The following is a 71,782-nucleotide window of genomic DNA, read 5'->3' as shown; positions in this document are numbered from 1 at the left end:
TTTGAAGTTCCTGCAGTTTTCACTGTAAAACCGAGTTGGAGCTTCTACCTCCAAATATATATGTATGGAATGGAGTTTGCAACTGAAAAGAAACTTTGTGTTCCCAAAAAGCTAGGTGAAGGACGGCTTTCACACACACTTATCTCTCAGAACTGAGCAAGTGGAGAGACGTTCGTTCATCTAGCACCAAGGGAACGGGTTGCAGGAGACACTTTTTCTCTGCTTTCTCAGTCTGTTTCCTAGTGCCAGTTTGAAGTTCCTGCAGTTTTCACTGTAAAACCGAGTTGGATCTTCTACCTCCAAATATATATGTATGGAATGGAGTTTGCAACTGAAAAGAAACTTTGTGTTCCCAAAAATCTATGTGAAGGACGGCTTTCACACACACTTATCTCTCAGAACTGAGCAAGTGGAGAGACGTTCGTTCATCTAGCACCAAGGGAACGGGTTGCGGGAGACACTTTTTCTCTGCTTTCTCAGTCTGTTTCCTAGTGCCGGTTTGAAGTTCCTGCAGTTTTCACTGTAAAACCGAGTTGGAGCTTCTACCTCCAAATATATATGTATGGAATGGAGTTTGCAACTGAAAAGAAACTTTGTGTTCCCAAAAAGCTAGGTGAAGGACGGCTTTCACACACACATATCTCTCAGAACTGAGCAAGTGGAGAGACGTTCGTTCATCTAGCACCAAGGGAACGGGTTGCAGGAGACACTTTTTCTCTGCTTTCTCAGTCTGTTTCCTAGTGCCGGTTTGAAGTTCCTGCAGTTTTCACTGTCAAACCGAGTTGGAGCTAGTACCTCCCCATATATATGTATGGAATGGAGTTTGCAACTGAAAAGAAACTTTGTGTTCCCAACAAGCTAGGTGAAGGACGGCTTTCACACACACTTATCTCTCAGAACTGAGCAAGTGGAGAGACGTTCGTTCATCTAGCACCAAGGGAACGGGTTGCAGGAGACACTTTTTCTCTGCATTCTCAGTCTGTTTCCTAGTGCCGGTTTGAAGTTCCTGCAGTTTTCACTGTAAAACCGAGTTGGATCTTCTACCTCCAAATATATATGTATGGAATGGAGTTTGCAACTGAAAAGAAACTTTGTGTTCCCAAAAATCTATGTGAAGGACGGCTTTCACACACACTTATCTCTCAGAACTGAGCAAGTGGAGAGACGTTCGTTCATCTAGCACCAAGGGAACGGGTTGCGGGAGACACTTTTTCTCTGCTTTCTCAGTCTGTTTCCTAGTGCCGGTTTGAAGTTCCTGCAGTTTTCACTGTAAAACCGAGTTGGAGCTTCTACCTCCAAATATATATGTATGGAATGGAGTTTGCAACTGAAAAGAAACTTTGTGTTCCCAAAAAGCTAGGTGAAGGACGGCTTTCACACACACATATCTCTCAGAACTGAGCAAGTGGAGAGACGTTCGTTCATCTAGCACCAAGGGAACGGGTTGCAGGAGACACTTTTTCTCTGCTTTCTCAGTCTGTTTCCTAGTGCCGGTTTGAAGTTCCTGCAGTTTTCACTGTCAAACCGAGTTGGAGCTAGTACCTCCCCATATATATGTATGGAATGGAGTTTGCAACTGAAAAGAAACTTTGTGTTCCCAACAAGCTAGGTGAAGGACGGCTTTCACACACACTTATCTCTCAGAACTGAGCAAGTGGAGAGACGTTCGTTCATCTAGCACCAAGGGAACGGGTTGCAGGAGACACTTTTTCTCTGCATTCTCAGTCTGTTTCCTAGTGCCGGTTTGAAGTTCCTGCAGTTTTCACTGTAAAACCGAGTTGGAGCTTCTACCTCCAAATATATATGTATGGAATGGAGTTTGCAACTGAAAAGAAACTTTGTGTTCCCAAAAAGCTAGGTGAAGGACGGCTTTCACACACACTTATCTCTCAGAACTGAGCAAGTCGAGAGACGTTCGTTCATCTAGCACCAAGGGAACGGGTTGCAGGAGACACTTTTTCTCTGCTTTCTCAGTCTGTTTCCTAGTGCCAGTTTGAAGTTCCTGCAGTTTTCACTGTAAAACCGAGTTGGATCTTCTACCTCCAAATATATATGTATGGAATGGAGTTTGCAACTGAAAAGAAACTTTGTGTTCCCAAAAATCTATGTGAAGGACGGCTTTCACACACACTTATCTCTCAGAACTGAGCAAGTGGAGAGACGTTCGTTCATCTAGCACCAAGGGAACGGGTTGCGGGAGACACTTTTTCTCTGCTTTCTCAGTCTGTTTCCTAGTGCCGGTATGAAGTTCCTGCAGTTTTCACTGTAAAACCGAGTTGGAGCTAGTACCTCCCCATATATATGTATGGAATGGAGTTTGCAACTGAAAAGAAACTTTGTGTTCCCAACAAGCTAGGTGAAGGACGGCTTTCACACACACTTATCTCTCAGAACTGAGCAAGTGGAGAGACGTTCGTTCATCTAGCACCAAGGGAACGGGTTGCAGGAGACACTTTTTCTCTGCATTCTCAGTCTGTTTCCTAGTGCCGGTTTGAAGTTCCTGCAGTTTTCACTGTAAAACCGAGTTGGAGCTTCTACCTCCAAATATATATGTATGGAATGGAGTTTGCAACTGAAAAGAAACTTTGTGTTCCCAAAAAGCTAGGTGAAGGACGGCTTTCACACACACTTATCTCTCAGAACTGAGCAAGTCGAGAGACGTTCGTTCATCTAGCACCAAGGGAACGGGTTGCAGGAGACACTTTTTCTCTGCTTTCTCAGTCTGTTTCCTAGTGCCAGTTTGAAGTTCCTGCAGTTTTCACTGTAAAACCGAGTTGGATCTTCTACCTCCAAATATATATGTATGGAATGGAGTTTGCAACTGAAAAGAAACTTTGTGTTCCCAAAAATCTATGTGAAGGACGGCTTTCACACACACTTATCTCTCAGAACTGAGCAAGTGGAGAGACGTTCGTTCATCTAGCACCAAGGGAACGGGTTGCGGGAGACACTTTTTCTCTGCTTTCTCAGTCTGTTTCCTAGTGCCGGTATGAAGTTCCTGCAGTTTTCACTGTAAAACCGAGTTGGAGCTAGTACCTCCCCATATATATGTATGGAATGGAGTTTGCAACTGAAAAGAAACTTTGTGTTCCCAACAAGCTAGGTGAAGGATGGCTTTCACACACACTTATCTCTCAGAACTGAGCAAGTGGAGAGATGTTCGTTCATCTAGCACCAAGGGAACGGGTTGCAGGAGACACTTTTTCTCTGCTTTCTCAGTCTGTTTCCTAGTGCCGGTTTGAAGTTCCTGCAGTTTTCACTGTAAAACCGAGTTGGAGCTTCTACCTCCAAATATATATGTATGGAATGGAGTTTGCAACTGAAAAGAAACTTCGTGTTCCCAAAAAGCTAGGTGAAGGACGGCTTTCACACACACATATCTCTCAGAACTGAGCAAGTGGAGAGACGTTCGTTCATCTAGCACCAAGGGAACGGGTTGCAGGAGACACTTTTTCTCTGCTTTCTCAGTCTGTTTCCTAGTGCCGGTTTGAAATTCCTGCAGTTTTCACTGTAAAACCGAGTTGGAGTTTTTACCTCCCCATATATATGTATGGAATGGAGTTTGCAACTGAAAAGAAACTTTGTGTTCCCAACAAGCTAGGTGAAGGACGGCTTTCACACACACTTATCTCTCAGAACTGAGCAAGTGGAGAGACGTTCGTTCATCTAGCACCAAGGGAACGGGTTGCAGGAGACACTTTTTCTCTGCTTTCTCAGTCTGTTTCCTAGTGCCGGTTTGAGGTTCCTGCAGTTTTCACTGTAAAACCGAGTTGGAGCTAGTACCTCCCCATATATATGTATGGAATGGAGTTTGCAACTGAAAAGAAACTTTGTGTTCCCAACAAGCTAGGTGAAGGACGGCTTTCACACACACTTATCTCTCAGAACTGAGCAAGTGGAGAGACGTTCGTTCATCTAGCACCAAGGGAACGGGTTGCAGGAGACACTTTTTCTCTGCTTTCTCAGTCTGTTTCCTAGTGCCGGTTTGAAGTTCCTGCAGTTTTCACTGTAAAACCGAGTTGGAGCTAGTACCTCCCCATATATATGTATGGAATTGAGTTTGCAACTGAAAAGAAACTTTGTGTTCCCAACAAGCTAGGTGAAGGACGGCTTTCACACACACTTATCTCTCAGAACTGAGCAAGTCGAGAGACGTTCGTTCATCTAGCACCAAGGGAACGGGTTGCAGGAGACACTTTTTCTCTGCTTTCTCAGTCTGTTTCCTAGTGCCGGTTTGAAGTTCCTGCAGTTTTCACTGTAAAACCGAGTTGGAGCTTCTTCCTCCAAATATATATGTATGGAATGGAGTTTGCAACTGAAAAGAATCTTTGTGTTCCCAGAAAGCTATGTGAAGGACGGCTTTCACACACACTTATGTCTCAGAACTGAGCAAGTGGAGAGACGTTCGTTCATCTAGCACCAAGGGAACGGGTTGCAGGAGACACTTTTTCTCTGCTTTCTCAGTCTGTTTCCTAGTGCCGGTTTGAAGTTCCTGCAGTTTTCACTGTAAAACCGAGTTGGAGCTAGTACCTCCCCATATATATGTATGGAATGGAGTTTGCAACTGAAAAGAAACTTTGTGTTCCCAACAAGCTAGGTGAAGGACGGCTTTCACACACACTTATCTCTCAGAACTGAGCAAGTGGAGAGACGTTCGTTCATCTAGCACCAAGGGAACGGGTTGCAGGAGACACTTTTTCTCTGCTTTCTCAGTCTGTTTCCTAGTGCCAGTTTGAAGTTCCTGCTGTTTTCACTGTAAAACCGAGTTGGAGCTAGTACCTCCCCATATATATGTATGGAATGGAGTTTGCAACTGAAAAGAAACTTTGTGTTCCCAACAAGCTAGGTGAAGGACGGCTTTCACACACACTTATCTCTCAGATCTGAGCAAGTGGAGAGACGTTCGTTCATCTAGCACCAAGGGAACGGGTTGCGGGAGACACTTTTTCTCTGCTTTCTCAGTCTGTTTCCTAGTGCCGGTTTGAAGTTCCTGCAGTTTTCACTGTCAAACCGAGTTGGAGCTTCTACCTCCAAATATATATGTATGGAATGGAGTTTGCAACTGAAAAGAAACTTTGTGTTTCCAAAAATCTAGGTGAAGGACGGCTTTCACACACACTTATCTCTCAGAACTGAGCAAGTGGAGAGACGTTCGTTCATCTAGCACCAAGGGAACGGGTTGCAGGAGACACTTTTTCTCTGCTTTCTCAGTCTGTTTCCTAGTGCCGGTTTGAAGTTCCTGCAGTTTTCACTGTAAAACCGAGTTGGAGCTAGTACCTCCCCATATATATGTATGGAATGGACTTTGCAACTGAAAAGAAACTTTGTGTTCCCAACAAGCTAGGTGAAGGACGGCTTTCACACACACTTATCTCTCAGAACTGAGCAAGTGGAGAGACGTTCGTTCATCTAGCACCAAGGGAACGGGTTGCAGGAGACACTTTTTCTCTGCTTTCTCAGTCTGTTTCCTAGTGCCGGTTTGAAGTTCCTGCAGTTTTCACTGTAAAACCGAGTTGGAGCTAGTACCTCCCCATATATATGTATGGAATGGAGTTTGCAACTGAAAAGAAACTTTGTGTTCCCAACAAGCTAGGTGAAGGACGGCTTTCACACACACTTATCTCTCAGAACTGAGCAAGTGGAGAGACGTTCGTTCATCTAGCACCAAGGGAACGGGTTGCAGGAGACACTTTTTCTCTGCTTTCTCAGTCTGTTTCCTAGTGCCGGTTTGAAGTTCCTGCAGTTTTCACTGTAAAACCGAGTTGGAGCTTCTACCTCCAAATATATATGTATGGAATGGAGTTGGCAACGGAAAAGAAACTTTGTGTTCCCAAAAAGCTAAGTGAAGGACGGCTTTCACACACACATATCTCTCAGAACTGAGCAAGTGGAGAGACGTTCGTTCATCTAGCACCAAGGGAACGGGTTGCAGGAGACACTTTTTCTCTGCTTTCTCAGTCTGTTTCCTAGTGCCGGTTTGAAATTCCTGCAGTTTTCACTGTAAAACCGAGTTGGAGTTTTTACCTCCCCATATATATGTATGGAATGGAGTTTGCAACTGAAAAGAAACTTTGTGTTCCCAACAAGCTAGGTGAAGGACGGCTTTCACACACACTTATCTCTCAGAACTGAGCAAGTGGAGAGACGTTCGTTCATCTAGCACCAAGGGAACGGGTTGCAGGAGACACTTTTTCTCTGCTTTCTCAGTCTGTTTCCTAGTGCCGGTTTGAGGTTCCTGCAGTTTTCACTGTAAAACCGAGTTGGAGCTAGTACCTCCCCATATATATGTATGGAATGGAGTTTGCAACTGAAAAGAAACTTTGTGTTCCCAACAAGCTAGGTGAAGGACGGCTTTCACACACACTTATCTCTCAGAACTGAGCAAGTGGAGAGACGTTCGTTCATCTAGCACCAAGGGAACGGGTTGCAGGAGACACTTTTTCTCTGCTTTCTCAGTCTGTTTCCTAGTGCCGGTTTGAAGTTCCTGCAGTTTTCACTGTAAAACCGAGTTGGAGCTAGTACCTCCCCATATATATGTATGGAATTGAGTTTGCAACTGAAAAGAAACTTTGTGTTCCCAACAAGCTAGGTGAAGGACGGCTTTCACACACACTTATCTCTCAGAACTGAGCAAGTCGAGAGACGTTCGTTCATCTAGCACCAAGGGAACGGGTTGCAGGAGACACTTTTTCTCTGCTTTCTCAGTCTGTTTCCTAGTGCCGGTTTGAAGTTCCTGCAGTTTTCACTGTAAAACCGAGTTGGAGCTTCTTCCTCCAAATATATATGTATGGAATGGAGTTTGCAACTGAAAAGAATCTTTGTGTTCCCAGAAAGCTATGTGAAGGACGGCTTTCACACACACTTATGTCTCAGAACTGAGCAAGTGGAGAGACGTTCGTTCATCTAGCACCAAGGGAACGGGTTGCAGGAGACACTTTTTCTCTGCTTTCTCAGTCTGTTTCCTAGTGCCGGTTTGAAGTTCCTGCAGTTTTCACTGTAAATCCGAGTTGGAGTTAGTACCTCCCCATATATATGTATGGAATGGAATTTGCAACTGAAAAGAAACTTTGTGTTCCCAACAAGCTAGGTGAAGGACGGCTTTCACACACACTTATCTCTCAGAACTGAGCAAGTGGAGAGACGTTCGTTCATCTAGCACCAAGGGAACGGGTTGCAGGAGACACTTTTTCTCTGCTTTCTCAGTCTGTTTCCTAGTGCCGGTTTGAAGTTCCTGCTGTTTTCACTGTAAAACCGAGTTGGAGCTAGTACCTCCCCATATATATGTATGGAATGGAGTTTGCAACTGAAAAGAAACTTTGTGTTCCCAACAAGCTAGGTGAAGGACGGCTTTCACACACACTTATCTCTCAGATCTGAGCAAGTGGAGAGACGTTCGTTCATCTAGCACCAAGGGAACGGGTTGCGGGAGACACTTTTTCTCTGCTTTCTCAGTCTGTTTCCTAGTGCCGGTTTGAAGTTCCTGCAGTTTTCACTGTCAAACCGAGTTGGAGCTTCTACCTCCAAATATATATGTATGGAATGGAGTTTGCAACTGAAAAGAAACTTTGTGTTCCCAAAAAGCTAGGTGAAGGACGGCTTTCACACACACTTATCTCTCAGAACTGAGCAAGTGGAGAGACGTTCGTTCATCTAGCACCAAGGGAACGGGTTGCAGGAGACACTTTTTCTCTGCTTTCTCAGTCTGTTTCCTAGTGCCGGTTTGAAGTTCCTGCAGTTTTCACTGTAAAACCGAGTTGGAGCTAGTACCTCCCCATATATATGTATGGAATGGACTTTGCAACTGAAAAGAAACTTTGTGTTCCCAACAAGCTAGGTGAAGGACGGCTTTCACACACACTTATCTCTCAGAACTGAGCAAGTGGAGAGACGTTCGTTCATCTAGCACCAAGGGAACGGGTTGCAGGAGACACTTTTTCTCTGCTTTCTCAGTCTGTTTCCTAGTGCCGGTTTGAAGTTCCTGCAGTTTTCACTGTAAAACCGAGTTGGAGCTAGTACCTCCCCATATATATGTATGGAATGGAGTTTGCAACTGAAAAGAAACTTTGTGTTCCCAACAAGCTAGGTGAAGGACGGCTTTCACACACACTTATCTCTCAGAACTGAGCAAGTGGAGAGACGTTCGTTCATCTAGCACCAAGGGAACGGGTTGCAGGAGACACTTTTTCTCTGCTTTCTCAGTCTGTTTCCTAGTGCCGGTTTGAAGTTCCTGCAGTTTTCACTGTAAAACCGAGTTGGAGCTTCTACCTCCAAATATATATGTATGGAATGGAGTTGGCAACGGAAAAGAAACTTTGTGTTCCCAAAAAGCTAAGTGAAGGACGGCTTTCACACACACATATCTCTCAGAACTGAGCAAGTGGAGAGACGTTCGTTCATCTAGCACCAAGGGAACGGGTTGCAGGAGACACTTTTTCTCTGCTTTCTCAGTCTGTTTCCTAGTGCCGGTTTGAAGTTCCTGCAGTTTTCACTGTAAAACCGAGTTGGAGCTAGTACCTCCCCATATATATGTATGGAATGGAGTTTGCAACTGAAAAGAATCTTTGTGTTCCCAACAAGCTAGGTGAAGGACGGCTTTCACACACACTTATCTCTCAGAACTGAGCAAGTGGAGAGACGTTCGTTCATCTAGCACCAAGGGAACGCGTTGCAGGAGACACTTTTTCTCTGCTTTCTCAGTCTGTTTCCTAGTGCCGGTTTGAAGTTCCTGCAGTTTTCACTGTCAAACCGAGTTGGAGCTTGTACCTCCCCATATATATGTATGGAATGGAGTTTGCAACTGAAAAGAAACTTTGTGTTCCCAACAATCTAGGTGAAGGACGGCTTTCACACACACTTATCTCTCAGAACTGAGCAAGTGGAGAGACGTTCGTTCATCTAGCACCAAGGGAACGGGTTGCAGGAGACACTTTTTCTCTGCTTTCTCAGTCTGTTTCCTAGTGCCGGTTTGAAGTTCCTGCAGTTTTCACTGTAAAACCGAGTTGGAGCTAGTACCTCCCCATATATATGTATGGAATGGAGTTTGCAACTGAAAAGAAACTTTGTGTTCCCAACAAGCTAGGTGAAGGACGGCTTTCACACACACTTATCTCTCAGAATTGAGCAAGTCGAGAGACGTTCGTTCATCTAGCACCAAGGGAACGGGTTGCAGGAGACACTTTTTCTCTGCTTTCTCAGTCTGTTTCCTAGTGCCGGTTTGAAGTTCCTGCAGTTTTCACTGTGAAACCGAGTTGGAGCTTCTTCCTCCAAATATATATGTATGGAATGGAGTTTGAAACTGAAAAGAATCTATGTGTTCCCAAAAAGCTATGTGAAGGACGGCTTTCACACACACTTATCTCTCAGAACTGAGCAAGTGGAGAGACGTTCGTTCATCTAGCACCAAGGGAACGGTTGCGGGAGACACTTTTTCTCTGCTTTCTCAGTGTGTTTCCTAGTGCCGGTATGAAGTTCCTGCAGTTTTCACTGTAAAACCGAGTTGGAGCTAGTACCTCCCCATATATATGTATGGAATGGAGTTTGCAACTGAAAAGAAACTTTGTGTTCCCAACAAGCTAGGTGAAGGACGGCTTTCACACACACTTATCTCTCAGAACTGAGCAAGTGGAGAGACGTTCGTTCATCTAGCACCAAGGGAACGGGTTGCAGGAGACACTTTTTCTCTGCTTTCTCAGTCTGTTTCCTAGTGCCGGTTTGAAGTTCCTGCAGTTTTCACTGTAAAACCGAGTTGGAGCTTCTACCTCCAAATATATATGTATGGAATGGAGTTTGCAACTGAAAAGAATCTTTGTGTTCCCAGAAAGCTATGTGAAGGACGGCTTTCACACACACTTATGTCTCAGAACTGAGCAAGTGGAGAGACGTTCGTTCATCTAGCACCAAGGGAACGGGTTGCAGGAGACACTTTTTCTCTGCTTTCTCAGTCTGTTTCCTAGTGCCGGTTTGAAGTTCCTGCAGTTTTCACTGTAAATCCGAGTTGGAGTTAGTACCTCCCCATATATATGTATGGAATGGAATTTGCAACTGAAAAGAAACTTTGTGTTCCCAACAAGCTAGGTGAAGGACGGCTTTCACACACACTTATCTCTCAGAACTGAGCAAGTGGAGAGACGTTCGTTCATCTAGCACCAAGGGAACGGGTTGCAGGAGACACTTTTTCTCTGCTTTCTCAGTCTGTTTCCTAGTGCCGGTTTGAAGTTCCTGCTGTTTTCACTGTAAAACCGAGTTGGAGCTAGTACCTCCCCATATATATGTATGGAATGGAGTTTGCAACTGAAAAGAAACTTTGTGTTCCCAACAAGCTAGGTGAAGGACGGCTTTCACACACACTTATCTCTCAGATCTGAGCAAGTGGAGAGACGTTCGTTCATCTAGCACCAAGGGAACGGGTTGCGGGAGACACTTTTTCTCTGCTTTCTCAGTCTGTTTCCTAGTGCCGGTTTGAAGTTCCTGCAGTTTTCACTGTCAAACCGAGTTGGAGCTTCTACCTCCAAATATATATGTATGGAATGGAGTTTGCAACTGAAAAGAAACTTTGTGTTCCCAAAAAGCTAGGTGAAGGACGGCTTTCACACACACTTATCTCTCAGAACTGAGCAAGTGGAGAGACGTTCGTTCATCTAGCACCAAGGGAACGGGTTGCAGGAGACACTTTTTCTCTGCTTTCTCAGTCTGTTTCCTAGTGCCGGTTTGAAGTTCCTGCAGTTTTCACTGTAAAACCGAGTTGGAGCTAGTACCTCCCCATATATATGTATGGAATGGACTTTGCAACTGAAAAGAAACTTTGTGTTCCCAACAAGCTAGGTGAAGGACGGCTTTCACACACACTTATCTCTCAGAACTGAGCAAGTGGAGAGACGTTCGTTCATCTAGCACCAAGGGAACGGGTTGCAGGAGACACTTTTTCTCTGCTTTCTCAGTCTGTTTCCTAGTGCCGGTTTGAAGTTCCTGCAGTTTTCACTGTAAAACCGAGTTGGAGCTAGTACCTCCCCATATATATGTATGGAATGGAGTTTGCAACTGAAAAGAAACTTTGTGTTCCCAACAAGCTAGGTGAAGGACGGCTTTCACACACACTTATCTCTCAGAACTGAGCAAGTGGAGAGACGTTCGTTCATCTAGCACCAAGGGAACGGGTTGCAGGAGACACTTTTTCTCTGCTTTCTCAGTCTGTTTCCTAGTGCCGGTTTGAAGTTCCTGCAGTTTTCACTGTAAAACCGAGTTGGAGCTTCTACCTCCAAATATATATGTATGGAATGGAGTTGGCAACGGAAAAGAAACTTTGTGTTCCCAAAAAGCTAAGTGAAGGACGGCTTTCACACACACATATCTCTCAGAACTGAGCAAGTGGAGAGACGTTCGTTCATCTAGCACCAAGGGAACGGGTTGCAGGAGACACTTTTTCTCTGCTTTCTCAGTCTGTTTCCTAGTGCCGGTTTGAAGTTCCTGCAGTTTTCACTGTAAAACCGAGTTGGAGCTAGTACCTCCCCATATATATGTATGGAATGGAGTTTGCAACTGAAAAGAATCTTTGTGTTCCCAACAAGCTAGGTGAAGGACGGCTTTCACACACACTTATCTCTCAGAACTGAGCAAGTGGAGAGACGTTCGTTCATCTAGCACCAAGGGAACGCGTTGCAGGAGACACTTTTTCTCTGCTTTCTCAGTCTGTTTCCTAGTGCCGGTTTGAAGTTCCTGCAGTTTTCACTGTCAAACCGAGTTGGAGCTTGTACCTCCCCATATATATGTATGGAATGGAGTTTGCAACTGAAAAGAAACTTTGTGTTCCCAACAATCTAGGTGAAGGACGGCTTTCACACACACTTATCTCTCAGAACTGAGCAAGTGGAGAGACGTTCGTTCATCTAGCACCAAGGGAACGGGTTGCAGGAGACACTTTTTCTCTGCTTTCTCAGTCTGTTTCCTAGTGCCGGTTTGAAGTTCCTGCAGTTTTCACTGTAAAACCGAGTTGGAGCTAGTACCTCCCCATATATATGTATGGAATGGAGTTTGCAACTGAAAAGAAACTTTGTGTTCCCAACAAGCTAGGTGAAGGACGGCTTTCACACACACTTATCTCTCAGAATTGAGCAAGTCGAGAGACGTTCGTTCATCTAGCACCAAGGGAACGGGTTGCAGGAGACACTTTTTCTCTGCTTTCTCAGTCTGTTTCCTAGTGCCGGTTTGAAGTTCCTGCAGTTTTCACTGTGAAACCGAGTTGGAGCTTCTTCCTCCAAATATATATGTATGGAATGGAGTTTGAAACTGAAAAGAATCTATGTGTTCCCAAAAAGCTATGTGAAGGACGGCTTTCACACACACTTATCTCTCAGAACTGAGCAAGTGGAGAGACGTTCGTTCATCTAGCACCAAGGGAACGGTTGCGGGAGACACTTTTTCTCTGCTTTCTCAGTATGTTTCCTAGTGCCGGTATGAAGTTCCTGCAGTTTTCACTGTAAAACCGAGTTGGAGCTAGTACCTCCCCATATATATGTATGGAATGGAGTTTGCAACTGAAAAGAAACTTTGTGTTCCCAACAAGCTAGGTGAAGGACGGCTTTCACACACACTTATCTCTCAGAACTGAGCAAGTGGAGAGACGTTCGTTCATCTAGCACCAAGGGAACGGGTTGCAGGAGACACTTTTTCTCTGCTTTCTCAGTCTGTTTCCTAGTGCCGGTTTGAAGTTCCTGCAGTTTTCACTGTAAAACCGAGTTGGAGCTTCTACCTCCAAATATATATGTATGGAATGGAGTTTGCAACTGAAAAGAAACTTTGTGTTCCCAAAAAGCTAAGTGAAGGACGGCTTTCACACACACATATCTCTCAGAACTGAGCAAGTGGAGAGACGTTCGTTCATCTAGCACCAAGGGAACGGGTTGCAGGAGACACTTTTTCTCTGCTTTCTCAGTCTGTTTCCTAGTGCCGGTTTGAAGTTCCTGCAGTTTTCACTGTAAAACCGAGTTGGAGCTAGTACCTCCCCATATATATGTATGGAATGGAGTTTGCAACTGAAAAGAAACTTTGTGTTCCCAACAAGCTAGGTGAAGGACGGCTTTCACACACACTTATCTCTCAGAACTGAGCAAGTCGAGAGACGTTCGTTCATCTAGCACCAAGGGAACGGGTTGCAGGAGACACTTTTTCTCTGCTTTCTCAGTCTGTTTCCTAGTGCCGGTTTGAAGTTCCTGCAGTTTTCACTGTAAAACCGAGTTGGAGCTTCTTCCTCCAAATATATATGTATGGAATGGAGTTTGCAACTGAAAAGAATCTTTGTGTTCCCAAAAAGCTATGTGAAGGACGGCTTTCACACACACTTATGTCTCAGAACTGAGCAAGTGGAGAGACGTTCGTTCATCTAGCACCAATGGAACGTGTTGCAGGAGACACTTTTTCTCTGCTTTCTCAGTCTGTTTCCTAGTGCCGGTTTGAAGTTCCTGCAGTTTTCACTGTAAAACCGATTTGGATTTAGTACCTCCCCATATATATGTATGGAATGGAATTTGCAACTGAAAAGAAACTTTGTGTTCCCAACAAGCTAGGTGAAGGATGGCTTTCACACACACTTATCTCTCAGAACTGAGCAAGTGGAGAGACGTTCGTTCATCTAGCACCAAAGGAACGGGTTGCAGGAGACACTTTTTCTCTGCTTTCTCAGTCTGTTTCCTAGTGCCGGTTTGAAGTTCCTGCAGTTTTCACTGTAAAACCGAGTTGGAGCTAGTACCTCCCCATATATATGTATGGAATGGAGTTTGCAACTGAAAAGAAACTTTGTGATCCCAACAAGCTAGGTGAAGGACGGCTTTCACACACACTTATCTCTCAGAACTGAGCAAGTGGAGAGACGTTCGTTCATCTAGCACCAAGGGAACGGGTTGCAGGAGACACTTTTTCTCTGCATTCTCAGTCTGTTTCCTAGTGCCGGTTTGAAGTTCCTGCAGTTTTCACTGTAAAACAGAGTTGGATCTTCTACCTCCAAATATATATGTATGGAATGGAGTTTGCAACTGAAAAGAAACTTTGTGTTCCCAAAAATCTATGTGAAGGACGGCTTTCACACACACTTATCTCTCAGAACTGAGCAAGTGGAGAGACGTTCGTTCATCTAGCACCAAGGGAACGGGTTGCGGGAGACACTTTTTCTCTGCTTTCTCAGTCTGTTTCCTAGTGCCGGTATGAAGTTCCTGCAGTTTTCACTGTAAAACCGAGTTGGAGCTCGTACCTCCCCATATATATGTATGGAATGGAGTTTGCAACTGAAAAGAAACTTTGTGTTCCCAACAAGCTAGGTGAAGGACGGCTTTCACACACACTTATCTCTCAGAACTGAGCAAGTGGAGAGATGTTCGCTCATCTAGCACCAAGGGAACGGGTTGCAGGAGACACTTTTTCTCTGCTTTCTCAGTCTGTTTCCTAGTGCCGGTTTGAAGTTCCTGCAGTTTTCACTGTAAAACCGAGTTGGAGCTTCTACCTCCAAATATATATGTATGGAATGGAGTTTGCAACTGAAAAGAAACTTTGTGTTCCCAAAAAGCTAGGTGAAGGACGGCTTTCACACACACATATCTCTCAGAACTGAGCAATTGGAGAGACGTTCGTTCATCTAGCACCAAGGGAACGGGTTGCAGGAGACACTTTTTCTCTGCTTTCTCAGTCTGTTTCCTAGTGCCGGTTTGAAGTTCCTGCAGTTTTCACTGTAAAACCGAGTTGGAGCTTGTACCTCCCCATATATATGTATGGAATGGAGTTTGCAACTGAAAAGAAACGTTGTGTTCCCAACAAGCTAGGTGAAGGACGGCTTTCACACACACTTATCTCTCAGAACTGAGCAAGTGGAGAGACGTTCGTTCATCTAGCACCAAGGGAACGGGTTGCAGGAGACACTTTTTCTCTGCTTTCTCAGTCTGTTTCCTAGTGCCGGTTTGAATTTCCTGCAGTTTTCACTGTAAAACCGAGTTGGAGTTTTTACCTCCCCATATATATGTATGGAATGGAGTTTGCAACTGAAAAGAAACTTTGTGTTCCCAACAAGCTAGGTGAAGGACGGCTTTCACACACACTTATCTCTCAGAACTGAGCAAGTGGAGAGACGTTCGTTCATCTAGCACCAAGGGAACGGGTTGCAGGAGACACTATTTCTCTGCTTTCTCAGTCTGTTTCCTAGTGCAGGTTTGAAGTTCCTGCAGTTTTCACTGTAAAACCGAGTTGGATCTAGTACCTCCCCATATATATGTATGGAATGGAGTTTGCAACTGAAAAGAAACTTTGTGTTCCCAACAAGCTAGGTGAAGGACGGCTTTCACACACACTTATCTCTCAGAACTGAGCAAGTGGAGAGACGTTCGTTCATCTAGCACCAAGGGAACGGGTTGCAGGAGACACTTTTTCTCTGCTTTCTCAGTCTGTTTCCTAGTGCCGGTTTGAAGTTCCTGCAGTTTTCAGTGTAAAACCGAGTTGGAGCTAGTACCTCCCCATATATATGTATGGAATGGAGTTTGCAACTGAAAAGAAACTTTGTGTTCCCAACAAGCTAGGTGAAGGACGGCTTTCACACACACTTATCTCTCAGAACTGAGCAAGTCGAGAGACGTTCGTTCATCTAGCACCAAGGGAACGGGTTGCAGGAGACACTTTTTCTCTGCTTTCTCAGTCTGTTTCCTAGTGCTGGTTTGAAGTTCCTGCAGTTTTCACTGTCAAACCGAGTTGGAGCTTCTTCCTCCAAATATATATGTATGGAATGGAGTTTGCAACTGAAAAGAATCTTTGTGTTCCCAAAAAGCTATGTGAAGGACGGCTTTCACACACACTTATGTCTCAGAACTGAGCAAGTGGAGAGACGATCGTTCATCTAGCACCAAGGGAACGGGTTGCAGGAGACACTTTTTCTCTGCTTTCTCAGTCTGTTTCCTAGTGCCGGTTTGAAGTTCCTGCAGTTTTCACTGTAAATCCGAGTTGGAGTTAGTACCTCCCCATATATATGTATGGAATGGAATTTGCAACTGAAAAGAAACTTTGTGTTCCCAACAAGCTAGGTGAAGGACGGCTTTCACACACACTTATCTCTCAGAACTGAGCAAGTGGAGAGACGTTCGTTCATCTAGCACCAAAGGAACGGGTTGCAGGAGACACTTTTTCTCTGCTTTCTCAGTCTGTTTCCTAGTGCCGGTTTGAAGTTCCTGCAGTTTTCACTGTAAAACCGAGTTGGAGCTAGTACCTCCCCATATATATGTATGGAATGGAGTTTGCAACTGAAAAGAAACTTTGTGTTCCCAACAAGCTAGGTGAAGGACGGCTTTCACACACACTTATCTCTCAGAACTGAGCAAGTGGAGAGACGTTCGTTCATCTAGCACCAAGGGAACGGGTTGCAGGAGACACTTTTTCTCTGCTTTCTCAGTCTGTTTCCTAGTGCCAGTTTGAAGTTCCTGCAGTTTTCACTGTAAAACCGAGTTGGATCTTCTACCTCCAAATATATATGTATGGAATGGAGTTTGCAACTGAAAAGAAACTTTGTGTTCCCAAAAATCTATGTGAAGGACGGCTTTCACACACACTTATCTCTCAGAACTGAGCAAGTGGAGAGACGTTCGTTCATCTAGCACCAAGGGAACGGGTTGCGGGAGACACTTTTTCTCTGCTTTCTCAGTCTGTTTCCTAGTGCCGGTATGAAGTTCCTGCAGTTTTCACTGTAAAACCGAGTTGGAGCTAGTAACTCCCCATATATATGTATGGAATGGAGTTTGCAACTGAAAAGAAACTTTGTGTTCCCAACAAGCTAGGTGAAGGACGGCTTTCACACACACTTATCTCTCAGAACTGAGCAAGTGGAGAGATGTTCGTTCATCTAGCACCAAGGGAACGGGTTGCAGGAGACACTTTTTCTCTGCTTTCTCAGTCTGTTTCCTAGTGCCTGTTTGAAGTTCCTGCAGTTTTCACTGTAAAACCGAGTTGGAGCTTCTACCTCCAAATATATATGTATGGAATGGAGTTTGCAACTGAAAAGAAACTTTGTGTTCCCAAAAAGCTAGGTGAAGGACGGCTTTCACACACACATATCTCTCAGAACTGAGCAAGTGGAGAGACGTTCGTTCATCTAGCACCAAGGGAACGGGTTGCAGGAGACACTTTTTCTCTGCTTTCTCAGTCTGTTTCCTAGTGCCGGTTTGAAGTTCCTGCAGTTTTCACTGTAAAACCGAGTTGGAGTTTTTACCTCCCCATATATATGTATGGAATGGAGTTTGCAACTGAAAAGAAACTTTGTGTTCCCAACAAGCTAGGTGAAGGACGGCTTTCACACACACTTATCTCTCAGAACTGAGCAAGTCGAGAGACGTTCGTTCATCTAGTACCAAGGGAGCGGGTTGCAGGAGACACTATTTCTCTGCTTTCTCAGTCTGTTTCCTAGTGCCGGTTTGAAGTTCCTGCAGTTTTCACTGTAAAACCGAGTTGGAGCTTCTTCCTCCAAATATATATGTATGGAATGGAGTTTGCAACTGAAAAGAATCTTTGTGTTCCCAAAAAGCTATGTGAAGGACGGCTTTCACACACACTTATGTCTCAGAACTGAGCAAGTCGAGAGACGTTCGTTCATCTAGCACCAAGGGAACGGGTTGCAGGAGACACTTTTTCTCTGCTTTCTCAGTCTGTTTCCTAGTGCCGGTTTGAAGTTCCTGCAGTTTTCACTGTAAAACCGAGTTGGAGTTAGTACCTCCCCATATATATGTATGGAATGGAATTTGCAACTGAAAAGAAACTTTGTGTTCCCAACAAGCTAGGTGAAGGACGGCTTTCACACACACTTATGTCTCAGAACTGAGCAAGTGGAGAGACGTTCGTTCATCTAGCACCAAGGGAACGGGTTGCAGGAGACACTTTTTCTCTGCTTTCTCAGTCTGTTTCCTAGTGCCGGTTTGAAGTTCCTGCAGTTTTCACTGTAAAACCGAGTTGGAGCTTCTACCTCCAAATATATATGTATGGAATGGAGTTTGCAACTGAAAAGAAACTTTGTGTTCCCAAAAAGCTAGGTGAAGGACGGCTTTCACACACACTTATCTCTCAGAACTGAGCAAGTGGAGAGACGTTCGTTCATCTAGCACCAAGGGAACGGGTTGCAGGAGACACTTTTTCTCTGGTTTCTCAGTCTGTTTCCTAGTGCCGGTTTGAAGTTCCTGCAGTTTTCACTGTAAAACCGAGTTGGAGCTAGTACCTCCCCATATATATGTATGGAATGGAGTTTGCAACTGAAAAGAAACTTTGTGTTCCCAACAAGCTAGGTGAAGGACGGCTTTCACACACACTTATCTCTCAGAACTGAGCAAGTCGAGAGACGTTCGTTCATCTAGCACCAAGGGAACGGGTTGCAGGAGACACTTTTTCTCTGCTTTCTCAGTCTGTTTCCTAGTGCCGGTTTGAATTTCCTGCAGTTTTCACTGTCAAACCGAGTTGGAGCTAGTACCTCCCCATATATATGTATGGAATGGAGTTTGCAACTGAAAAGAAACTTTGTGTTCCCAACAAGCTAGGTGAAGGACGGCTTTCACACACACTTATCTCTCAGAACTGAGCAAGTGGAGAGACGTTCGTTCATCTAGCACCAAGGGAACGGGTTGCAGGAGACACTTTTTCTCTGCTTTCTCAGTCTGTTTCCTAGTGCCGGTTTGAAGTTCCTGCAGTTTTCACTGTAAAACCGAGTTGGAGCTAGTACCTCCCCATATATATGTATGGAATGGAGTTTGCAACTGAAAAGAAACTTTGTGTTCCCAACAAGCTAGGTGAAGGACGGCTTTCACACACAATTATCTCTCAGAACTGAGCAAGTGGAGAGACGTTCGTTCATCTAGCACCAAGGGAACGGGTTGCAGGAGACACTTTTTCTCTGCTTTCTCAGTCTGTTTCCTAGTGCCGGTTTGAAGTTCCTGCAGTTTTCACTGTAAAACCGAGTTGGAGCTTCTACCTCCAAATATATATGTATGGAATGGAGTTTGCAACTGAAAAGAAACTTTGTGTTCCCAACAAGCTAGGTGAAGGACGGCTTTCACACACACTTATGTCTCAGAACTGAGCAAGTCGAGAGACGTTCGTTCATCTAGCACCAAGGGAACGGGTTGCAGGAGACACTTTTTCTCTGCTTTCTCAGTCTGTTTCCTAGTGCCGGTTTGAAGTTCCTGCAGTTTTCACTGTAAAACCGAGTTGGAGTTAGTACCTCCCCATATATATGTATGGAATGGAATTTGCAACTGAAAAGAAACTTTGTGTTCCCAACAAGCTAGGTGAAGGACGGCTTTCACACACACTTATGTCTCAGAACTGAGCAAGTGGAGAGACGTTCGTTCATCTAGCACCAAGGGAACGGGTTGCAGGAGACACTTTTTCTCTGCTTTCTCAGTCTGTTTCCTAGTGCCGGTTTGAAGTTCCTGCAGTTTTCACTGTAAAACCGAGTTGGAGCTTCTACCTCCAAATATATATGTATGGAATGGAGTTTGCAACTGAAAAGAAACTTTGTGTTCCCAAAAAGCTAGGTGAAGGACGGCTTTCACACACACTTATCTCTCAGAACTGAGCAAGTGGAGAGACGTTCGTTCATCTAGCACCAAGGGAACGGGTTGCAGGAGACACTTTTTCTCTGCTTTCTCAGTCTGTTTCCTAGTGCCGGTTTGAAGTTCCTGCAGTTTTCACTGTAAAACCGAGTTGGAGCTAGTACCTCCCCATATATATGTATGGAATGGAGTTTGCAACTGAAAAGAAACTTTGTGTTCCCAACAAGCTAGGTGAAGGACGGCTTTCACACACACTTATCTCTCAGAACTGAGCAAGTCGAGAGACGTTCGTTCATCTAGCACCAAGGGAACGGGTTGCAGGAGACACTTTTTCTCTGCTTTCTCAGTCTGTTTCCTAGTGCCGGTTTGAAGTTCCTGCAGTTTTCACTGTCAAACCGAGTTGGAGCTAGTACCTCCCCATATATATGTATGGAATGGAGTTTGCAACTGAAAAGAAACTTTGTGTTCCCAACAAGCTAGGTGAAGGACGGCTTTCACACACACTTATCTCTCAGAACTGAGCAAGTGGAGAGACGTTCGTTCATCTAGCACCAAGGGAACGGGTTGCAGGAGACACTTTTTCTCTGCTTTCTCAGTCTGTTTCCTAGTGCCGGTTTGAAGTTCCTGCAGTTTTCACTGTAAAACCGAGTTGGAGCTAGTACCTCCCCATATATATGTATGGAATGGAGTTTGCAACTGAAAAGAAACTTTGTGTTCCCAACAAGCTAGGTGAAGGACGGCTTTCACACACAATTATCTCTCAGAACTGAGCAAGTGGAGAGACGTTCGTTCATCTAGCACCAAGGGAACGGGTTGCAGGAGACACTTTTTCTCTGCTTTCTCAGTCTGTTTCCTAGTGCCGGTTTGAAGTTCCTGCAGTTTTCACTGTAAAACCGAGTTGGAGCTTCTACCTCCAAATATATATGTATGGAATGGAGTTTGCAACTGAAAAGAAACTTTGTGTTCCCAACAAGCTAGGTGAAGGACGGCTTTCACACACACTTATCTCTCAGAACTGAGCAAGTCGAGAGACGTTCGTTCATCTAGCACCAAGGGAACGGGTTGCAGGAGACACTTTTTCTCTGCTTTCTCAGTCTGTTTCCTAGTGCCGGTTTGAAGTTCCTGCAGTTTTCACTGTAAAACCGATTTGGAGTTAGTACCTCCCCATATATATGTATGGAATGGAATTTGCAACTGAAAAGAAACTTTGTGTTCCCAACAAGCTAGGTGAAGGACGGCTTTCACACACACTTATGTCTCAGAACTGAGCAAGTGGAGAGACGTTCGTTCATCTAGCACCAAGGGAACGGGTTGCAGGAGACACTTTTTCTCTGCTTTCTCAGTCTGTTTCCTAGTGCCGGTTTGAAGTTCCTGCAGTTTTCACTGTAAAACCGAGTTGGAGCTTCTACCTCCAAATATATATGTATGGAATGGAGTTTGCAACTGAAAAGAAACTTTGTGTTCCCAAAAAGCTAGGTGAAGGACGGCTTTCACACACACTTATCTCTCAGAACTGAGCAAGTGGAGAGACGTTCGTTCATCTAGCACCAAGGGAACGGGTTGCAGGAGACACTTTTTCTCTGGTTTCTCAGTCTGTTTCCTAGTGCCGGTTTGAAGTTCCTGCAGTTTTCACTGTAAAACCGAGTTGGAGCTAGTACCTCCCCATATATATGTATGGAATGGAGTTTGCAACTGAAAAGAAACTTTGTGTTCCCAACAAGCTAGGTGAAGGACGGCTTTCACACACACTTATCTCTCAGAACTGAGCAAGTGGAGAGACGTTCGTTCATCTAGCACCAAGGGAACGGGTTGCAGGAGACAATTTTTCTCTGCTTTCTCAGTCTGTTTCCTAGTGCCGGTTTGAATTTCCTGCAGTTTTCACTGTCAAACCGAGTTGGAGCTAGTACCTCCCCATATATATGTATGGAATGGAGTTTGCAACTGAAAAGAAACTTTGTGTTCCCAACAAGCTAGGTGAAGGACGGCTTTCACACACACTTATCTCTCAGAACTGAGCAAGTGGAGAGACGTTCGTTCATCTAGCACCAAGGGAACGGGTTGCAGGAGACACTTTTTCTCTGCTTTCTCAGTCTGTTTCCTAGTGCCGGTTTGAAGTTCCTGCAGTTTTCACTGTAAAACCGAGTTGGAGCTTCTACCTCCAAATATATATGTATGGAATGGAGTTTGCAACTGAAAAGAAACTTTGTGTTCCCAACAAGCTAGGTGAAGGACGGCTTTCACACACACTTATCTCTCAGAACTGAGCAAGTCGAGAGACGTTCGTTCATCTAGCACCAAGGGAACGGGTTGCAGGAGACACTTTTTCTCTGCTTTCTCAGTCTGTTTCCTAGTGCCGGTTTGAAGTTCCTGCAGTTTTCACTGTAAAACCGATTTGGAGTTAGTACCTCCCCATATATATGTATGGAATGGAATTTGCAACTGAAAAGAAACTTTGTGTTCCCAACAAGCTAGGTGAAGGACGGCTTTCACACACACTTATGTCTCAGAACTGAGCAAGTGGAGAGACGTTCGTTCATCTAGCACCAAGGGAACGGGTTGCAGGAGACACTTTTTCTCTGCTTTCTCAGTCTGTTTCCTAGTGCCGGTTTGAAGTTCCTGCAGTTTTCACTGTAAAACCGAGTTGGAGCTTCTACCTCCAAATATATATGTATGGAATGGAGTTTGCAACTGAAAAGAAACTTTGTGTTCCCAAAAAGCTAGGTGAAGGACGGCTTTCACACACACTTATCTCTCAGAACTGAGCAAGTGGAGAGACGTTCGTTCATCTAGCACCAAGGGAACGGGTTGCAGGAGACACTTTTTCTCTGGTTTCTCAGTCTGTTTCCTAGTGCCGGTTTGAAGTTCCTGCAGTTTTCACTGTAAAACCGAGTTGGAGCTAGTACCTCCCCATATATATGTATGGAATGGAGTTTGCAACTGAAAAGAAACTTTGTGTTCCCAACAAGCTAGGTGAAGGACGGCTTTCACACACACTTATCTCTCAGAACTGAGCAAGTGGAGAGACGTTCGTTCATCTAGCACCAAGGGAACGGGTTGCAGGAGACACTTTTTCTCTGCTTTCTCAGTCTGTTTCCTAGTGCCGGTTTGAATTTCCTGCAGTTTTCACTGTCAAACCGAGTTGGAGCTAGTACCTCCCCATATATATGTATGGAATGGAGTTTGCAACTGAAAAGAAACTTTGTGTTCCCAACAAGCTAGGTGAAGGACGGCTTTCACACACACTTATCTCTCAGAACTGAGCAAGTGGAGAGACGTTCGTTCATCTAGCACCAAGGGAACGGGTTGCAGGAGACACTTTTTCTCTGCTTTCTCAGTCTGTTTCCTAGTGCCGGTTTGAAGTTCCTGCAGTTTTCACTGTAAAACCGAGTTGGAGCTAGTACCTCCCCATATATATGTATGGAATGGAGTTTGCAACTGAAAAGAAACTTTGTGTTCCCAACAAGCTAGGTGAAGGACGGCTTTCACACACAATTATCTCTCAGAACTGAGCAAGTGGAGAGACGTTCGTTCATCTAGCACCAAGGGAACGGGTTGCAGGAGACACTTTTTCTCTGCTTTCTCAGTCTGTTTCCTAGTGCCGGTTTGAAGTTCCTGCAGTTTTCACTGTAAAACCGAGTTGGAGCTTCTACCTCCAAATATATATGTATGGAATGGAGTTTGCAACTGAAAAGAAACTTTGTGTTCCCAACAAGCTAGGTGAAGGACGGCTTTCACACACACTTATGTCTCAGAACTGAGCAAGTCGAGAGACGTTCGTTCATCTAGCACCAAGGGAACGGGTTGCAGGAGACACTTTTTCTCTGCTTTCTCAGTCTGTTTCCTAGTGCCGGTTTGAAGTTCCTGCAGTTTTCACTGTAAAACCGAGTTGGAGTTAGTACCTCCCCATATATATGTATGGAATGGAATTTGCAACTGAAAAGAAACTTTGTGTTCCCAAAAAGCTAGGTGAAGGACGGCTTTCACACACACTTATGTCTCAGAACTGAGCAAGTGGAGAGACGTTCGTTCATCTAGCACCAAGGGAACGGGTTGCAGGAGACACTTTTTCTCTGCTTTCTCAGTCTGTTTCCTAGTGCCGGTTTGAAGTTCCTGCAGTTTTCACTGTAAAACCGAGTTGGAGCTTCTACCTCCAAATATATATGTATGGAATGGAGTTTGCAACTGAAAAGAAACTTTGTGTTCCCAAAAAGCTAGGTGAAGGACGGCTTTCACACACACTTATCTCTCAGAACTGAGCAAGTGGAGAGACGTTCGTTCATCTAGCACCAAGGGAACGGGTTGCAGGAGACACTTTTTCTCTGCTTTCTCAGTCTGTTTCCTAGTGCCGGTTTGAAGTTCCTGCAGTTTTCACTGTAAAACCGAGTTGGAGCTAGTACCTCCCCATATATATGTATGGAATGGAGTTTGCAACTGAAAAGAAACTTTGTGTTCCCAACAAGCTAGGTGAAGGACGGCTTTCACACACACTTATCTCTCAGAACTGAGCAAGTCGAGAGACGTTCGTTCATCTAGCACCAAGGGAACGGGTTGCAGGAGACACTTTTTCTCTGCTTTCTCAGTCTGTTTCCTAGTGCCGGTTTGAAGTTCCTGCAGTTTTCACTGTCAAACCGAGTTGGAGCTAGTACCTCCCCATATATATGTATGGAATGGAGTTTGCAACTGAAAAGAAACTTTGTGTTCCCAACAAGCTAGGTGAAGGACGGCTTTCACACACACTTATCTCTCAGAACTGAGCAAGTGGAGAGACGTTCGTTCATCTAGCACCAAGGGAACGGGTTGCAGGAGACACTTTTTCTCTGCTTTCTCAGTCTGTTTCCTAGTGCCGGTTTGAAGTTCCTGCAGTTTTCACTGTAAAACCGAGTTGGAGCTAGTACCTCCCCATATATATGTATGGAATGGAGTTTGCAACTGAAAAGAAACTTTGTGTTCCCAACAAGCTAGGTGAAGGACGGCTTTCACACACAATTATCTCTCAGAACTGAGCAAGTGGAGAGACGTTCGTTCATCTAGCACCAAGGGAACGGGTTGCAGGAGACACTTTTTCTCTGCTTTCTCAGTCTGTTTCCTAGTGCCGGTTTGAAGTTCCTGCAGTTTTCACTGTAAAACCGAGTTGGAGCTTCTACCTCCAAATATATATGTATGGAATGGAGTTTGCAACTGAAAAGAAACTTTGTGTTCCCAACAAGCTAGGTGAAGGACGGCTTTCACACACACTTATCTCTCAGAACTGAGCAAGTGGAGAGACGTTCGTTCATCTAGCACCAAGGGAACGGGTTGCAGGAGACACTTTTTCTCTGCTTTCTCAGTCTGTTTCCTAGTGCCGGTTTGAAGTTCCTGCAGTTTTCACTGTAAAACCGATTTGGAGTTAGTACCTCCCCATATATATGTATGGAATGGAATTTGCAACTGAAAAGAAACTTTGTGTTCCCAACAAGCTAGGTGAAGGACGGCTTTCACACACACTTATGTCTCAGAACTGAGCAAGTGGAGAGACGTTCGTTCATCTAGCACCAAGGGAACGGGTTGCAGGAGACACTTTTTCTCTGCTTTCTCAGTCTGTTTCCTAGTGCCGGTTTGAAGTTCCTGCAGTTTTCACTGTAAAACCGAGTTGGAGCTTCTACCTCCAAATATATATGTATGGAATGGAGTTTGCAACTGAAAAGAAACTTTGTGTTCCCAAAAAGCTAGGTGAAGGACGGCTTTCACACACACTTATCTCTCAGAACTGAGCAAGTGGAGAGACGTTCGTTCATCTAGCACCAAAGGAACGGGTTGCAGGAGACACTTTTTCTCTGGTTTCTCAGTCTGTTTCCTAGTGCCGGTTTGAAGTTCCTGCAGTTTTCACTGTAAAACCGAGTTGGAGCTAGTACCTCCCCATATATATGTATGGAATGGAGTTTGCAACTGAAAAGAAACTTTGTGTTCCCAACAAGCTAGGTGAAGGACGGCTTTCACACACACTTATCTCTCAGAACTGAGCAAGTCGAGAGACGTTCGTTCATCTAGCACCAAGGGAACGGGTTGCAGGAGACACTTTTTCTCTGCTTTCTCAGTCTGTTTCCTAGTGCCGGTTTGAAGTTCCTGCAGTTTTCACTGTCAAACCGAGTTGGAGCTAGTACCTCCCCATATATATGTATGGAATGGAGTTTGCAACTGAAAAGAAACTTTGTGTTCCCAACAAGCTAGGTGAAGGACGGCTTTCACACACACTTATCTCTCAGAACTGAGCAAGTGGAGAGACGTTCGTTCATCTAGCACCAAGGGAACGGGTTGCAGGAGACACTTTTTCTCTGCTTTCTCAGTCTGTTTCCTAGTGCCGGTTTGAAGTTCCTGCAGTTTTCACTGTAAAACCGAGTTGGAGCTAGTACCTCCCCATATATATGTATGGAATGGAGTTTGCAACTGAAAAGAAACTTTGTGTTCCCAACAAGCTAGGTGAAGGACGGCTTTCACACACAATTATCTCTCAGAACTGAGCAAGTGGAGAGACGTTCGTTCATCTAGCACCAAGGGAACGGGTTGCAGGAGACACTTTTTCTCTGCTTTCTCAGTCTGTTTCCTAGTGCCGGTTTGAAGTTCCTGCAGTTTTCACTGTAAAACCGAGTTGGAGCTTCTACCTCCAAATATATATGTATGGAATGGAGTTTGCAACTGAAAAGAAACTTTGTGTTCCCAACAAGCTAGGTGAAGGACGGCTTTCACACACACTTATCTCTCAGAACTGAGCAAGTCGAGAGACGTTCGTTCATCTAGCACCAAGGGAACGGGTTGCAGGAGACACTATTTCTCTGCTTTCTCAGTCTGTTTCCTAGTGCCGGTTTGAAGTTCCTGCAGTTTTCACTGTAAAACCGAGTTGGAGCTTCTTCCTCCAATTATATATGTATGGAATGGAGTTTGCAACTGAAAAGAATCTTTGTGTTCCCAAAAAGCTATGTGAAGGACGGCTTTCACACACACTTATGTCTCAGAACTGAGCAAGTGGAGAGACGTTCGTTCATCTAGCACCAAGGGAACGGGTTGCAGGAGACACTTTTTCTCTGCTTTCTCAGTCTGTTTCCTAGTGCCGGTTTGAAGTTCCTGCAGTTTTCACTGTAAAACCGATTTGGAGTTAGTACCTCCCCATATATATGTATGGAATGGAATTTGCAACTGAAAAGAAACTTTGTGTTCCCAACAAGCTAGGTGAAGGACGGCTTTCACACACACTTATGTCTCAGAACTGAGCAAGTGGAGAGACGTTCGTTCATCTAGCACCAAGGGAACGGGTTGCAGGAGACACTTTTTCTCTGCTTTCTCAGTCTGTTTCCTAGTGCCGGTTTGAAGTTCCTGCAGTTTTCACTGTAAAACCGAGTTGGAGCTTCTACCTCCAAATATATATGTATGGAATGGAGTTTGCAACTGAAAAGAAACTTTGTGTTCCCAAAAAGCTAGGTGAAGGACGGCTTTCACACACACTTATCTCTCAGAACTGAGCAAGTGGAGAGACGTTCGTTCATCTAGCACCAAGGGAACGGGTTGCAGGAGACACTTTTTCTCTGCTTTCTCAGTCTGTTTCCTAGTGCCAGTTTGAAGTTCCTGCAGTTTTCACTGTATAAACGAGTTGGAGCTTCTACCTCCAAATATATATGTATGGAATGGAGTTTGCAACTGAAAAGAAACTTTGTGTTCCCAAAAAGCTAAGTGAAGGACGGCTTTCACACACACATATCTCTCAGAACTGAGGAAGTGGAGAGACGTTCGTTCATCTAGCACCAAGGGAACGGGTTGCAGGAGACACTTTTTCTCTGCTTTCTCAGTCTGTTTCCTAGTACCGGTTTGAATTTCCTGCAGTTTTCACTGTAAAACCGAGTTGGAGCTAGTACCTCCCCATATATATGTATGGAATGGAGTTTGCAACTGAAAAGAAACTTTGTGTTCCCAACAAGCTAGGTGAAGGACGGCTTTCACACACACTTATCTCTCAGAACTGAGCAAGTCGAGAGACGTTCGTTCATCTAGCACCAAGGGAACGGGTTGCAGGAGACACTTTTTCTCTGCTTTCTCAGTCTGTTTCCTAGTGCCGGTTTGAAGTTCCTGCAGTTTTCACTGTAAAACCGAGTTGGAGCTTGTACCTCCCCATATATATGTATGGAATGGAGTTTGCAACTGAAAAGAAACTTTGTGTTCCCAACAAGCTAGGTGAAGGACGGCTTTCACACACACTTATCTCTCAGAACTGAGCAAGTGGAGAGACGTTCGTTCATCTAGCACCAAGGGAACGGGTTGCAGGAGACACTTTTTCTCTGCTTTCTCAGTCTGTTTCCTAGTGCCGGTTTGAAGTTCCTGCAGTTTTCACTGTAAAACCGAGTTGGAGCTAGTACCTCCCCATATATATGTATGGAATGGAGTTTGCAACTGAAAAGAAACTTTGTGTTCCCAACAAGCTAGGTGAAGGACGGCTTTCACACACACTTATCTCTCAGAACTGAGCAAGTGGAGAGACGTTCGTTCATCTAGCACCAAGGGAACGGGTTGCAGGAGACACTTTTTCTCTGCTTTCTCAGTCTGTTTCCTAGTGCCGGTTTGAAGTTCCTGCAGTTTTCACTGTAAAACCGAGTTGGAGCTTCTACCTCCAAATATATATGTATGGAATGGAGTTTGCAACTGAAAAGAAACTTTGTGTTCCCAACAAGCTAGGTGAAGGACGGCTTTCACACACACTTATCTCTCAGAACTGAGCAAGTCGAGAGACGTTCGTTCATCTAGCACCAAGGGAACGGGTTGCAGGAGACACTATTTCTCTGCTTTCTCAGTCTGTTTCCTAGTGCCGGTTTGAAGTTCCTGCAGTTTTCACTGTAAAACCGAGTTGGAGCTTCTTCCTCCAATTATATATGTATGGAATGGAGTTTGCAACTGAAAAGAATCTTTGTGTTCCCAAAAAGCTATGTGAAGGACGGCTTTCACACACACTTATGTCTCAGAACTGAGCAAGTGGAGAGACGTTCGTTCATCTAGCACCAAGGGAACGGGTTGCAGGAGACACTTTTTCTCTGCTTTCTCAGTCTGTTTCCTAGTGCCGGTTTGAAGTTCCTGCAGTTTTCACTGTAAAACCGAGTTGGAGTTTGTACCTCCCCATATATATGTATGGAATGGAATTTGCAACTGAAAAGAAACTTTGTGTTCCCAACAAGCTAGGTGAAGGACGGCTTTCACACACACTTATGTCTCAGAACTGAGCAAGTGGAGAGACGTTCGTTCATCTAGCACCAAGGGAACGGGTTGCAGGAGACACTTTTTCTCTGCTTTCTCAGTCTGTTTCCTAGTGCCGGTTTGAAGTTCCTGCAGTTTTCACTGTAAAACCGAGTTGGAGCTTCTACCTCCAAATATATATGTATGGAATGGAGTTTGCAACTGAAAAGAAACTTTGTGTTCCCAAAAAGCTAGGTGAAGGACGGCTTTCACACACACTTATCTCTCAGAACTGAGCAAGTGGAGAGACGTTCGTTCATCTAGCACCAAGGGAACGGGTTGCAGGAGACACTTTTTCTCTGCTTTCTCAGTCTGTTTCCTAGTGCCAGTTTGAAGTTCCTGCAGTTTTCACTGTATAACCGAGTTGGAGCTTCTACCTCCAAATATATATGTATGGAATGGAGTTTGCAACTGAAAAGAAACTTTGTGTTCCCAAAAAGCTAAGTGAAGGACGGCTTTCACACACACATATCTCTCAGAACTGAGCAAGTGGAGAGACGTTCGTTCATCTAGCACCAAGGGAACGGGTTGCAGGAGACACTTTTTCTCTGCTTTCTCAGTCTGTTTCCTAGTACCGGTTTGAATTTCCTGCAGTTTTCACTGTAAAACCGAGTTGGAGCTAGTACCTCCCCATATATATGTATGGAATGGAGTTTGCAACTGAAAAGAAACTTTGTGTTCCCAACAAGCTAGGTGAAGGACGGCTTTCACACACACTTATCTCTCAGAACTGAGCAAGTCGAGAGACGTTCGTTCATCTAGCACCAAGGGAACGGGTTGCAGGAGACACTTTTTCTCTGCTTTCTCAGTCTGTTTCCTAGTGCCGGTTTGAAGTTCCTGCAGTTTTCACTTTAAAACCGAGTTGGAGCTAGTACCTCCCCATATATATGTATGGAATGGAGTTTGCAACTGAAAAGAAACTTTGTGTTCCCAACAAGCTAGGTGAAGGACGGCTTTCACACACACTTATCTCTCAGAACTGAGCAAGTGGAGAGACGTTCGTTCATCTAGCACCAAGGGAACGGGTTGCAGGAGACACTTTTTCTCTGCTTTCTCAGTCTGTTTCCTAGTGCCGGTTTGAAGTTCCTGCAGTTTTCACTGTAAAACCGAGTTGGAGCTAGTACCTCCCCATATATATGTATGGAATGGAGTTTGCAACTGAAAAGAAACTTTGTGTTCCCAACAAGCTAGGTGAAGGACGGCTTTCACACACACTTATCTCTCAGAACTGAGCAAGTCGAGAGACGTTCGTTCATCTAGCACCAAGGGAACGGGTTGCAGGAGACACTATTTCTCTGCTTTCTCAGTCTGTTTCCTAGTGCCGGTTTGAAGTTCCTGCAGTTTTCACTGTAAAACCGAGTTGGAGCTTCTTCCTCCAAATATATATGTATGGAATGGAGTTTGCAACTGAAAAGAATCTTTGTGTTCCCAAAAAGCTATGTGAAGGACGGCTTTCACACACACTTATGTCTCAGAACTGAGCAAGTGGAGAGACGTTCGTTCATCTAGCACCAAGGGAACGGGTTGCAGGAGACACTTTTTCTCTGCTTTCTCAGTCTGTTTCCTAGTGCCGGTTTGAAGTTCCTGCAGTTTTCACTGTAAAACCGAGTTGGAGTTAGTACCTCCCCATATATATGTATGGAATGGAATTTGCAACTGAAAAGAAACTTTGTGTTCCCAACAAGCTAGGTGAAGGACGGCTTTCACACACACTTATGTCTCAGAACTGAGCAAGTGGAGAGACGTTCGTTCATCTAGCACCAAGGGAACGGGTTGCAGGAGACACTTTTTCTCTGCTTTCTCAGTCTGTTTCCTAGTGCCGGTTTGAAGTTCCTGCAGTTTTCACTGTAAAACCGAGTTGGAGCTTCTACCTCCAAATATATATGTATGGAATGGAGTTTGCAACTGAAAAGAAACTTTGTGTTCCCAAAAAGCTAGGTGAAGGACGGCTTTCACACACACTTATCTCTCAGAACTGAGCAAGTGGAGAGACGTTCGTTCATCTAGCACCAAGGGAACGGGTTGCAGGAGACACTTTTTCTCTGCTTTCTCAGTCTGTTTCCTAGTGCCGGTTTGAAGTTCCTGCAGTTTTCACTGTATAACCGAGTTGGAGCTTCTACCTCCAAATATATATGTATGGAATGGAGTTTGCAACTGAAAAGAAACTTTGTGTTCCCAAAAAGCTAAGTGAAGGACGGCTTTCACACACACATATCTCTCAGAACTGAGGAAGTGGAGAGACGTTCGTTCATCTAGCACCAAGGGAACGGGTTGCAGGAGACACTTTTTCTCTGCTTTCTCAGTCTGTTTCCTAGTACCGGTTTGAATTTCCTGCAGTTTTCACTGTAAAACCGAGTTGGAGCTAGTACCTCCCCATATATATGTATGGAATGGAGTTTGCAACTGAAAAGAAACTTTGTGTTCCCAACAAGCTAGGTGAAGTACGGCTTTCACACACACTTATCTCTCAGAACTGAGCAAGTCGAGAGACGTTCGTTCATCTAGCACCAAGGGAACGGGTTGCAGGAGACACTTTTTCTCTGCTTTCTCAGTCTGTTTCCTAGTGCCGGTTTGAAGTTCCTGCAGTTTTCACTTTAAAACCGAGTTGGAGCTAGTACCTCCCCATATATATGTATGGAATGGAGTTTGCAACTGAAAAGAAACTTTGTGTTCCCAACAAGCTAGGTGAAGGACGGCTTTCACACACACTTATCTCTCAGAACTGAGCAAGTTGAGAGACGTTCGTTCATCTAGCACCAAGGGAACGGGTTGCAGGAGACACTTTTTCTCTGCTTTCTCAGTCTGTTTCCTAGTGCCGGTTTGAAGTTCCTGCAGTTTTCACTGTAAAACCGAGTTGGAGCTAGTACCTCCCCATATATATGTATGGAATGGAGTTTGCAACTGAAAAGAAACTTTGTGTTCCCAACAAGCTAGGTGAAGAACGGCTTTCACACACACTTATCTCTCAGAACTGAGCAAGTGGAGAGACGTTCGTTCATCTAGCACCAAGGGAACGGGTTGCAGGGGACACTTTTTCTCTGCTTTCTCAGTCTGTTTCCTAGTGCCGGTTTGAAGTTCCTGCAGTTTTCACTGTAAAACCGAGTTGGAGCTTCTACCTCCAAATATATATGTATGGAATGGAGTTTGCAACTTAAAAGAAACTTTGTGTTCCCAACAAGCTAGGTGAAGGACGGCTTTCACACACACTTATCTCTCAGATCTGAGCAAGTGGAGAGACGTTCGTTCATCTAGCACCAAGGGAACGGGTTGCGGGAGACACTTTTTCTCTGCTTTCTCAGTCTGTTTCCTAGTGCCGGTTTTAAGTTCCTGCAGTTTTCACTGTCAAACCGAGTTGGAGCTTCTACCTCCAAATATATATGTATGGAATGGAGTTTGCAACTGAAAAGAAACTTTGTGTTCCCAAAAAGCTAGGTGAAGGACGGCTTTCACACACACTTATCTCTCAGAACTGAGCAAGTGGAGAGACGTTCGTTCATCTAGCACCAAGGGAACGGGTTGCAGGAGACACTTTTTCTCTGCTTTCTCAGTCTGTTTCCTAGTGCCGGTTTGAAGTTCCTGCAGTTTTCACTGTAAAACCGAGTTGGAGCTAGTACCTCCCCACATATATGTATGGAATGGACTTTGCAACTGAAAAGAAACTTTGTGTTCCCAACAAGCTAGGTGAAGGACGGCTTTCACACACACTTATCTCTCAGAACTGAGCAAGTGGAGAGACGTTCGTTCATCTAGCACCAAGGGAACGGGTTGCAGGAGACACTTTTTCTCTGCTTTCTCAGTCTGTTTCCTAGTGCCGGTTTGAAGTTCCTGCAGTTTTCACTGTAAAACCGAGTTGGAGCTAGTACCTCCCCATATATATGTATGGAATGGAGTTTGCAACTGAAAAGAAACTTTGTGTTCCCAACAAGCTAGGTGAAGGACGGCTTTCACACACACTTATCTCTCAGAACTGAGCAAGTGGAGAGACGTTCGTTCATCTAGCACCAAGGGAACGGGTTGCAGGAGACACTTTTTCTCTGCTTTCTCAGTCTGTTTCCTAGTGCCGGTTTGAAGTTCCTGCAGTTTTCACTGTAAAACCGAGTTGGAGCTTCTACCTCCACATATATATGTATGGAATGGAGTTTGCAACTGAAAAGAAACTTTGTGTTCCCAAAAACCTAAGTGAAGGACGGCTTTCACACACACATATCTCTCAGAACTGAGCAAGTGGAGAGACGTTCGTTCATCTAGCACCAAGGGAACGGGTTGCAGGAGACACTTTTTCTCTGCTTTCTCAGTCTGTTTCCTAGTGCCGGTTTGAAGTTCCTGCAGTTTTCACTGTAAAACCGAGTTGGAGCTAGTACCTCCCCATATATATGTATGGAATGGAGTTTGCAACTGAAAAGAATCTTTGTGTTCCCAACAAGCTAGGTGAAGGACGGCTTTCACACACACTTATCTCTCAGAACTGAGCAAGTGGAGAGACTTTCGTTCATCTAGCACCAAGGGAACGGGTTGCAGGAGACACTTTTTCTCTGCTTTCTCAGTCTGTTTCCTAGTGCCGGTTTGAAGTTCCTGCAGTTTTCACTGTCAAACCGAGTTGGAGCTTGTACCTCCCCATATATATGTATGGAATGGAGTTTGCAACTGAAAAGAAACTTTGTGTTCCCAACAATCTAGGTGAAGGACGGCTTTCACACACACTTATCTCTCAGAACTGAGCAAGTGGAGAGACGTTCGTTCATCTAGCACCAAGGGAACGGGTTGCAGGAGACACTTTTTCTCTGCTTTCTCAGTCTGTTTCCTAGTGCCGGTTTGAAGTTCCTGCAGTTTTCACTGTAAAACCGAGTTGGAGCTAGTACCTCCCCATATATATGTATGGAATGGAGTTTGCAACTGAAAAGAAACTTTGTGTTCCCAACAAGCTAGGTGAAGGACGGCTTTCACACACACTTATCTCTCAGAATTGAGCAAGTCGAGAGACGTTCGTTCATCTAGCACCAAGGGAACGGGTTGCAGGAGACACTTTTTCTCTGCTTTCTCAGTCTGTTTCCTAGTGCCGGTTTGAAGTTCCTGCAGTTTTCACTGTAAAACCGAGTTGGAGCTTCTTCCTCCAAATATATATGTATGGAATGGAGTTTGAAACTGAAAAGAATCTATGTGTTCCCAAAAAGCTATGTGAAGGACGGCTTTCACACACACTTATGTCTCAGAACTGAGCAAGTGGAGAGACGTTCGTTCATCTAGCACCAAGGGAACGGGTTGCAGGAGACACTTTTTCTCTGCTTTCTCAGTCTGTTTCCTAGTACCAGTTTGAAGTTCCTGCAGTTTTCACTGTAAAACCGAGTTGGATTTTCTACCTCCAAATATATATGTATGGAATGGAGTTTGCAACTGAAAAGAAACTTTGTGTTCCCAAAAATCTATGTGAAGGACGGCTTTCACACACACTTATCTCTCAGAACTGAGCAAGTGGAGAGACGTTCGTTCATCTAGCACCAAGGGAACGGGTTGCGGGAGACACATTTTCTCTGCTTTCTCAGTCTGTTTCCTAGTGCCGGTATGAAGTTCCTGCAGTTTTCACTGTAAAACCGAGTTGGAGCTAGTACCTCCCCATATATATGTATGGAATGGAGTTTGCAACTGAAAAGAAACTTTGTGTTCCCAACAAGCTAGGTGAAGGACGGCTTTCACACACACTTATCTCTCAGAACTGAGCAAGTGGAGAGACGTTCGTTCATCTAGCACCAAGGGAACGGGTTGCAGGAGACACTTTTTCTCTGCTTTCTCAGTCTGTTTCCTAGTGCCGGTTTGAAGTTCCTGCAGTTTTCACTGTAAAACCGAGTTGGAGCTTCTACCTCCAAATATATATGTATGGAATGGAGTTTGCAACTGAAAAGAAACTTTGTGTTCCCAAAAAGCTAAGTGAAGGACGGCTTTCACACACACATATCTCTCAGAACTGAGCAAGTGGAGAGACGTTCGTTCATCTAGCACCAAGGGAACGGGTTGCAGGAGACACTTTTTCTCTGCTTTCTCAGTCTGTTTCCTAGTGCCGGTTTGAAGTTCCTGCAGTTTTCACTGTAAAACCGATTTGGAGTTAGTACCTCCCCATATATATGTATGGAATGGAATTTGCAACTGAAAAGAAACTTTGTGTTCCCAACAAGCTAGGTGAAGGACGGCTTTCACACACACTTATCTCTCAGAACTCAGCAAGTGGAGAGACGTTCGTTCATCTAGCACCAAAGGAACGGGTTGCAGGAGACACTTTTTCTCTGCTTTCTCAGTCTGTTTCCTAGTGCCGGTTTGAAGTTCCTGCAGTTTTCACTGTAAAACCGAGTTGGAGCTAGTACCTCCCCATATATATGTATGGAATGGAGTTTGCAACTGAAAAGAAACTTTGTGTTCCCAACAAGCTAGGTGAAGGACGGCTTTCACACACACTTATCTCTCAGAACTGAGCAAGTGGAGAGACGTTCGTTCATCTAGTACCAAGGGAACGGGTTGCAGGAGACACTTTTTCTCTGCATTCTCAGTCTGTTTCCTAGTGCCGGTTTGAAGTTCCTGCAGTTTTCACTGTAAAACCGAGTTGGAGCTTCTACCTCCAAATATATATGTATGGAATGGAGTTTGCAACTGAAAAGAAACTTTGTGTTCCCAAAAACCTAGGTGAAGGACGGCTTTCACACACACTTATCTCTCAGAACTGAGCAAGTGGAGAGACGTTCGTTCATCTAGCACCAAGGGAACGGGTTGCAGGAGACACTTTTTCTCTGCTTTCTCAGTCTGTTTCCTAGTGCCAGTTTGAAGTTCCTGCAGTTTTCACTGTAAAACCGAGTTGGATCTTCTACCTCCAAATATATATGTATGGAATGGAGTTTGCAACTGAAAAGAAACTTTGTGTTCCCAAAAATCTATGTGAAGGACGGCTTTCACACACACTTATCTCTCAGAACTGAGCAAGTGGAGAGACGTTCGTTCATCTAGCACCAAGGGAACGGGTTGCGGGAGACACTTTTTCTCTGCTTTCTCAGTCTGTTTCCTAGTGCCGGTATGAAGTTCCTGCAGTTTTCACTGTAAAACCGAGTTGGAGCTAGTACCTCCCCATATATATGTATGGAATGGAGTTTGCAACTGAAAAGAAACTTTGTGTTCCCAACAAGCTAGGTGAAGGACGGCTTTCACACACACTTATGTCTCAGAACTGAGCAAGTGGAGAGATGTTCGTTCATCTAGCACCAAGGGAACGGGTTGCAGGAGACACTTTTTCTCTGCTTTCTCAGTCTGTTTCCTAGTGCCGGTTTGAAGTTCCTGCAGTTTTCACTGTAAAACCGAGTTGGAGCTTCTACCTCCAAATATATATGTATGTAATGGAGTTTGCAACTGAAAAGAAACTTTGTGTTCCCAAAAAGCTAGGTGAAGGACGGCTTTCACACACACATATCTCTCAGAACTGAGCAAGTGGAGAGACGTTCGTTCATCTAGCACCAAGGGAACGGGTTGCAGGAGACACTTTTTCTCTGCTTTCTCAGTCTGTTTCCTAGTGCCGGTTTGAAGTTCCTGCAGTTTTCACTGTAAAACCGAGTTGGAGCTTGTACCTCCCCATATATATGTATGGAATGGAGTTTGCAACTGAAAAGAAACTTTGTGTTCCCAACAAGCTAGGTGAAGGACGGCTTTCACACACACTTATCTCTCAGAACTGAGCAAGTGGAGAGACGTTCGTTCATCTAGCACCAAGGGAACGGGTTGCAGGAGACACTTTTTCTCTGCTTTCTCAGTCTGTTTCCTAGTGCCGGTTTGAATTTCCTGCAGTTTTCACTGTAAAACCGAGTTGGAGCTAGTACCTCCCCATATATATGTATGGAATGGAGTTTGCAACTGAAAAGAAACTTTGTGTTCCCAACAAGCTAGGTGAAGGACGGCTTTCACACACACTTATCTCTCAGAACTGAGCAAGTGGAGAGACGTTCGTTCATCTAGCACCAAGGGAACGGGTTGCAGGAGACACTTTTTCTCTGCTTTCTCAGTCTGTTTCCTAGTGCCGGTTTGAAGTTCCTGCAGTTTTCACTGTAAAACCGAGTTGGAGCTTGTACCTCCCCATATATATGTATGGAATGGAGTTTGCAACTGAAAAGAAACTTTGTGTTCCCAACAAGCTAGGTGAAGGACGGCTTTCACACACACTTATCTCTCAGAACTTAGCAAGTCGAGAGACGTTCGTTCATCTAGCACCAAGGGAACGGGTTGCAGGAGACACTTTTTCTCTGCTTTCTCAGTCTGTTTCCTAGTGCCGGTTTGAATTTCCTGCAGTTTTCACTGTAAAACCGAGTTGGAGTTTTTACCTCCCCATATATATGTATGGAATGGAGTTTGCAACTGAAAAGAAACTTTGTGTTCCCAACAAGCTAGGTGAAGGACGGCTTTCACACACACTTATCTCTCAGAACTGAGCAAGTGGAGAGACGTTCGTTCATCTAGCACCAAGGGAACGGGTTGCAGGAGACACTTTTTCTCTGCTTTCTCAGTCTGTTTCCTAGTGCCGGTTTGAAGTTCCTGCAGTTTTCACTGTAAAACCGAGTTGGAGCTAGTACCTCCCCATATATATGTATGGAATGGAGTTTGCAACTGAAAAGAAACTTTGTGTTCCCAACAAGCTAGGTGAAGGACGGCTTTCACACACACTTATCTCTCAGAACTGAGCAAGTGGAGAGACGTTCGTTCATCTAGCACCAAGGGAACGGTTTGCAGGAGACACTTTTTCTCTGCTTTCTCAGTCTGTTTCCTAGTGCCGGTTTGAAGTTCCTGCAGTTTTCACTGTAAAACCGTGTTGGAGCTAGTACCTCCCCATATATATGTATGGAATGGAGTTTGCAACTGAAAAGAAACTTTGTGTTCCCAAAAAGCTAGGTGAAGGACGGCTTTCACACACACTTATCTCTCAGAACTGAGCAAGTGTAGAGACGTTCGTTCATCTAGCACCAAGGGAACGGGTTGCAGGAGACACTTTTTCTCTGCTTTCTCAGTCTGTTTCCTAGTGCCGGTTTGAATTTCCTGCAGTTTTCACTGTAAAACCGAGTTGGAGCTAGTACCTACCCATATATATGTATGGAATGGAGTTTGCAACTGAAAAGAAACTTTGTGTTCCCAACAAGCTAGGTGAAGGACGGCTTTCACACACACTTATCTCTCAGAACTGAGCAAGTGGAGAGACGTTCGTTCATCTAGCACCAAGGGAACGGGTTGCAGGAGACACTTTTTCTCTGCTTTCTCAGTCTGTTTCCTAGTGCCGGTTTGAATTTCCTGCAGTTTTCACTGTAAAACCGAGTTGGAGCTAGTACCTCCCCATATATATGTATGGAATGGAGTTTGCAACTGAAAAGAAACTTTGTGTTCCCAACAAGCTAGGTGAAGGACGGCTTTCACACACACTTTTCTCTCAGAACTGAGCAAGTGGAGAGACGTTCGTTCATCTAGCACCAAGGGAACGGGTTGCAGGAGACACTTTTTCTCTGCTTTCTCAGTCTGTTTCCTAGTGCCGGTTTGAAGTTCCTGCAGTTTTCACTGTAAAACCGAGTTGGAGCTAGTACCTCCCCATATATATGTATGGAATGGAGTTTGCAACTGAAAAGAAACTTTGTGTTCCCAACAAGCTAGGTGAAGGACGGCTTTCACACACACTTATCTCTCAGAACTTAGCAAGTCGAGAGACGTTCGTTCATCTAGCACCAAGGGAACGGGTTGCAGGAGACACTTTTTCTCTGCTTTCTCAGTCTGTTTCCTAGTGCCGGTTTGAAGTTCCTGCAGTTTTCACTGTAAAACCGAGTTGGAGCTTCTTCCTCCAAATATATATGTATGGAATGGAGTTTGCAACTGAAAAGAATCTTTGTGTTCCCAAAAAGCTATGTGAAGGACGGCTTTCACACACACTTATGTCTCAGAACTGAGCAAGTGGAGAGACGTTCGTTCATCTAGCACCAAGGGAACGGGTTGCAGGAGACACTTTTTCTCTGCTTTCTCAGTCTGTTTCCTAGTGCCGGTTTGAAGTTCCTGCAGTTTTCACTGTAAAACCGAGTTGGAGCTAGTACCTCCCCATATATATGTATGGAATGGAGTTTGCAACTGAAAAGAAACTTTGTGTTCCCAACAAGCTAGGTGAAGGACGGCTTTCACACACACTTATCTCTCAGAACTTAGCAAGTCGAGAGACGTTCGTTCATCTAGCACCAAGGGAACGGGTTGCAGGAGACACTTTTTCTCTGCTTTCTCAGTCTGTTTCCTAGTGCCGGTTTGAATTTCCTGCAGTTTTCACTGTAAAACCGAGTTGGAGCTAGTACCTCCCCATATATATGTATGGAATGGAGTTTGCAACTGAAAAGAAACTTTGTGTTCCCAACAAGCTAGGTGAAGGACGGCTTTCACACACACTTATCTCTCAGAACTGAGCAAGTGGAGAGACGTTCGTTCACCTAGCACCAAGGGAACGGGTTGCAGGAGACACTTTTTCTCTGCTTTCTCAGTCTGTTTCCTAGTGCCGGTTTGAATTTCCTGCAGTTTTCACTGTAAAACCGAGTTGGAGCTAGTACCTCCCCATATATATGTATGGAATGGAGTTTGCAACTGAAAAGAAACTTTGTGTTCCCAACAAGCTAGGTGAAGGACGGCTTTCACACACACTTATCTCTCAGAACTGAGCAAGTGGAGAGACGTTCGTTCATCTAGCACCAAGGGAACGGGTTGCAGGAGACACTTTTTCTCTGCTTTCTCAGTCTGTTTCCTAGTGCCGGTTTGAATTTCCTGCAGTTTTCACTGTAAAACCGAGTTGGAGCTAGTACCTCCCCATATATATGTATGGAATGGAGTTTGCAACTGAAAAGAAACTTTGTGTTCCCAACAAGCTAGGTGAAGGACGGCTTTCACACACACTTATCTCTCAGAACTGAGCAAGTGGAGAGACGTTCGTTCATCTAGCACCAAGGGAACGGGTTGCAGGAGACACTTTTTCTCTGCTTTCTCAGTCTGTTTCCTAGTGCCGGTTTGAAGTTCCTGCAGTTTTCACTGTAAAACCGAGTTGGAGCTAGTACCTCCCCATATATATGTATGGAATGGAGTTTGCAACTGAAAAGAAACTTTGTGTTCCCAACAAGCTAGGTGAAGGACGGCTTTCACACACACTTATCTCTCAGAACTGAGCAAGTGGAGAGACGTTCGTTCATCTAGCACCAAGGGAACGGGTTGCAGGAGACACTTTTTCTCTGCTTTCTCAGTCTGTTTCCTAGTGCCGGTTTGAAGTTCCTGCAGTTTTCACTGTAAAACCGAGTTGGAGCTAGTACCTCCCCATATATATGTATGGAATGGAGTTTGCAACTGAAAAGAAACTTTGTGTTCCCAACAAGCTAGGTGAAGGACGGCTTTCACACACACTTATCTCTCAGAACTTAGCAAGTCGAGAGACGTTCGTTCATCTAGCACCAAGGGAACGGGTTGCAGGAGACACTTTTTCTCTGCTTTCTCAGTCTGTTTCCTAGTGCCGGTTTGAAGTTCCTGCAGTTTTCACTGTAAAACCGAGTTGGAGCTAGTACCTCCCCATATATATGTATGGAATGGAGTTTGCAACTGAAAAGAAACTTTGTGTTCCCAACAAGCTAGGTGAAGGACGGCTTTCACACACACTTATCTCTCAGAACTGAGCAAGTGGAGAGACGTTCGTTCATCTAGCACCAAGGGAACGGGTTGCAGGAGACACTTTTTCTCTGCTTTCTCAGTCTGTTTCCTAGTGCCGGTTTGAATTTCCTGCAGTTTTCACTGTAAAACCGAGTTGGAGCTAGTACCTCCCCATATATATGTATGGAATGGAGTTTGCAACTGAAAAGAAACTTTGTGTTCCCAACAAGCTAGGTGAAGGACGGCTTTCACACACACTTATCTCTCAGAACTGAGCAAGTGGAGAGACGTTCGTTCATCTAGCACCAAGGGAACGGGTTGCAGGAGACACTTTTTCTCTGCTTTCTCAGTCTGTTTCCTAGTGCCGGTTTGAAGTTCCTGCAGTTTTCACTGTAAAACCGAGTTGGAGCTAGTACCTCCCCATATATATGTATGGAATGGAGTTTGCAACTGAAAAGAAACTTTGTGTTCCCAACAAGCTAGGTGAAGGACGGCTTTCACACACACTTATCTCTCAGAACTTAGCAAGTCGAGAGACGTTCGTTCATCTAGCACCAAGGGAACGGGTTGCAGGAGACACTTTTTCTCTGCTTTCTCAGTCTGTTTCCTAGTGCCGGTTTGAAGTTCCTGCAGTTTTCACTGTAAAACCGAGTTGGAGCTTCTTCCTCCAAATATATATGTATGGAATGGAGTTTGCAACTGAAAAGAATCTTTGTGTTCCCAAAAAGCTATGTGAAGGACGGCTTTCACACACACTTATGTCTCAGAACTGAGCAAGTGGAGAGACGTTCGTTCATCTAGCACCAAGGGAACGGGTTGCAGGAGACACTTTTTCTCTGCTTTCTCAGTCTGTTTCCTAGTGCCGGTTTGAAGTTCCTGCAGTTTTCACTGTAAAACCGAGTTGGAGCTAGTACCTCCCCATATATATGTATGGAATGGAGTTTGCAACTGAAAAGAAACTTTGTGTTCCCAACAAGCTAGGTGAAGGACGGCTTTCACACACACTTATCTCTCAGAACTTAGCAAGTCGAGAGACGTTCGTTCATCTAGCACCAAGGGAACGGGTTGCAGGAGACACTTTTTCTCTGCTTTCTCAGTCTGTTTCCTAATGCCGGTTTGAATTTCCTGCAGTTTTCACTGTAAAACCGAGTTGGAGCTAGTACCTCCCCATATATATGTATGGAATGGAGTTTGCAACTGAAAAGAAACTTTGTGTTCCCAACAAGCTAGGTGAAGGACGGCTTTCACACACACTTATCTCTCAGAACTGAGCAAGTGGAGAGACGTTCGTTCATCTAGCACCAAGGGAACGGGTTGCAGGAGACACTTTTTCTCTGCTTTCTCAGTCTGTTTCCTAGTGCCGGTTTGAATTTCCTGCAGTTTTCACTGTAAAACCGAGTTGGAGCTAGTACCTCCCCATATATATGTATGGAATGGAGTTTGCAACTGAAAAGAAACTTTGTGTTCCCAACAAGCTAGGTGAAGGACGGCTTTCACACACACTTATCTCTCAGAACTGAGCAAGTGGAGAGACGTTCGTTCATCTAGCACCAAGGGAACGGGTTGCTGGAGACACTTTTTCTCTGCTTTCTCAGTCTGTTTCCTAGTGCCGGTTTGAAGTTCCTGCAGTTTTCACTGTAAAACCGAGTTGGAGCTAGTACCTCCCCATATATATGTATGGAATGGAGTTTGCAACTGAAAAGAAACTTTGTGTTCCCAACAAGCTAGGTGAAGGACGGCTTTCACACACACTTATCTCTCAGAACTTAGCAAGTCGAGAGACGTTCGTTCATCTAGCACCAAGGGAACGGGTTGCAGGAGACACTTTTTCTCTGCTTTCTCAGTCTGTTTCCTAGTGCCGGTTTGAAGTTCCTGCAGTTTTCACTGTAAAACCGAGTTGGAGCTTCTTCCTCCAAATATATATGTATGGAATGGAGTTTGCAACTGAAAAGAATCTTTGTGTTCCCAAAAAGCTATGTGAAGGACGGCTTTCACACACACTTATGTCTCAGAACTGAGCAAGTGGAGAGACGTTCGTTCATCTAGCACCAAGGGAACGGGTTGCAGGAGACACTTTTTCTCTGCTTTCTCAGTCTGTTTCCTAGTGCCGGTTTGAAGTTCCTGCAGTTTTCACTGTAAAACCGAGTTGGAGCTTCTACCTCCAAATATATATGTATGTAATGGAGTTTGCAACTGAAAAGAAACTTTGTGTTCCCAAAAAGCTAGGTGAAGGACGGCTTTCACACACACTTATCTCTCAGAACTGAGCAAGTGGAGAGACGTTCGTTCATCTAGCACCAAGGGAACGGGTTGCAGGAGACACTTTTTCTCTGCTTTCTCAGTCTGTTTCCTAGTGCCGGTTTGAAGTTCCTGCAGTTTTCACTGTAAAACCGAGTTGGAGCTTGTACCTCCCCATATATATGTATGGAATGGAGTTTGCAACTGAAAAGAAACTTTGTGTTCCCAACAAGCTAGGTGAAGGACGGCTTTCACACACACTTATCTCTCAGAACTGAGCAAGTGGAGAGACGTTCGTTCATCTAGCACCAAGGGAACGGTTTGCAGGAGACACTTTTTCTCTGCTTTCTCAGTCTGTTTCCTAGTGCCGGTTTGAATTTCCTGCAGTTTTCACTGTAAAACCGAGTTGGAGTTTTTACCTCCCCATATATATATATGGAATGGAGTTTGCAACTGAAAAGAAACTTTGTGTTCCCAACAAGCTAGGTGAAGGACGGCTTTCACACACACTTATCTCTCAGAACTGAGCAAGTGGAGAGACGTTCGTTCATCTAGCACCAAGGGAACGGGTTGCAGGAGACACTTTTTCTCTGCTTTCTCAGTCTGTTTCCTAGTGCCGGTTTGAATTTCCTGCAGTTTTCACTGTAAAACCGAGTTGGAGCTAGTACCTCCCCATATATATGTATGGAATGGAGTTTGCAACTGAAAAGAAACTTTGTGTTCCCAAAAAGCTAGGTGAAGGACGGCTTTCACACACACTTATCTCTCAGAACTTAGCAAGTCGAGAGACGTTCGTTCATCTAGCACCAAGGGAACGGGTTGCAGGAGACACTTTTTCTCTGCTTTCTCAGTCTGTTTCCTAGTGCCGGTTTGAAGTTCCTGCAGTTTTCACTGTAAAACCGAGTTGGAGCTAGTACCTCCCCATATATATGTATGGAATGGAGTTTGCAACTGAAAAGAAACTTTGTGTTCCCAACAAGCTAGGTGAAGGACGGCTTTCACACACACTTATCTCTCAGAACTTAGCAAGTCGAGAGACGTTCGTTCATCTAGCACCAAGGGAACGGGTTGCAGGAGACACTTTTTCTCTGCTTTCTCAGTCTGTTTCCTAGTGCCGGTTTGAATTTCCTGCAGTTTTCACTGTAAAACCGAGTTGGAGCTAGTACCTCCCCATATATATGTATGGAATGGAGTTTGCAACTGAAAAGAAACTTTGTGTTCCCAACAAGCTAGGTGAAGGACGGCTTTCACACACACTTATCTCTCAGAACTGAGCAAGTGGAGAGACGTTCGTTCATCTAGCACCAAGGGAACGGGTTGCAGGAGACACTTTTTCTCTGCTTTCTCAGTCTGTTTCCTAGTGCCGGTTTGAATTTCCTGCAGTTTTCACTGTAAAACCGAGTTGGAGCTAGTACCTCCCCATATATATGTATGGAATGGAGTTTGCAACTGAAAAGAAACTTTGTGTTCCCAACAAGCTAGGTGAAAGACGGCTTTCACACACACTTATCTCTCAGAACTGAGCAAGTGGAGAGACGTTCGTTCATCTAGCACCAAGGGAACGGGTTGCAGGAGACACTTTTTCTCTGCTTTCTCAGTCTGTTTCCTAGTGCCGGTTTGAAGTTCCTGCAGTTTTCACTGTAAAACCGAGTTGGAGCTAGTACCTCCCCATATATATGTATGGAATGGAGTTTGCAACTGAAAAGAAACTTTGTGTTCCCAACAAGCTAGGTGAAGGACGGCTTTCACACACACTTATCTCTCAGAACTTAGCAAGTCGAGAGACGTTCGTTCATCTAGCACCAAGGGAACGGGTTGCAGGAGACACTTTTTCTCTGCTTTCTCAGTCTGTTTCCTAGTGCCGGTTTGAAGTTCCTGCAGTTTTCACTGTAAAACCGAGTTGGAGTTTCTTCCTCCAAATATATATGTATGGAATGGAGTTTGCAACTGAAAAGAATCTTTGTGTTCCCAAAAAGCTAGGTGAAGGACGGCTTTCACACATACTTATGTCTCAGAACTGAGCAAGTGGAGAGACGTTCGTTCATCTAGCACCAAGGGAACGGGTTGCAGGAGACACTTTTTCTCTGCTTTCTCAGTCTGTTTCCTAGTGCCGGTTTGAAGTTCCTGCAGTTTTCACTGTAAAACCGAGTTGGAGTTTTTACCTCCCCATATATATGTATGGAATGGAGTTTGCAACTGAAAAGAAACTTTGTGTTCCCAACAAGCTAGGTGAAGGACGGCTTTCACACACACTTATCTCTCAGAACTGAGCAAGTGGAGAGACGTTCGTTCATCTAGCACCAAGGGAACGGGTTGCAGGAGACACTTTTTCTCTGCTTTCTCAGTCTGTTTCCTAGTGCCGGTTTGAATTTCCTGCAGTTTTCACTGTAAAACCGAGTTGGAGCTAGTACCTCCCCATATATATGTATGGAATGGAGTTTGCAACTGAAAAGAAACTTTGTGTTCCCAAAAAGCTAGGTGAAGGACGGCTTTCACACACACTTATCTCTCAGAACTTAGCAAGTCGAGAGACGTTCGTTCATCTAGCAAAAAGGGAACGGGTTGCAGGAGACACTTTTTCTCTGCTTTCTCAGTCTGTTTCCTAGTGCCGGTTTGAAGTTCCTGCAGTTTTCACTGTAAAACCGAGTTGGAGCTAGTACCTCCCCATATATATGTATGGAATGGAGTTTGCAACTGAAAAGAAACTTTGTGTTCCCAACAAGCTAGGTGAAGGACGGCTTTCACACACACTTATCTCTCAGAACTTAGCAAGTCGAGAGACGTTCGTTCATCTAGCACCAAGGGAACGGGTTGCAGGAGACACTTTTTCTCTGCTTTCTCAGTCTGTTTCCTAGTGCCGGTTTGAATTTCCTGCAGTTTTCACTGTAAAACCGAGTTGGAGCTAGTACCTCCCCATATATATGTATGGAATGGAGTTTGCAACTGAAAAGAAACTTTGTGTTCCCAACAAGCTAGGTGAAGGACGGCTTTCACACACACTTATCTCTCAGAACTGAGCAAGTGGAGAGACGTTCGTTCATCTAGCACCAAGGGAACGGGTTGCAGGAGACACTTTTTCTCTGCTTTCTCAGTCTGTTTCCTAGTGCCGGTTTGAAGTTCCTGCAGTTTTCACTGTAAAACCGAGTTGGAGCTAGTACCTCCCCATATATATGTATGGAATGGAGTTTGCAACTGAAAAGAAACTTTGTGTTCCCAACAAGCTAGGTGAAGGACGGCTTTCACACACACTTATCTCTCAGAACTTAGCAAGTCGAGAGACGTTCGTTCATCTAGCACCAAGGGAACGGGTTGCAGGAGACACTTTTTCTCTGCTTTCTCAGTCTGTTTCCTAGTGCCGGTTTGAAGTTCCTGCAGTTTTCACTGTAAAACCGAGTTGGAGCTTCTTCCTCCAAATATATATGTATGGAATGGAGTTTGCAACTGAAAAGAATCTTTGTGTTCCCAAAAAGCTATGTGAAGGACGGCTTTCACACACACTTATGTCTCAGAACTGAGCAAGTGGAGAGACGTTCGTTCATCTAGCACCAAGGGAACGGGTTGCAGGAGACACTTTTTCTCTGCTTTCTCAGTCTGTTTCCTAGTGCCGGTTTGAAGTTCCTGCAGTTTTCACTGTAAAACCGAGTTGGAGCTAGTACCTCCCCATATATATGTATGGAATGGAGTTTGCAACTGAAAAGAAACTTTGTGTTCCCAACAAGCTAGGTGAAGGACGGCTTTCACACACACTTATCTCTCAGAACTTAGCAAGTCGAGAGACGTTCGTTCATCTAGCACCAAGGGAACGGGTTGCAGGAGACACTTTTTCTCTGCTTTCTCAGTCTGTTTCCTAGTGCCGGTTTGAAGTTCCTGCAGTTTTCACTGTAAAACCGAGTTGGAGCTTCTTCCTCCAAATATATATGTATGGAATGGAGTTTGCAACTGAAAAGAATCTTTGTGTTCCCAAAAAGCTATGTGAAGGACGGCTTTCACACACACTTATGTCTCAGAACTGAGCAAGTGGAGAGACGTTCGTTCATCTAGCACCAAGGGAACGGGTTGCAGGAGACACTTTTTCTCTGCTTTCTCAGTCTGTTTCCTAGTGCCGGTTTGAATTTCCTGCAGTTTTCACTGTAAAACCGAGTTGGAGCTAGTACCTCCCCATATATATGTATGGAATGGAGTTTGCAACTGAAAAGAAACTTTGTGTTCCCAACAAGCTAGGTGAAGGACGGCTTTCACACACACTTATCTCTCAGAACTGAGCAAGTGGAGAGACGTTCGTTCATCTAGCACCAAGGGAACGGGTTGCAGGAGACACTTTTTCTCTGCTTTCTCAGTCTGTTTCCTAGTGCCGGTTTGAAGTTCCTGCAGTTTTCACTGTAAAACCGAGTTGGAGCTAGTACCTCCCCATATATATGTATGGAATGGAGTTTGCAACTGAAAAGAAACTTTGTGTTCCCAACAAGCTAGGTGAAGGACGGCTTTCACACACACTTATCTCTCAGAACTTAGCAAGTCGAGAGACGTTCGTTCATCTAGCACCAAGGGAACGGGTTGCAGGAGACACTTTTTCTCTGCTTTCTCAGTCTGTTTCCTAGTGCCGGTTTGAAGTTCCTGCAGTTTTCACTGTAAAACCGAGTTGGAGCTTCTTCCTCCAAATATATATGTATGGAATGGAGTTTGCAACTGAAAAGAATCTTTGTGTTCCCAAAAAGCTATGTGAAGGACGGCTTTCACACACACTTATGTCTCAGAACTGAGCAAGTGGAGAGACGTTCGTTCATCTAGCACCAAGGGAACGGGTTGCAGGAGACACTTTTTCTCTGCATTCTCAGCCTGTTTCCTAGTGCCGGTTTGAAGTTCCTGCAGTTTTCACTGTAAAACCGAGTTGGAGCTTCTACCTCCAAATATATATGTATGGAATGGAGTTTGCAACTGAAAAGAAACTTTGTGTTCCCAACAAGCTAGGTGAAGGACGGCTTTCACACACACTTATCTCTCAGAACTGAGCAAGTGGAGAGACGTTCGTTCATCTAGCACCAAGGGAATGGGTTGCAGGAGACACTTTTTCTCTGCTTTCTCAGTCTGTTTCCTAGTGCCAGTTTGAAGTTCCTGCAGTTTTCACTGTAAAACCGAGTTGGATCTTCTACCTCCAAATATATATGTATGGAATGGAGTTTGCAACTGAAAAGAAACTTTCTGTTCCCAAAAAGCTATGTGAAGGACGGCTTTCACACAAACTTATCTCTCAGAACTGAGCAAGTGGAGAGACGTTCGTTCATCTAGCACCAAGGGAACGGGTTGCAGGAGACACTTTTTCTCTGCTTTCTCAGTCTGTTTCCTAGTGCCGGTTTGAATTTCCTGCAGTTTTCACTGTAAAACCGAGTTGGAGTTTTTACCTCCCCATATATATGTATGGAATGGAGTTTGCAACTGAAAAGAAACTTTGTGTTCCCAACAAGCTAGGTGAAGGACGGCTTTCACACACACTTATCTCTCAGAACTGAGCAAGTGGAGAGACGTTCGTTCATCTAGCACCAAGGAACGGGTTGCAGGAGACACTTTTTCTCTGCTTTCTCAGTCTGTTTCCTAGTGCCGGTTTGAAGTTCCTGCAGTTTTCACTGTAAAACCGAGTTGGATCTTCTACCTCCAAATATATATGTATGGAATGGAGTTTGCAACTGAAAAGAAACTTTGTGTTCCCAACAAGCTAGGTGAAGGACGGCTTTCACACACACTTATCTCTCAGAACTGAGCAAGTGGAGAGACGTTCGTTCATCTAGCACCAAGGGAACGGTTTGCAGGAGACACTTTTTCTCTGCTTTCTCAGTCTGTTTCCTAGTGCCGGTTTGAAGTTCCTGCAGTTTTCACTGTAAAACCGTGTTGGAGCTAGTACCTCCCCATATATATGTATGGAATGGAGTTTGCAACTGAAAAGAAACTTTGTGTTCCCAAAAAGCTAGGTGAAGGACGGCTTTCACACACACTTATCTCTCAGAACTGAGCAAGTGTAGAGACGTTCGTTCATCTAGCACCAAGGGAACGGGTTGCAGGAGACACTTTTTCTCTGCTTTCTCAGTCTGTTTCCTAGTGCCGGTTTGAAATTCCTGCAGTTTTCACTTTAAAACCGAGTTGGAGCTAGTACCTCCCCATATATATGTATGGAATGGACTTTGCAACTGAAAAGAAACGTTGTGTTCCCAACAAGCTAGGTGAAGGGCGGCTTTCACACACACTTATCTCTCAGAACTGAGCAAGTGGAGAGACGTTCGTTCATCTAGCACCAAGGGAACGGGTTGCAGGTGACACTTTTTCTCTGCTTTCTCAGTCTGTTTCCTAGTGCCGGTTTGAAGTTCCTGCAGTTTTCACTGTAAAACCGAGTTGGAGCTAGTACCTCCCCATATATATGTATGGAATGGAGTTTGCAACTGAAAAGAAACTTTGTGTTCCCAACAAGCTAGGTGAAGGACGGCTTTCACACACACTTATCTCTCAGAACTGAGCAAGTGGAGAGACGTTCGTTCATCTAGCACCAAGGAAACGGGTTGCAGGAGACACTTTTTCTCTGCTTTCTCAGTCTGTTTCCTAGTGCCGGTTTGAAGTTCCTGCAGTTTTCACTGTAAAACCGAGTTGGAGCTTCTACCTCCAAATATATATGTATGGAATGGAGTTTGCAACTGAAAAGAAACTTTGTGTTCCCAAAAAGCTAGGTGAAGGATGGCTTTCACACACACTTATCTCTCAGAACTGAGCAAGTGGAGAGACGTTCGTTCATCTAGCACCAAGGGAACGGGTTGCAGGAGACACTTTTTCTCTGCTTTCTCAGTCTGTTTCCTAGTGCCGGTTTGAAGTTCCTGCAGTTTTCACTGTAAAACCGAGTTGGAGCTTCTACCTCCAAATATATATGTATGGAATGGAGTTTGCAACTGAAAAGAAACTTTGTGTTCCCAAAAAGATAGGTGAAGGACGGATTTCACACACACTTATCTCTCAGAACTGTGCAAGTGGAGAGACGTTCGTTCATCTAGCACCAAGGGAACGGGTTGCAGGAGACACTTTTTCTCTGCTTTCTCAGTCTGTTTCCTAGTGCCGGTTTGAAGTTCCTGCAGTTTTCACTGTAAAACCGAGTTGGAGCTTCTACCTCCAAATATATATGTATGGAATGGAGTTTGCAACTGAAAAGAAACTTTGTGTTCCCAAAAAGCTAGGTGAAGGACGGCTTTCACACACACTTATCTCTCAGAACTGAGCAAGTGGAGAGACGTTCGTTCATCTAGCACCAAGGGAACGGGTTGCAGGAGACACTTTTTCTCTGCTTTCTCAGTCTGTTTCCTAGTGCCGGTTTGAAGTTCCTGCAGTTTTCACTGTAAAACCGAGTTGGAGCTTCTACCTCCAAATATATATGTATGGAATGGAGTTTGCAACTGAAAAGAAACTTTGTGTTCCCAAAAAGATAGGTGAAGGACGGATTTCACACACACTTATCTCTCAGAACTGTGCAAGTGGAGAGACGTTCTTTCATCTAGCACCAAGGGAACGGGTTGCAGGAGACACTTTTTCTCTGCTTTCTCAGTCTGTTTCCTAGTGCCGGTTTGAAGTTCCTGCAGTTTTCACTGTAAAACCGAGTTGGAGCTTCTACCTCCAAATATATATGTATGGAATGGAGTTTGCAACTGAAAAGAAACTTTGTGTTCCCAAAAAGCTTGGTGAAGGACGGCTTTCACACACACTTATCTCTCAGAACTGAGCAAGTGGAGAGACGTTCGTTCATCTAGCACCAAGGGAACGGGTTGCAGGAGACACTTTTTCTCTGCTTTCTCAGTCTGTTTCCTAGTGCCGGTTTGAAGTTCCTGCAGTTTTCACTGTAAAACCGAGTTGGAGCTAGTACCTCCCCATATATATGTATGGAATGGACTTTGCAACTGAAAAGAAACTTTGTGATCCCAAAAAGCTAGGTGAAGGACGGCTTTCACACACACTTATCTCTCAGAACTGAGCAAGTGGAGAGACGTTCGTTCATCTAGCACCAAGGGAACGGGTTGCAGGAGACACTTTTTCTCTGCTTTCTCAGTCTGTTTCCTAGTGCCGTTTTGAAGTTCCTGCAGTTTTCACTGTAAAACCGAGTTGGAGCTTCTACCTCCAAATATATATGTATGGAATGGAGTTTGCAACTGAAAAGAAACTTTGTGTTCCCAAAAAGCTAGGTGAAGGACGGCTTTCACACACACATATCTATCAGAACTGAGCAAGTGGAGAGACGTTCGTTCATCTAGCACCAAGGGAACGGGTTGCAGGAGACACTTTTTCTCTGCTTTCTCAGTCTGTTTCCTAGTGCCGGTTTGAAGTTCCTGCAGTTTTCACTGTAAAACCGAGTTGGATCTTCTACTTCCAAATATATATGTATGGAATGGAGTTTGCAACTGAAAAGAAACTTTGTGTTCCCAAAAAGCTAGGTGAAGGACGGCTTTCACACACACTTATCTCTTCAGAACTGAGCAAGTGGAGAGACGTTCGTTCATCTAGCACCAAGGGAACGGGTTGCAGGAGACACTTTTTCTCTGCTTTCTCAGTCTGTTTCCTAGTGCCGGTTTGAAGTTCCTGCAGTTTTCACTGTAAAACCGACTGTGAGCTTGTACCTCACCATATATATGTATGGAATGGAGTTTGCAACTGAAAAGAAACTTTGTGTTCCCAACAAGCTAGGTGAAGGACGGCTTTCACACACACTTATCTCTCAGAACTGAGCAAGTGGAGAGACGTTCGTTCATCTAGCACCAAGGGAACGGGTTGCAGGAGACACTTTTTCTCTGCATTCTCAGCCTGTTTCCTAGTGCCGGTTTGAAGTTCCTGCAGTTTTCACTGTAAAACCGAGTTGGAGCTTCTACCTCCAAATATATATGTATGGAATGGAGTTTGCAACTGAAAAGAAACTTTGTGTTCCCAAAAAGCTAGGTGAAGGACGGCTTTCACACACACTTATCTCTCAGAACTGAGCAAGTGGAGAGACGTTCGTTCATCTAGCACCAAGGGAATGGGTTGCAGGAGACACTTTTTCTCTGCTTTCTCAGTCTGTTTCCTAGTGCCGGTTTGAAGTTCCTGCAGTTTTCACTGTAAAACCGAGTTGGAGCTTCTACCTCCAAATATATATGTATGGAATGGAGTTTGCAACTTAAAAGAAACTTTGTGTTCCCAACAAGCTAGGTGAAGGACGGCTTTCACACACACTTATCTCTCAGATCTGAGCAAGTGGAGAGACGTTCGTTCATCTAGCACCAAGGGAACGGGTTGCAGGAGACACTTTTTCTCTGCTTTCTCAGTCTGTTTCCTAGTGCCGGTTTGAAGTTCCTGCAGTTTTCACTGTAAAACCGAGTTGGAGCTTCTACCTCCAAATATATATGTATGGAATGGAGTTTGCAACTGAAAAGAAACTTTGTGTTCCCAACAAGCTAGGTGAAGGACGGCTTTCACACACACTTATCTCTCAGAACTGAGCAAGTGGAGAGACGTTCGTTCATCTAGCACCAAGGGAACGGGTTGCAGGAGACACTTTTTCTCTGCATTCTCAGCCTGTTTCCTAGTGCCGGTTTGAAGTTCCTGCAGTTTTCACTGTAAAACCGAGTTGGAGCTTCTACCTCCAAATATATATGTATGGAATGGAGTTTGCAACTGAAAAGAAACTTTGTGTTCCCAAAAAGCTAGGTGAAGGACGGCTTTCACACACACTTATCTCTCAGAACTGAGCAAGTGGAGAGACGTTCGTTCATCTAGCACCAAGGGAATGGGTTGCAGGAGACACTTTTTCTCTGCTTTCTCAGTCTGTTTCCTAGTGCCGGTTTGAAGTTCCTGCAGTTTTCACTGTAAAACCGAGTTGGAGCTTCTACCTCCAAATATATATGTATGGAATGGAGTTTGCAACTTAAAAGAAACTTTGTGTTCCCAACAAGCTAGGTGAAGGACGGCTTTCACACACACTTATCTCTCAGATCTGAGCAAGTGGAGAGACGTTCGTTCATCTAGCACCAAGGGAACGGGTTGCAGGAGACACTTTTTCTCTGCTTTCTCAGTCTGTTTCCTAGTGCCGGTTTGAAGTTCCTGCAGTTTTCACTGTAAAACCGATTTGGAGCTTCTACCTCCAAATATATATGTATGGAATGGAGTTTGCAACTGAAAAGAAACTTTGTGTTCCCAAAAAGCTAGGTGAAGGACGGCTTTCACACACACTTATCTCTCAGAACTGAGCAAGTGGAGAGACGTTCGTTCATCTAGCACCAAGGGAACGGGTTGCAGGAGACACTTTTTCTCTGCTTTCTCAGTCTGTTTCCTAGTGCCGGTTTGAAGTTCCTGCAGTTTTCACTGTAAAACCGTGTTGGAGCTAGTACCTCACCATATATATGTATGGAATGGAGTTTGCAACTGAAAAGAAACTTTGTGTTCCCAACAAGCTAGGTGAAGGACGGCTTTCACACACACTTATCTCTCAGAACTGAGCAAGTGGAGAGACGTTCGTTCATCTAGCACCAAGGGAACGGGTTGCAGGAGACACTTTTTCTCTGCATTCTCAGCCTGTTTCCTAGTGCCGGTTTGAAGTTCCTGCAGTTTTCACTGTAAAACCGAGTTGGAGCTTCTACCTCCAAATATATATGTATGGAATGGAGTTTGCAACTGAAAAGAAACTTTGTGTTCCCAAAAAGCTAGGTGAAGGACGGCTTTCACACACACTTATCTCTCAGAACTGAGCAAGTGGAGAGACGTTCGTTCATCTAGCACCAAGGGAATGGGTTGCAGGAGACACTTTTTCTCTGCTTTCTCAGTCTGTTTCCTAGTGCCGGTTTGAAGTTCCTGCAGTTTTCACTGTAAAACCGAGTTGGAGCTTCTACCTCCAAATATATATGTATGGAATAGAGTTTGCAACTTAAAAGAAACTTTGTGTTCCCAACAAGCTAGGTGAAGGACGGCTTTCACACACACTTATCTCTCAGATCTGAGCAAGTGGAGAGACGTTCGTTCATCTAGCACCAAGGGAACGGGTTGCAGGAGACACTTTTTCTCTGCTTTCTCAGTCTGTTTCCTAGTGCCGGTTTGAAGTTCCTGCAGTTTTCACTGTAAAACCGAGTTGGAGCTTCTACCTCCAAATATATATGTATGGAATGGAGTTTGCAACTGAAAAGAAACTTTGTGTTCCCAAAAAGCTAGGTGAAGGACGGCTTTCACACACACTTATCTCTCAGAACTGAGCAAGTGGAGAGACGTTCGTTCATCTAGCACCAAGGGAACGGGTTGCAGGAGACACTTTTTCTCTGCTTTCTCAGTCTGTTTCCTAGTGCCGGTTTGAAGTTCCTGCAGTTTTCACTGTCAAACCGAGTTGGAGCTAGTACCTCCCCATATATATGTATGGAATGGAGTTTGCAACTGAAAAGAAACTTTGTGTTCCCAACAAGCTAGGTGAAGGACGGCTTTCACACACACTTATCTCTCAGAACTGAGCAAGTGGAGAGACGTTCGTTCATCTAGCACCAATGGAACGGGTTGCAGGAGACACTTTTTCTCTGCTTTCTCAGTCTGTTTCCTAGTGCCGGTTTGAAGTTCCTGCAGTTTTCACTGTAAAACCGAGTTGGAGCTTCTACCTCCAAATATATATGTATGGAATGGAGTTTGCAACTGAAAAGAAACTTTGTGTTCCCAAAAAGCTAGGTGAAGGACGGCTTTCACACACACTTATCTCTCAGAACTGAGCAAGTGGAGAGACGTTCGTTCATCTAGCACCAAGGGAACGGGTTGCAGGAGACACTTTTTCTCTGCTTTCTCAGTCTGTTTCCTAGTGCCGGTTTGAAGTTCCTGCAGTTTTCACTGTAAAACCGAGTTGGAGTTTCTACCTCCAAATATATATGTATGGAATGGAGTTTGCAACTGAAAAGAAACTTTGTGTTCCCAAAAAGATAGGTGAAGGACGGATTTCACACACACTTATCTCTCAGAACTGTGCAAGTGGAGAGACGTTCGTTCATCTAGCACCAATGGAACGGGTTGCAGGAGACACTTTTTCTCTGCTTTCTCAGTCTGTTTCCTAGTGCCGGTTTGAAGTTCCTGCAGTTTTCACTGTAAAACCGAGTTGGAGCTTCTACCTCCAAATATATATGTATGGAATGGAGTTTGCAACTGAAAAGAAACTTTGTGTTCCCAAAAAGCTTGGTGAAGGACGGCTTTCACACACACTTATCTCTCAGAACTGAGCAAGTGGAGAGACGTTCGTTCATCTAGCACCAATGGAACGGGTTGCAGGAGACACTTTTTCTCTGCTTTCTCAGTCTGTTTCCTAGTGCCGGTTTGAAGTTCCTGCAGTTTTCACTGTAAAACCGAGTTGGAGCTAGTACCTCCCCATATATATGTATGGAATGGACTTTGCAACTGAAAAGAAACTTTGTGTTCCCAAAAAGCTAAGTGAAGGACGGCTTTCACACACACTTATCTCTCAGAACTGAGCAAGTGGAGAGACGTTCGTTCATCTAGCACCAAGGGAACGGGTTGCAGGAGACACTTTTTCTCTGCTTTCTCAGTCTGTTTCCTAGTGCCGGTTTGAAGTTCCTGCAGTTTTCACTGTAAAACCGAGTTGGAGCTAGTACCTCCCCATATATATGTATGGAATGGAGTTTGCAACTGAAAAGAAACTTTGTGTTCCCAACAAGCTAGGTGAAGGACGGCTTTCACACACACTTATCTCTCAGAACTGAGCAAGTGGAGAGACGTTCGTTCATCTAGCACCAAGGGAACGGGTTGCAGGAGACACTTTTTCTCTGCTTTCTCAGTCTGTTTCCTAGTGCCGGTTTGAAGTTCCTGCAGTTTTCTCTGTAAAACCGAGTTGGAGCTTCTACCTCCAAATATATATGTATGGAATGGAGTTTGCAACTGAAAAGAAACTTTGTGTTCCCAAAAAGCTAGGTGAAGGACGGCTTTCACACACACATATCTGTCAGAACTGAGCAAGTGGAGAGACGTTCGTTCATCTAGCACCAAGGGAACGGGTTGCAGGAGACACTTTTTCTCTGCTTTCTCAGTCTGTTTCCTAGTGCCGGTTTGAAGTTCCTGCAGTTTTCACTGTAAAACCGAGTTGGAGCTAGTACCTCCCCATATATATGTATGGAATGGAGTTTGCAACTGAAAAGAAACTTTGTGTTCCCAACAAGCTAGGTGAAGGACGGCTTTCACACACACTTATCTCTCAGAACTGAGCAAGTGGAGAGACGTTCGTTCATCTAGCACCAAGGGAACGGGTTGCAGGAGACACTTTTTCTCTGCTTTCTCAGTCTGTTTCCTAGTGCCGGTTTGAAGTTCCTGCAGTTTTCACTGTAAAACCGAGTTGCAGCTAGTACCTCCCCATATATATGTATGGAATGGAGTTTGCAACTGAAAAGAAACTTTGTGTTCCCAACAAGCTAGGTGAAGGACGGCTTTCACACACACTTATCTCTCAGAACTGAGCAAGTGGAGAGACGTTCGTTCATCTAGCACCAAGGGAACGGGTTGCAGGAGACACTTTTTCTCTGCTTTCTCAGTCTGTTTCCTAGTGCCGGTTTGAAGTTCCTGCAGTTTTCACTGTAAAACCGAGTTGGAGCTTCTACCTCCAAATATATATGTATGGAATGGAGTTTGCAACTGAAAAGAAACTTTGTGTTCCCAAAAAGCTTGGTGAAGGACGGCTTTCACACACACTTATCTCTCAGAACTGAGCAAGTGGAGAGACGTTCGTTCATCTAGCACCAAGGGAACGGGTTGCAGGAGACACTTTTTCTCTGCTTTCTCAGTCTGTTTCCTAGTGCCGGTTTGAAGTTCCTGCAGTTTTCACTGTAAAACCGAGTTGGAGCTAGTACCTCCCCATATATATGTATGGAATGGACTTTGCAACTGAAAAGAAACTTTGTGTTCCCAACAAGCTAGGTGAAGGACGGCTTTCACACACACTTATCTCTCAGAACTGAGCAAGTGGAGAGACGTTCGTTCATCTAGCACCAAGGGAACGGGTTGCAGGAGACACTTTTTCTCTGCTTTCTCAGTCTGTTTCCTAGTGCCGGTTTGAAGTTCCTGCAGTTTTCACTGTAAAACCGAGTTGGAGCTTCTACCTCCCAATATATATGTATGGAATGGAGTTTGCAACTGAAAAGAAACTTTGTGTTCCCAAAAAGCTAGGTGAAGTACGGCTTTCACACACACATATCTATCAGAACTGAGCAAGTGGATAGACGTTCGTTCATCTAGCACCAAGGGAACGGGTTGCAGGAGACACTTTTTCTCTGCTTTCTCAGTCTGTTTCCTAGTGCCGGTTTGAAGTTCCTGCAGTTTTCACTGTAAAACCGAGTTGGAGCTAGTACCTCCCCATATATATGTATGGAATGGAGTTTGCAACTGAAAAGAAACTTTGTGTTCCCAACAAGCTAGGTGAAGGACGGCTTTCACACACACTTATCTCTCAGAACTGAGCAAGTGGAGAGACGTTCGTTCATCTAGCACCAAGGGAACGGGTTGCAGGAGACACTTTTTCTCTGCTTTCTCAGTCTGTTTCCTAGTGCCGGTTTGAAGTTCCTGCAGTTTTCACTGTCAAACCGAGTTGGAGCTAGTACCTCCCCATATATATGTATGGAATGGAGTTTGCAACTGAAAAGAAACTTTGTGTTCCCAACAAGCTAGGTGAAGGACGGCTTTCACACACACTTATCTCTCAGAACTGAGCAAGTGGAGAGACGTTCGTTCATCTAGCACCAAGGGAACGGGTTGCAGGAGGCACTTTTTCTCTGCTTTCTCAGTCTGTTTCCTAGTGCCGGTTTGAAGTTCCTGCAGTTTTCACTGTAAAACCGTGTTGGAGCTTCTACCTCCCCATATATATGTATGGAATGGAGTTTGCAACTGAAAAGAAACTTTGTGTTCCCAACAAGCTAGGTGAAGGACGGCTTTCACACACACTTATCTCTCAGAACTGAGCAAGTGGAGAGACGTTCGTTCATCTAGCACCAAGGGAACGGTTTGCAGGAGACACTTTTTCTCTGCTTTCTCAGTCTGTTTCCTAGTGCCGGTTTGAAGTTCCTGCAGTTTTCACTGTCAAACCGAGTTGGAGCTAGTACCTCCCCATATATATGTATGGAATGGAGTTTGCAACTGAAAAGAAACTTTGTGTTCCCAACAAGCTAGGTGAAGGACGGCTTTCACACTCAATTATCTCTCAGAACTGAGCAAGTGGAGAGACGTTCGTTCATCTAGCACCAAGGGAACGGGTTGCAGTAGACACTTTTTCTCTGCTTTCTCAGTCTGTTTCCTAGTGCCGTTTTGAAGTTCCTGCAGTTTTCACTGTAAAACCGAGTTGGAGCTAGTACCTCCCCATATATATGTATGGAATGGAGTTTGCAACTGAAAAGAAACTTTGTGTTCCCAACAAGCTAGGTGAAGGACGGCTTTCACACACACTTATCTCTCAGAACTGAGCAAGTGGAGAGACGTTCGTTCATCTAGCACCAATGGAACGGGTTGCAGGAGACACTTTTTCTCTGCTTTCTCAGTCTGTTTCCTAGTGCCGGTTTGAAGTTCCTGCAGTTTTCACTGTAAAACCGAGTTGGAGCTTCTACCTCCAAATATATATGTATGGAATGGAGTTTGCAACTGAAAAGAAACTTTGTGTTCCCAAAAAGCTAGGTGAAGGACGGCTTTCACACACACTTATCTCTCAGAACTGAGCAAGTGGAGAGACGTTCGTTCATCTAGCACCAAGGGAACGGGTTGCAGGAGACACTTTTTCTCTGCTTTCTCAGTCTGTTTCCTAGTGCCGGTTTGAAGTTCCTGCAGTTTTCACTGTAAAACCGAGTTGGAGCTTCTAACTCCAAATATATATGTATGGAATGGAGTTTGCAACTGAAAAGAAACTTTGTGTTCCCAAAAAGATAGGTGAAGGACGGATTTCACACACACTTATCTCTCAGAACTGTGCAAGTGGAGAGACGTTCGTTCATCTAAAACCAAGGGAACGGGTTGCAGGAGACACTTTTTCTCTGCTTTCTCAGTCTGTTTCCTAGTGCCGGTTTGAAGTTCCTGCAGTTTTCACTGTAAATCCGAGTTGGAGCTTCTACCTCCAAATATATATGTATGGAATGGAGTTTGCAACTGAAAAGAAACTTTGTGTTCCCAAAAAGCTTGGTGAAGGACGGCTTTCACACACACTTATCTCTCAGAACTGAGCAAGTGGAGAGACGTTCGTTCATCTAGCACCAAGGGAACGGGTTGCAGGAGACACTTTTTCTCTGCTTTCTCAGTCTGTTTCCTAGTGCCGGTTTGAAGTTCCTGCAGTTTTCACTGTAAAACCGAGTTGGAGCTAGTACCTCCCCATATATATGTATGGAATGGACTTTGCAACTGAAAAGAAACTTTGTGTTCCCAAAAAGCTAGGTGAAGGACGGCTTTCACACACACTTATCTCTCAGAACTGAGCAAGTGGAGAGACGTTCGTTCATCTAGCACCAAGGGAACGGGTTGCAGGAGACACATTTTCTCTGCTTTCTCAGTCTGTTTCCTAGTGCCGGTTTGAAGTTCCTGCTGTTTTCACTGTAAAACCGAGTTGGAGCTAGTACCTCCCCATATATATGTATGGAATGGAGTTTGCAACTGAAAAGAAACTTTGTGTTCCCAACAAGCTAGGTGAAGGACGGCTTTCACACACACTTATCTCTCAGAACTGAGCAAGTGGAGAGACGTTCGTTCATCTAGCACCAAGGGAACGGGTTGCAGGAGACACTTTTTCTCTGCTTTCTCAGTCTGTTTCCTAGTGCCGGTTTGAAGTTCCTGCAGTTTTCACTGTAAAACCGAGTTGGAGCTTCTACCTCCAAATATATATGTATGGAATGGAGTTTGCAACTGAAAAGAAACTTTGTGTTCCCAACAAGCTAGGTGAAGGACGGCTTTCACACACACATATCTATCAGAACTGAGCAAGTGGAGAGACGTTCGTTCATCTAGCACCAATGGAACGGGTTGCAGGAGACACTTTTTCTCTGCTTTCTCAGTCTGTTTCCTAGTGCCGGTTTGAAGTTCCTGCAGTTTTCACTGTAAAACCGAGTTGGAGCTAGTACCTCCCCATATATATGTATGGAATGGAGTTTGCAACTGAAAAGAAACTTTGTGTTCCCAACAAGCTAGGTGAAGGACGGCTTTCACTCACACTTATCTCTCAGAACTGAGCAAGTGGAGAGACGTTCGTTCATCTAGCACCAAGGGAACGGGTTGCAGGAGACACTTTTCTCTGCTTTCTCAGTCTGTTTCCTAGTGCCGGTTTGAAGTTCCTGCAGTTTTCACTGTAAAACCGAGTTGGAGCTAGTACCTCCCCATATATATGTATGGAATGGAGTTTGCAACTGAAAAGAAACTTTGTGTTCCCAACAAGCTAGGTGAAGGACGGCTTTCACACACACTTATCTCTCAGAACTGAGCAAGTGGAGAGACGTTCGTTCATCTAGCACCAAGGGAACGGGTTGCAGGAGACACTTTTTCTCTGCTTTCTCAGTCTGTTTCCTAGTGCCGGTTTGAAGTTCCTGCAGTTTTCACTGTAAAACCGAGTTGGAGCTTCTACCTCCAAATATATATGTATGGAATGGAGTTTGCAACTGAAAAGAAACTTTGTGTTCCCAAAAAGCTAGGTGAAGGACGGCTTTCACACACACATATCTATCAGAACTGAGCAAGTGGAGAGACGTTCGTTCATCTAGCACCAAGGGAACGGGTTGCAGGAGACACTTTTTCTCTGCTTTCTCAGTCTGTTTCCTAGTGCCGGTTTGAAGTTCCTGCAGTTTTCACTGTAAAACCGAGTTGGAGCTAGTACCTCCCCATATATATGTATGGAATGGAGTTTGCAACTGAAAAGAAACTTTGTGTTCCCAACAAGCTAGGTGAAGGACGGCTTTCACACACACTTATCTCTCAGAACTGAGCAAGTGGAGAGACGTTCGTTCATCTAGCACCAAGGGAACGGGTTGCAGGAGACACTTTTTCTCTGCTTTCTCAGTCTGTTTCCTAGTGCCGGTTTGAAGTTCCTGCAGTTTTCACTGTAAAACCGAGTTGGAGCTTGTACCTCCCCATATATATGTATGGAATGGAGTTTGCAACTGAAAAGAAACTTTGTGTTCCCAACAAGCTAGGTGAAGGACGGCTTTCACACACACTTATCTCTCAGAACTGAGCAAGTGGAGAGACGTTCGTTCATCTAGCACCAAGGGAACGGGTTGCAGGAGACACTTTTTCTCTGCTTTCTCAGTCTGTTTCCTAGTGCCTGTTTGAAGATCCTGCAGTTTTCACTGTAAAACCGAGTTGGAGCTTCTACCTCCAAATATATATGTATGGAATGGAGTTTGCAACTGAAAAGAAACTTTGTGTTCCCAAAAAGATAGGTGAAGGACGGATTTCACACACACTTATCTCTCAGAAATTTGCAAGTGGAGAGACGTTCGTTCATCTAGCACCAAGGGAACGGGTTGCAGGAGACACTTTTTCTCTGCTTTCTCAGTCTGTTTCCTAGTGCCGGTTTGAAGTTCCTGCAGTTTTCACTGTCAAACCGAGTTGGAGCTAGTACCTCCCCATATATATGTATGGAATGGAGTTTGCAACTGAAAAGAAACTTTGTGTTCCCAACAAGCTAGGTGAAGGACGGCTTTCACACACACTTATCTCTCAGAACTGAGCAAGTGGAGAGACGTTCGTTCATCTAGCACCAAGGGAACGGGTTGCAGGAGACACTTTTTCTCTGCTTTCTCAGTCTGTTTCCTAGTGCCGGTTTGAAGTTCCTGCAGTTTTCACTGTAAAACCGTGTTGGAGCTTCTACCTCCCCATATATATGTATGGAATGGAGTTTGCAACTGAAAAGAAACTTTGTGTTCCCAACAAGCTAGGTGAAGGACGGCTTTCACACACACTTATCTCTCAGAACTGAGCAAGTGGAGAGACGTTCGTTCATCTAGCACCAAGGGAACGGTTTGCAGGAGACACTTTTTCTCTGCTTTCTCAGTCTGTTTCCTAGTGCCGGTTTGAAGTTCCTGCAGTTTTCACTGTCAAACCGAGTTGGAGCTAGTACCTCCCCATATATATGTATGGAATGGAGTTTGCAACTGAAAAGAAACTTTGTGTTCCCAACAAGCTAGGTGAAGGACGGCTTTCACACACAATTATCTCTCAGAACTGAGCAAGTGGAGAGACGTTCGTTCATCTAGCACCAAGGGAACGGGTTGCAGTAGACACTTTTTCTCTGCTTTCTCAGTCTGTTTCCTAGTGCCGTTTTGAAGTTCCTGCAGTTTTCACTGTAAAACCGAGTTGGAGCTAGTACCTCCCCATATATATGTATGGAATGGAGTTTGCAACTGAAAAGAAACTTTGTGTTCCCAACAAGCTAGGTGAAGGACGGCTTTCACACACACTTATCTCTCAGAACTGAGCAAGTGGAGAGACGTTCGTTCATCTAGCACCAATGGAACGGGTTGCAGGAGACACTTTTTCTCTGCTTTCTCAGTCTGTTTCCTAGTGCCGGTTTGAAGTTCCTGCAGTTTTCAGTGTAAAACCGAGTTGGAGCTTCTACCTCCAAATATATATGTATGGAATGGAGTTTGCAACTGAAAAGAAACTTTGTGTTCCCAAAAAGCTAGGTGAAGGACGGCTTTCACACACTTATTTCTCAGAACTGAGCAAGTGGAGAGACGTTCGTTCATCTAGCACCAAGGGAACGGGTTGCAGGAGACACTTTTTCTCTGCTTTCTCAGTCTGTTTCCTAGTGCCGGTTTGAAGTTCCTGCAGTTTTCACTGTAAAACCGAGTTGGAGCTTCTACCTCCAAATATATATGTATGGAATGGAGTTTGCAACTGAAAAGAAACTTTGTGTTCCCAAAAAGATAGGTGAAGGACGGATTTCACCCACACTTATCTCTCAGAACTGTGCAAGTGGAGAGACTTTCGTTCATCTAGCACCAAGGGAACGGGTTGCAGGAGACACTTTTTCTCTGCTTTCTCAGTCTGTTTCCTAGTGCCGGTTTGAAGTTCCTGCAGTTTTCACTGTAAAACCGAGTTGGAGCTTCTACCTCCAAATATATATGTATGGAATGGAGTTTGCAACTGAAAAGAAACTTTGTGTTCCCAAAAAGCTTGGTGAAGGACGGCTTTCACACACACTTATCTCTCAGAACTGAGCAAGTGGAGAGACGTTCGTTCATCTAGCACCAAGGGAACGGGTTGCAGGAGACACTTTTTCTCTGCTTTCTCAGTCTGTTTCCTAGTGCCGGTTTGAAGTTCCTGCAGTTTTCACTGTAAAACCGAGTTGGAGCTAGTACCTCCCCATATATATGTATGGAATGGACTTTGCAACTGAAAAGAAACTTTGTGTTCCCAAAAAGCTAGGTGAAGATCGGCTTTCACACACACTTATCTCTCAGAACTGAGCAAGTGGAGAGACGTTCGTTCATCTAGCACCAAGGGAACGGGTTGCAGGAGACACTTTTTCTCTGCTTTCTCAGTCTGTTTCCTAGTGCCGGTTTGAAATTCCTGCAGTTTTCACTGTAAAACCGAGTTGGAGCTTCTACCTCCAAATATATATGTATGGAATGGAGTTTGCAACTGAAAAGAAACTTTGTGTTCCCAACAAGCTAGGTGAAGGACGGCTTTCACACACACATATCTATCAGAACTGAGCAAGTGGAGAGACGTTCGTTCATCTAGCACCAAGGGAACGGGTTGCAGGAGACACTTTTTCTCTGCTTTCTCAGTCTGTTTCCTAGTGCCGGTTTGAAGTTCCTGCAGTTTTCACTGTCAAACCGAGTTGGAGCTAGTACCTCCCCATATATATGTATGGAATGGAGTTTGCAACTGAAAAGAAACTTTGTGTTCCCAACAAGCTAGGTGAAGGACGGCTTTCACACACAATTATCTCTCAGAACTGAGCAAGTGGAGAGACGTTCGTTCATCTAGCACCAAGGGAACGGGTTGCAGTAGACACTTTTTCTCTGCTTTCTCAGTCTGTTTCCTAGTGCCGTTTTGAAGTTCCTGCAGTTTTCACTGTAAAACCGAGTTGGAGCTAGTACCTCCCCATATATATGTATGGAATGGAGTTTGCAACTGAAAAGAAACTTTGTGTTCCCAACAAGCTAGGTGAAGGACGGCTTTCACACACACTTATCTCTCAGAACTGAGCAAGTGGAGAGACGTTCGTTCATCTAGCACCAATGGAACGGGTTGCAGGAGACACTTTTTCTCTGCTTTCTCAGTCTGTTTCCTAGTGCCGGTTTGAAGTTCCTGCAGTTTTCAGTGTAAAACCGAGTTGGAGCTTCTACCTCCAAATATATATGTATGGAATGGAGTTTGCAACTGAAAAGAAACTTTGTGTTCCCAAAAAGCTAGGTGAAGGACGGCTTTCACACACTTATCTCTCAGAACTGAGCAAGTGGAGAGACGTTCGTTCATCTAGCACCAAGGGAACGGGTTGCAGGAGACACTTTTTCTCTGCTTTCTCAGTCTGTTTCCTAGTGCCGGTTTGAAGTTCCTGCAGTTTTCACTGTAAAACCGAGTTGGAGCTTCTACCTCCAAATATATATGTATGGAATGGAGTTTGCAACTGAAAAGAAACTTTGTGTTCCCAAAAAGATAGGTGAAGGACGGATTTCACCCACACTTATCTCTCAGAACTGTGCAAGTGGAGAGACGTTCGTTCATCTAGCACCAAGGGAACGGGTTGCAGGAGACACTTTTTCTCTGCTTTCTCAGTCTGTTTCCTAGTGCCGGTTTGAAGTTCCTGCAGTTTTCACTGTAAAACCGAGTTGGAGCTTCTACCTCCAAATATATATGTATGGAATGGAGTTTGCAACTGAAAAGAAACTTTGTGTTCCCAAAAAGCTTGGTGAAGGACGGCTTTCACACACACTTATCTCTCAGAACTGAGCAAGTGGAGAGACGTTCGTTCATCTAGCACCAAGGGAACGGGTTGCAGGAGACACTTTTTCTCTGCTTTCTCAGTCTGTTTCCTAGTGCCGGTTTGAAGTTCCTGCAGTTTTCACTGTAAAACCGAGTTGGAGCTAGTACCTCCCCATATATATGTATGGAATGGACTTTGCAACTGAAAAGAAACTTTGTGTTCCCAAAAAGCTAGGTGAAGGACGGCTTTCACACACACTTATCTCTCAGAACTGAGCAAGTGGAGAGACGTTCGTTCATCTAGCACCAAGGGAACGGGTTGCAGGAGACACTTTTTCTCTGCTTTCTCAGTCTGTTTCCTAGTGCCGGTTTGAAGTTCCTGCAGTTTTCACTGTAAAACCGAGTTGGAGCTTCTACCTCCAAATATATATGTATGGAATGGAGTTTGCAACTGAAAAGAAACTTTGTGTTCCCAAAAAGATAGGTGAAGGACGGATTTCACCCACACTTATCTCTCAGAACTGTGCAAGTGGAGAGACGTTCGTTCATCTAGCACCAAGGGAACGGGTTGCAGGAGACACTTTTTCTCTGCTTTCTCAGTCTGTTTCCTAGTGCCGGTTTGAAGTTCCTGCAGTTTTCACTGTAAAACCGAGTTGGAGCTTCTACCTCCAAATATATATGTATGGAATGGAGTTTGCAACTGAAAAGAAACTTTGTGTTCCCAAAAAGCTTGGTGAAGGACGGCTTTCACACACACTTATCTCTCAGAACTGAGCAAGTGGAGAGACGTTCGTTCATCTAGCACCAAGGGAACGGGTTGCAGGAGACACTTTTTCTCTGCTTTCTCAGTCTGTTTCCTAGTGCCGGTTTGAAGTTCCTGCAGTTTTCACTGTAAAACCGAGTTGGAGCTAGTACCTCCCCATATATATGTATGGAATGGACTTTGCAACTGAAAAGAAACTTTGTGTTCCCAAAAAGCTAGGTGAAGGACGGCTTTCACACACACTTATCTCTCAGAACTGAGCAAGTGGAGAGACGTTCGTTCATCTAGCACCAAGGGAACGGGTTGCAGGAGACACTTTTTCTCTGCTTTCTCAGTCTGTTTCCTAGTGCCGGTTTGAAGTTCCTGCTGTTTTCACTGTAAAACCGAGTTGGAGCTAGTACCTCCCCATATATATGTATGGAATGGAGTTTGCAACTGAAAAGAAACTTTGTGTTCCCAAAAAGCTAGGTGAAGATCGGCTTTCACACACACTTATCTCTCAGAACTGAGCAAGTGGAGAGACGTTCGTTCATCTAGCACCAAGGGAACGGGTTGCAGGAGACACTTTTTCTCTGCTTTCTCAGTCTGTTTCCTAGTGCCGGTTTGAAATTCCTGCAGTTTTCACTGTAAAACCGAGTTGGAGCTTCTACCTCCAAATATATATGTATGGAATGGAGTTTGCAACTGAAAAGAAACTTTGTGTTCCCAACAAGCTAGGTGAAGGACGGCTTTCACACACACATATCTATCAGAACTGAGCAAGTGGAGAGACGTTCGTTCATCTAGCACCAAGGGAACGGGTTGCAGGAGACACTTTTTCTCTGCTTTCTCAGTCTGTTTCCTAGTGCCGGTTTGAAGTTCCTGCAGTTTTCACTGTAAAACCGAGTTGGAGCTAGTACCTCCCCATATATATGTATGGAATGGAGTTTGCAACTGAAAAGAAACTTTGTGTTCCCAACAAGCTAGGTGAAGGACGGCTTTCACACACACTTATCTCTCAGAACTGAGCAAGTGGAGAGACGTTCGTTCATCTAGCACCAAGGGAACGGGTTGCAGGAGACACTTTTTCTCTGCTTTCTCAGTCTGTTTCCTAGTGCCGGTTTGAAGTTCCTGCAGTTTTCACTGTAAAACCGAGTTGGAGCTTGTACCTCCCCATATATATGTATGGAATGGAGTTTGCAACTGAAAAGAAACTTTGTGTTCCCAACAAGCTAGGTGAAGGACGGCTTTCACACACAGTTATCTCTCAGAACTGAGCAAGTGGAGAGACGTTCGTTCATCTAGCACCAAGGGAACGGGTTGCAGGAGACACTTTTTCTCTGCTTTCTCAGTCTGTTTCCTAGTGCCGGTTTGAAGTTCCTGCAGTTTTCACTGTAAAACCGAGTTGGAGCTTGTACCTCCCCATATATATGTAGGGAATGGAGTTTGCAACTGAAAAGAAACTTTGTGTTCCCAACAAGCTAGGTGAAGGACGGCTTTCACACACACTTATCTCTCAGAAATGAGCAAGTGGAGAGACGTTCGTTCATCTAGCACCAAGGGAACGGGTTGCAGGAGACACTTTTTCTCTGCTTTCTCAGTCTGTTTCCTAGTGCCGGTTTGAAGTTCCTGCAGTTTTCACTGTAAAACCGAGTTGGAGCTTGTACCTCCCCATATATATGTATGGAATGGAGTTTGCAACTGAAAAGAAACTTTGTGTTCCCAACAAGCTAGGTGAAGGACGGCTTTCACACACACTTATCTCTCAGAACTGAGCAAGTGGAGAGACGTTCGTTCATCTAGCACGAAGGGAACGGGTTGCAGGAGACACTTTTTCTCTGCTTTCTCAGTCTGTTTCCTAGTGCCGGTTTGAAGTTCCTGCAGTTTTCACTGTAAAACCGAGTTGGAGCTTCTACCTCCAAATATATATGTATGGAATGGAGTTTGCAACTGAAAAGAAACTTTGTGTTCCCAAAAAGCTAGGTGAAGGACGGCTTTCACACACACTTATCTCTCAGAAATGAGCAAGTGGAGAGACGTTCGTTCATCTAGCACCAAGGGAACGGGTTGCAGGAGACACTTTTTCTCTGCTTTCTCAGTCTGTTTCCTAGTGCCGGGTTGAAGTTCCTGCAGTTTTCACTGTAAAACCGAGTTGGAGCTAGTACCTCCCCATATATATGTATGGAATGGAGTTTGCAACTGAAAAGAAACTTTGTGTTCCCAACAAGCTAGGTGAAGGACGGCTTTCACACACACTTATCTCTCAGAACTGAGCAAGTGGAGAGACGTTCGTTCATCTAGCACCAAGGGATCGGGTTGCAGGAGACACTTTTTCTCTGCTTTCTCAGTCTGTTTCCTAGTGCCGGTTTGAAGTTCCTGCAGTTTTCACTGTAAAACCGAGTTGGAGCTTCTACCTCCAAATATATATGTATGGAATGGAGTTTGCAACTGAAAAGAAACTTTGTGTTCCCAAAAAGCTAGGTGAAGGACGGCTTTCACACACACTTTTCTCTCAGAACTGAGCAAGTGGAGAGACGTTCGTTCATCTAGCACCAAGGGAACGGGTTGCAGGAGACACTTTTTCTCTGCTTTCTCAGTCTGTTTCCTAGTGCCGGTTTGAAGTTCCTGCAGTTTTCACTGTAAAACCGAGTTGGAGCTAGTACCTCCCCATATATATGTATGGAATGGAGTTTGCAACTGAAAAGAAACTTTGTGTTCCCAAAAAGCTAGGTGAAGGACGGCTTTCACACACACTTATCTCTCAGAACTGAGCAAGTGGAGAGACGTTCGTTCATCTAGCACCAAGGGAACGGGTTGCAGGAGACACTTTTTCTCTGCTTTCTCAGTCTGTTTCCTAGTGCCGGTTTGAAGTTCCTGCAGTTTTCACTGTAAAACCGAGTTGGAGCTTCTACCTCCAAATATATATGTATGGAATGGAGTTTGCAACTGAAAAGAAACATTGTGTTCCCAAAAAGCTAGGTGAAGGACGGCTTTCACACACACATATCTATCAGAACTGAGCAAGTGGAGAGACGTTCGTTCATCTAGCACCAAGGGAACGGGTTGCAGGAGACACTTTTTCTCTGCTTTCTCAGTCTGTTTCCTAGTGCCGGTTTGAAGTTCCTGCAGTTTTCACTGTAAAACCGAGTTGGAGCTAGTACCTCCCCATATATATGTATGGAATGGAGTTTGCAACTGAAAAGAAACTTTGTGTTCCCAACAAGCTAGGTGAAGGACGGCTTTCACACACACTTATCTCTCAGAACTGAGCAAGTGGAGAGACGTTCGTTCATCTAGCACCAAGGGAACGGGTTGCAGGAGACACTTTTTCTCTGCTTTCTCAGTCTGTTTCCTAGTGCCGGTTTGAAGTTCCTGCAGTTTTCACTGTAAAACCGAGTTGGAGCTTGTACCACCCCATATATATGTATGGAATGGAGTTTGCAACTGAAAAGAAACTTTGTGTTCCCAACAAGCTAGGTGAAGGACGGCTTTCACACACACTTATCTCTCAGAACTGAGCAAGTGGAGAGACGTTCGTTCATCTAGCACCAAGGGAACGGGTTGCAGGAGACACTTTTTCTCTGCTTTCTCAGTCTGTTTCCTAGTGCCGGTTTGAAGTTCCTGCAGTTTTCACTGTAAAACCGAGTTGGAGCTAGTACCTCCCCATATATATGTATGGAATGGAGTTTGCAACTGAAAAGAAACTTTGTGTTCCCAACAAGCTAGGTGAAGGACGGCTTTCACACACACTTATCTCTCAGAACTGAGCAAGTGGAGAGACGTTCGTTCATCTAGCACCAATGGAACGGGTTGCAGGAGACACTTTTTCTCTGCTTTCTCAGTCTGTTTCCTAGTGCCGGTTTGAAGTTCCTGCAGTTTTCACTGTAAAACCGAGTTGGAGCTTCTACCTCCAAATATATATGTATGGAATGGAGTTTGCAACTGAAAAGAAACTTTGTGTTCCCAAAAAGCTAGGTGAAGGACGGCTTTCACACACACATATCTATCAGAACTGAGCAAGTGGAGAGACGTTCGTTCATCTAGCACCAAGGGAACGGGTTGCAGGAGACACTATTTCTCTGCTTTCTCTGTCTGTTTCCTAGTGCCGGTTTGAAGTTCCTGCAGTTTTCACTGTAAAACCGAGTTGGAGCTAGTACCTCCCCATATATATGTATGGAATGGAGTTTGCAACTGAAAAGAAACTTTGTGTTCCCAACAAGCTAGGTGAAGGACGGCTTTCACACACACTTATCTCTCAGAACTGAGCAAGTGGAGAGACGTTCGTTCATCTAGCACCAAGGGAACGGGTTGCAGGAGACACTTTTTCTCTGCTTTCTCAGTCTGTTTCCTAGTGCCGGTTTGAAGTTCCTGCAGTTTTCACTGTAAAACCGAGTTGGAGCTTGTACCTCCCCATATATATGTATGGAATGGAGTTTGCAACTGAAAAGAAACTTTGTGTTCCCAACAAGCTAGGTGAAGGACGGCTTTCACACACACTTATCTCTCAGAACTGAGCAAGTGGAGAGACGTTCGTTCATCTAGCACCAAGGGAACGGGTTGCAGGAGACACTTTTTCTCTGCTTTCTCAGTCTGTTTCCTAGTGCCGGTTTGAAGTTCCTGCAGTTTTCACTGTAAAACCGAGTTGGAGCTTGTACCTCCCCATATATATGTAGGGAATGGAGTTTGCAACTGAAAAGAAACTTTGTGTTCCCAACAAGCTAGGTGAAGGGCGGCTTTCACACACACTTATCTCTCAGAAATGAGCAAGTGGAGAGACGTTCGTTCATCTAGCACCAAGGGAACGGGTTGCAGGAGACACTTTTTCTCTGCTTTCTCAGTCTGTTTCCTAGTGCCGGTTTGAAGTTCCTGCAGTTTTCACTGTAAAACCGAGTTGGAGCTTGTACCTCCCCATATATATGTATGGAATGGAGTTTGCAACTGAAAAGAAACTTTGTGTTCCCAACATGCTAGGTGAAGGACGGCTTTCACACACACTTATCTCTCAGAACTGAGCAAGTGGAGAGACGTTCGTTCATCTAGCACGAAGGGAACGGGTTGCAGGAGACACTTTTTCTCTGCTTTCTCAGTCTGTTTCCTAGTGCCGGTTTGAAGTTCCTGCAGTTTTCACTGTAAAACCGAGTTGGAGCTTCTACCTCCAAATATATATGTATGGAATGGAGTTTGCAACTGAAAAGAAACTTTGTGTTCCCAAAAAGCTTGGTGAAGTACGGCTTTCACACACACTTATCTCTCAGAACTGAGCAAGTGGAGAGACGTTCGTTCATCTAGCACCAAGGGAACGGGTTGCAGGAGACACTTTTTCTCTGCTTTCTCAGTCTGTTTCCTAGTGCCGGTTTGAAGTTCCTGCAGTTTTCACTGTAAAACCGAGTTGAAGCTAGTACCTCCCCATATATATGTATGGAATGGAGTTTGCAACTGAAAAGAAACTTTGTGTTCCCAACAAGCCAGGAGAAGGACGGCTTTCACACACACTTATCTCTCAGAACTGAGCAAGTGGAGAGACGTTCGTTCATCTAGCACCAAGGGAACGGGTTGCAGGAGACACTTTTTCTCTGCTTTCTCAGTCTGTTTCCTAGTGCCGGTTTGAAGTTCCTGCAGTTTTCACTGTAAAACCGAGTTGAAGCTAGTACCTCCCCATATATATGTATGGAATGGAGTTTGCAACTGAAAAGAAACTTTGTGTTCCCAAAAAGCTAGGTGAAGGACGGCTTTCACACACACTTTGCTCTCAGAACTGAGCAAGTGGAGAGACGTTCGTTCATCTAGCACCAAGGGAACGGGTTGCAGGAGACACTTTTTCTCTGCTTTCTCAGTCTGTTTCCTAGTGCCGGTTTGAAGTTCCTGCAGTTTTCACTGTAAAACCGAGTTGGAGCTAGTACCTCCCCATATATATAGATGGAGTGGAGTTTGCAACTGAAAAGAAACTTTGTGTTCCCAACAAGCTAGGTGAAGGACGGCTTTCACACACACTTATCTCTCAGAACTGAGCAAGTGGAGAGACGTTCGTTCATCTAGCACCAAGGGAACGGGTTGCAGGAGACACTTTTTCTCTGCTTTCTCAGTCTGTTTCCTAGTGCCGGTTTGAAGTTCCTGCAGTTTTCACTGTAAAACCGAGTTGAAGCTTCTACCTCCAAATATATATGTATGGAATGGAGTTTGCAACTGAAAAGAAACTTTGTGTTCCCAAAAAGCTAGGTGAAGGACGGCTTTCACACACACATATCTATCAGAACTGAGCAAGTGGAGAGACGTTCGTTCATCTAGCACCAAGGGAACGGGTTGCAGGAGACACTTTTTCTCTGCTTTCTCAGTCTCTTTCCTAGTGCCGGTTTGAAGTTCCTGCAGTTTTCACTGTAAAACCGAGTTGGAGCTAGTACCTCCCCATATATATGTATGGAATGGAGTT

The sequence above is a fragment of the Camelus dromedarius genome, unplaced genomic scaffold (genome assembly GCF_036321535.1).
Source record: "Camelus dromedarius isolate mCamDro1 unplaced genomic scaffold, mCamDro1.pat HAP1_SCAFFOLD_31, whole genome shotgun sequence".
NCBI lineage: Eukaryota > Metazoa > Chordata > Mammalia > Artiodactyla > Camelidae > Camelus > Camelus dromedarius.
Note: the sequence above shows the minus strand (reverse complement) of the source record.